The sequence below is a fragment of the Euprymna scolopes genome, chromosome 46, assembly GCF_053919585.1.
Source record: "Euprymna scolopes isolate OS-2025 chromosome 46, ASM5391958v1, whole genome shotgun sequence".
In the NCBI taxonomy this organism is placed as follows: domain Eukaryota; kingdom Metazoa; phylum Mollusca; class Cephalopoda; order Sepiida; family Sepiolidae; genus Euprymna; species Euprymna scolopes.
The window spans coordinates 88,999,102-89,071,190 of record NC_136527.1 but is presented as its reverse complement, the minus strand read 5'-3'; the positions used below and the strand labels follow the sequence as shown (position 1 = coordinate 89,071,190).

At 36.3% G+C, this 72,089-nt stretch overlaps 1 protein-coding gene and 1 long non-coding RNA gene across 3 annotated transcripts in view; both read left to right on the top strand.

Annotated features, from left to right (window-relative positions):
• The window catches only part of LOC145270694 (uncharacterized), a 10,513-nt gene extending 2,189 nt beyond the window's left edge, over positions 1-8,324 (top strand). Inside the window, exon 2 of the long non-coding RNA XR_013865519.1 lies at positions 6,739-8,324. This is a non-coding gene — a long non-coding RNA (uncharacterized LOC145270694). The remainder of the gene's footprint in view (positions 1-6,738) is intronic.
• A 10,562-nt stretch (positions 8,325-18,886) lies between these two features.
• Positions 18,887-66,586, top strand: LOC145270996 (uncharacterized). Of its 2 annotated transcripts, none has more exons than XM_080126562.1 (2): positions 18,887-19,381; positions 58,862-66,586. In XM_080126562.1, the coding sequence occupies exon 2, from the start codon at positions 58,933-58,935 to the stop codon at positions 59,875-59,877; it is 945 nt and encodes a 314-aa protein (XP_079982688.1). In that variant the 5' UTR covers positions 18,887-19,381; positions 58,862-58,932; the 3' UTR covers positions 59,878-66,586. The 2 variants fall into 2 exon arrangements, with proteins under 2 accessions (XP_079982688.1, XP_079982687.1); XM_080126561.1 differs by lacking the exon at positions 58,862-66,586 and adding an exon at positions 43,978-51,790.
• The last annotated feature ends 5,503 nt before the right edge of the window (positions 66,587-72,089 follow it).

Sequence of the window (72,089 nt, the reverse complement as noted above, 5' to 3'; positions counted from 1 at the left end):
CCGGAAGTTTAATTTTTTTTTTTTTTTTTTTTTTGTTATTTATTTCATGCTTCGGTCATAGTTTAAAATAATGATTTCTCCCTTCGATTTGAACGGCAGGTGCGCAAAATAAAATGGCGTCTCCAGTTTCGACGATAAACTGTAGAAGCACCAAATGTACTGGGGGGACCACCCGAAGACTTACCTTCAAGAAGTTGATTACGGGGAGGTTGAAAATAAGAAAATGCCTTTCGGAATAAACACCCCCAACCTCTCCATGTTAAGAACGGCTTTCGGAATAAAGACCATTTGCAGGTTAGACAACCAGTGTACATTGACAAGCTTCCCCCCCCCCACTGCACTTTCACCTTATTTTCTTCGGCTTTCGGGTTTGTGCCAGATTTGCCGTTTAGTTGTACAAATAGTCTCGAACCCTATTATCACGAAAAGGACGCATTGGGTCGACACGAGTGTATATGTTAATGTGGACAAACGTTTGTTTATATTTACGTGATTATTGAAAATGTCATCCTGTGATTAAAATACAGGTAAATATAGCGATACGCTACAACAGAACACCGTCGGTGTTCAACACCGACCACTCTAATTTGTTTTTTTTTTTTAGGGTAATCGAGGTCGCTGACAACAAATCTCATAATCAAACCCGTCGCAAATTTACTGTTTGCATGGTATTAACTCCTGAATCCAGGGACTATTTTCCGCCATACTGTCTTGTGTGAAAAAAAGGATTAATGATTGCTCGAGAAGAGAAGGATCGGCGTGCACTTACCTTGAATACTAACCAAGAAGAATTGTTGTTGTTATTCACCCTTTTAAAGTTTTATTTTGTGCTCCGGATCACGTGATAGTTAATCATCTGATCCTTCCATTATATAAGAGGGGAGATTCCCTTGTCTTGTCTCTCTTTTTTTTCTTCACCACAAACTGATTCAGTTGCCGGCGATTGAAAGTAAATCTTTTCCACTTTCGTCTGGCGAAGATACTACAAGACGGTTACGTCGCGGAAGGGGGCAATTCTTTCGCAATCTAAGGTAAGTGCATTCACTGCATTGCTCCCTTCTTGATCTGAGCGGTCATTTGATTCTTTGCTGGAAATTAATTTTTTCACACTTGATAGATATGGGCAGAATCTATTCAAGAATTCTGGCGAAAGAACTGACCCATTAAATTATCGCCCTATTAGCCTCCTCCCACTTTTTGCCAAAATATTTGAGACCTTAATTAACCATGCTCTAGTCCAGCACCTTACAGATGCTAAACTTCTGACCGACCGTCAATATGGATTTAGACAAGCCCGTTCAACGGCAGACATCCTCACTGTAATCTCTGAACGCATATACCATTCACTGGACAAAGCGGGAGAGGGCAGAGCGGTAGCTCTAGATATATCTAAGGCTTTTGACAGGGTATGGCATGAGGGTCTCCTCAGGAAGATTAGATCTTACGGTATCACTGGTAGAATACTTAACGTAATTAAATCCTTCTTAGATAAGAGAAAAATCCAGGTTGTCCTCGACGGTCGTACGTCTAAACAATATGATATAAATGCGGTAGTGCCCCAAGGATCTATCCTGGGACCTCTGCTGTTCCTGATATTCATAAATGACCTCCCAGACAAGATTGCCTCTGAGATGGGGATATATGCTGATGACACCACACTCTATAGCAGGCACGACAGGAAAACAAACGAACATATATCTAAAGTAATGGCAGAAACACTAGAGGGTGACCTCCAATTAGTAGTGGAATGGGGACAAAAATGGATGGTAACGTTCAATGCCACCAAGACAAAACTGGTTTCATTCAATAATTACAAGAAACCTTCTCTACCACCTATAGCAATGGCCAACGACTCTTTATCTGAGAGTACGTCTCTCAAGCTCCTTGGCCTAACGTTCACTGGAAACATGAGTTGGAACAGTTACATCGAGGGCATTGCCAGGGCCGCTGCAAGGAAGGTGGGCTCTCTCTACCGTGCTAGAAAACTTTTAACACCCGAAAGTATCCTGTACCTCTATAAGGCCACTATTCGCCCATGTATGGAGTATTGCTGTCATATTTGGGCCGGTGCATCGGCTACTAGTCTCTCGCTCCTTGACAGGGTTCAAAAGAGAGTCGCAAATCTGATAGGCCCTAAACTGGCATCAAAACTTCAGCCTCTGTCCCATCGTCGAAACGTTGCATCCCTCTGCCTGTTCTACAAGTACTATAATGATGAATGCTCTGAAGAACTGCAAGCACTTGTGCCCCCACGACGTGAACACCCTCGACAGACCCGACAAGCTGCAAAATCCCACCCCCACACTGTAGAGATCCCTAGATGTAAAAGATCTTTCTACTCCAGTAGTTTCTTCCCCAGAACTGCTAGACTTTGGAATTCCATTCCGGGTCACTGCTTCCCCAACTGTACTGACATGCATAAGTTCAAGTGCAACGTGAACCAACATCTCGCTGCCCTAATCCCTACATAGTACCCCAGTAGATGTTTCCCCTGATAGTAGCCCCCTACACCAAAGTGGCAATGTGCCTTGTTTGGGGTGAAAATGTAATAAAAAAAAAAAAAAAAAAAAAAAAATGAATGTCGACGCTCAAAATATATAAACATTTTGACCCCCCCCCTTTACTTAATAATTCACTAATAATCAGGAAATAAACCAATTTTAATTAAATTTTCAGTATTTATCAAATAATGATCGTGGAATATAATGAATGAATTATTTTTATTTAAATCTTAGTGAAAATGTATTATTTTGTTTAAACAAAAAATACCTTTACTAAAGTTATGGTTTTCAGTAATAAATAAAAAACGCAAGAATTTATTTTTACTTCTTTCTATAAATAAAGCATCGTAATTTGTAACAATAAAAATAAAATAAAATATTTTTATAGGAACATTACGAAAAAAGCCTCTAAAGTCCGTATTAATAAATTCGATATAACTCGAAGAAAATGAATTTCTCAAACTACCGATATTACTATTGAATTAAGCATTGCTTATTTAATATTTTCACACACAAAAAATATAAAAGCAAAAATATTTCTACTTTTTTTTTAAATTACAGATTTTGCATAATTTTCATATGCAAAATTTTAATAATTTCCTTGCTCGCAAGAGTGTGAAACTTTCGACGTAGCATAATTTTTATGTAATCTCGAACAATAATTAAAAAAAAATATATTTTAAAAATAGGAACATGAAAAATAATTAAATTAAAAAATGATAAAAATTGATACAAACGTTCAGAACAGGAATGTATGGATGCACGTCTGGGAAAAAAGAAAAAAAAATCTAACCTCCTACCTCCTTTTACTATCATGACGTCATTTTGAAACAGCGTTTCGATTGGCTGAAATTTTGGGCTTCCTTATAATCATGTAAGTTTGTTGCGTTTTTGGCAAACGGTAAATTACTTACTTTTTGAGGGCTAATTAAGTAAGTTGGGTTTTTTTTTGCACAAGCAAGGTGGGTTTTTTTTTATCATTTAATTCAGTATCTTAGGACTTTACTAATTATGTTTGAAATAGACCCAGAAAACTAATATTTATCTTTTAAAGGATTTTTACAATAAATTTATGGTGCTAATGCACATACTGATCCGCGCTATTTTTAAAATCGTATTCCAAGTTTAATTAAAGTTTTATGTTTTTTCATTCAATTGTAAGGTTAAAGTACAGAATAGATACAAAACACCCTCCCCATGTTAAGAATGGCTTTTTTAAATAATAACGTTATTATTTCAGCATGGATCAATAAGTGCACTAGTATCGAATTTATTTAACTTCAAAATTTAGCTGAATTAGTTAGCTCGCCACGAAAACATTTTCATAATTTTTTTTTCACGTGTACAAATATTTTTTTTTCACGTGTACAAATATTTTTTTTTCACGTGTACAAATATTTTTTTTTTCACGTGTACAAATATTTTTTTTTTCACGTGTACAAATATTTTGTTTTTCACGTGTACAAATATTTTTTTTTCACGTGTACAAATATTTTTTTTTTCACGTGTACAAATATTTTGTTTTTCACGTGTACAAATATTTTTTTTTCACGTGTACAAATATTTTTTTTTTCACGTGTACAAATATTTTTTTTTCACGTGTACAAATATATTTTTTTTCACGTGTACAAATATTTTTTTTTTCACGTATACAAATATTTTTTTTTTCACGTGTACAAATATTTTTTTTTTCACGTGTACAAATATTTTTTTTTTCACGTATACAAATATTTTTTTTCACGTGTACAAATATTTTTTTTTCACGTGTACAAATATTTTTTTTTTCACATGTACAAATATATTTTTTTTCACGTGTACAAATATTTTTTTTCACGTGTACAAATATTTTTTTTTTTCACGTGTACAAATATTTTTTTCCTTTAGGAAATTAACTTCAGTCTCTGATCTTACCCTAACCCTAGCCCCCCCCCCCAAATGTAAACGGTAAAATCTCCTAAAAATGTTAAATGGTGTTCTTATTGGTAAATGTTGGCGCATTACTTACGGAAAAACAGTTAATTAAACTACTGAAGCACCTTCTGTTTACATTGGGGGGGGGCGAAGGTGGTGTTGAGGTACATGCGCCCCCAACACCACACCCGCGCCCTCCCCCAATGTAAACAGGCAAAATGAATGCCGATGCTCAAAATGTATAAACATTGTGACTCCTCCCTTTGCTTAAAAATTCACCAAAAATCAGGAAATTAACCAATTTTAATGAAATTTTCAGTATTCATCAAATAATAATCACAGAATATAATGAACTAATTATTTTTATTTTAAATCTTAGTGGAAATGTATTATTTTGTTTAAACAAAAAATACCTTTATTAAAGTTATGGTTTTCAGTAGTAAATAAAAAATGATTGAATTTATTTTTGCTTTTTTATGAAAGTAAAGCATCGTAAAATATAATTTTTTTTTTACAGTAGTGTTACGAAAAAAGCCGCTAAAATCCGTATTAATGAATTGGATATAACTTGAAGAAAAATTAATTTCTTGAACTACGGATATTATCATTGAATTTAACATTGTTTATTTAATTTTTTCACCCCAAAAAATTATAATTGCAAAAATATTTCTATGGTTTTTTTTGCATTTCATAAACTTACCTTATTATCCATAGTGCTTGAAAAAAGTGTTTATGACCACAAACGAAATCCTCCACTCTCTGAGACAGATGGCGCCATACTGAATGTAAGCAATGGAGAGTTGAAATCTGGAGGCAGATAGTGAACTAATACATACAAAGAATTGATTGAGATTGTCGGACTGACTTCCTCATCTTGGTTGTTATCGTCACAACGTTTCGGCCGTTTTGCCCTCCGGCCTTCATCAGGTGTTTTGTATCGAACTGGGGAACCGTTTGTTAGGAGTCTCGAACCCAACCCTTTATTATTATTACGGGGGGGTACCGTGTTCGGACTCCAGCTAGGCTTTGGGACATAGTTGCTGATTCTCTGTTTTGAATGTTACTTTTTCACTGCCTTCATTCAGGATTGAACTCAGCGCCTTTGGGTCCTAGTGACATATGGCCGAGTTGTCCTAGACGTTGTGTCAAAGTTTACAGTTACCTAAAGGTGCTGAGTTCAATCCTGACATAGAAACAGAAATTCCAGACTCATAGTGTCTGAGGAAAAATATCTGTTTCCCTCCAATTCAGCTTAACATAAAATTCAATCCTGAACGAAGGCGGTGAAAAGTAACATTCAAAACAGAATCAGCAACTGTGTCCCAGAGCCTAGCTGGAGTCCGAACACAGTACCCCCGTAATAATAATAAAGGGTTGCGTTTGAAACTCCTAACAAACAGTTCCCCAGTTCGATACAAAACACCTGATAATGGCCGAAACGTTGTGACGATAACAACCAAGATGAGGAAGTCAGTCCGACAATCTCAATAAATGAAAACACCTCATCTCAAAAATACAGACAATTATTAAATACCTGATGTTTGGAATATTCTATCAGATAGTGAACTAATACATACAAGGCGTGTTTGAATCAATCCCCACTTTATTTATGCCATTATATTCATTTATTTACGACTGAACGAATTAATTCAACCAGGTCATAAATGGTTCAACATATCACGATGATTAATTTGTAACTTTTTTTTTTTTTCCCAGATTATTAAAGCATCTGTCATATATTTCTGCAATATTTTCTGAACACCAAACTTGTGTAGTTACTTCGTACGGAATGAAAATGGCATATTCCAAAAATCACAAAAATTGATCAAGTAGTTTTTGTTTATTTTCGAAAAAAACAAATTTATCTTTTTTTATTGGGAGATTGGGGAGGGTTATTCTGAAAACCGTTCTTAAAATGGGGAGGTTAGGGTATTTGTACACTAGTGGGGCAGGTCGTAAAAAAATACCTTTTTTTTTTTTTAACCAATAAGTGAAGGTCGAAACCATTTTAATATTTAAATTTTGTTTTTGAACTTGTGGATCATTCTAAAATGTTTTCATAAAAAATTTTATGGGTAAATGTGCAGTATCTTTCCACCCTCAAAACATCCTTTAAAATTACTATTAAAGGTTTTTGAGGGTGCTGATTACGAAAATTAATAGAACGGGGATAATTCTCCTAGGTATTTCATCCCCCTTTGAAGGAGGGATAACGTATTTGTTCTGTTGTCATGGGTTAAGTAGCTTTTTTTCTGTAGACAACTTAATTTTCTGAAGCATTTTTGGATTTTTTTGTTTATATGTGTTTTTTTTTTTTAATTTGCAGGCTTACAACTTGATCGAGCCAAAGATAAAGTTTGGATAATTTTGAATTTATAGGCAAAAATGTAAGATATGGACAGTTGTGATCTGTAGGTATTTGGCATCCACCCAGATACTGAACTAATACGTACAAGGCGTGTCTGAATCAATTCCCACTTTATTTTTTGCAGTTATATTCATTTACTTACAACTGAACGAATTTGTTCAACCAAGTCAAAAAGGGTTCAACATATCACGATGATTAATTTATAACGTCTTTCTTTCTGGTTATTAAAGCTTCTGTCATATATTTCTGCAGTATTTTCTGAAGTCAGAATCTACCCGGCCCTCGTCCGCATTATTATCCTTTATGACATAGCGTGAATGCCGCAACGATGACCAATATATTCTGTCCGTCTAAAGAACACATTAGGCACGCTCTACTCTATGAATTTCACCGCGGTTCGAATGCAAATGCTGCCGCCCGATCTATTCAGGCTGCTTATGGAATTGACGCCATAAAAGAACGAAGTTGTAGGTGGTGGTTTTCCCGTTTTCGGAAAGGAAACTTCAGCCTGGAAGATGAAGCTAGATGCGGTCGCCCCAAAAAACTTGATTCAGATCTGTTGAATGCTGCCATTACTGAAAGCCCTGCGATAAGTGCTAGAGAACTTGCGCACCAGTTTAATGTCTCCCATACGACTGCGTCACGCCAACTGCAAAGGATGGGGAAAATTTCGCTATTCGGAAAATGGGTTCCGCATGATATGTCACCAGAGAACCTGTAATATGTTTCTTGTTGCAAATCTTTGCTTTCATGATATGTTCAGGCACCATTTTTGATGATGAGATGTGGATTCTCAACCGTTATGTTAAATGTCAGCGGTCATGGATATGTTGGGTATGGAGACGTGATGATGTACATTTGAAAGCAGAGGTGTGCACACACGCATATTCCAGATTGATTTTGATCTACATTGTTGTGTCCCATAAAAAATGGGTCCTTAAATTATATCCGATGGTGAGGCCCCAGCTTGCAGGCTTTGGGGAGTGTGGAGCCACCCTTTAATTGCCATTGCTCTCAGGTCCACTCTGACCCGGAGTGGTAGTACCTGTTAGAGTCCCAACTATGGGTTAAATAGAAATCGACTTGAATAAAACAAATATATTCTATTAAAAAATTTTTTTTTCAAAATAACTGTATTAAATAACCTGAAACGGGTTAATATGCCATAAAACAAACAACCAACCAACCCATAAAAAAATGACCAGAATTGCAATTATCACGAAAACAAGGAACTGTTTACATTCCAAGATCAGAAGTTATGAATTGTGTGATGCAAAATAGAAAAGTATGTAATATTTTGATGTTTACAGTTCCAGGAATGTTGATTTGTGACTATATGAGAAAAATAAACAACAGAAAATAGAAAAGAGCAAACACTGGTGAGTGTGATTGACATCTTGACATCTCTCCATCATTGAGTTACACACCAACCAACCCCACACAACTAATGTCTCTTTCTCTCTCTCTCTCTCTCTCTCTCTCTCTCTCTCTCTCTCTCTCGATGGAGAAGCTTAATTGTAAATAAAACTTTATATGTTGATAAATTCGTCTCTGTATTGATTTTTAGAATAGCAACAAAAGAATTGTCAAGTGTATATATGATTTTAGCAAGCGTTTGAAAAGTGCAAGCTAAAAAATCATATATGCATCGACAACACAACAGATAAATCGCAAAGAAAACTAGTTCAGCAACCAAGAGCAGGAGTCCATCCCACAAAGATTCCAAAATAGTATTGTGACGTATTAAAATGTTACAAATGTTGGGTGCTTATTTAGATTCACACTTCTTTAAAAAAAAAATACTAGCTGTTCAGCCCAGTTTTGTTCAGGCCCTATGTACTGCTCATAACTATGTGCATATGTATATATGTATATATATATATACATATGCACATAGTTATATATATATTAAAAAGTTTGTATATATATATATATATATATATATATATATATTATATATATATATATTAAAAAGTTTGACTCTTGTCCAGGTAACCTACATTTAACATTTCAAGTGATGGGACGATTCCAATATTTTTCCCAATTCCGATACAATTACTGATTCTGTACTAAATTCCGGATTCCGATACAATTTCTGATTCCATCTATAAATATAAAAGCGAAAATGTATGTATGTGTGTTCGCTTTTTCTGTGTGTCTACAAAAGGCTTCTTTCAGAGAAGTGGTCGCTCGCTTCACAACTTTTTAAAACTTTTTATATCACATATAAATCGTAATATCTCACAGTTAACAACGAAGCTCGCCTGTCTATTTAATTTGCTCGATTTCAGGAAGATAAATATTCAATATTTGTTGCTCGCAGCATGTGGGTTAGTCTTTTTCTTATAACATCTTGGGGGGAAAAAAAGCGTTCATCAGTAAATGAAATCCTGCAGTCAAACTTGACCTCATTAACTCATTAAAACGAGCACCTAAATTCGAGTAATTAAATAAATTCAAACGTGTTTCCGTAAGCATGTCGTGGTGGGGCAATGGTTAACGTTGCACTTTTTTTTTCACAACTTTGCCTCGACGGTTCGGGTTCGATCCTCATACTTACTGTTTTTTTTAACCTCTCCACACACCTCCAAACACCCGGGCAACGCCGGGTACCCCTCGCTAGTTCTTTATAAATCTCTAATTATTTAACTATAAGATTGTTATTTTCGTAAAAACATTTGTTAAATATTCAGATATTTTCCGAAACGTCAAAATACACTTGTGGGGGATGATTTATCGATTTTAGCTTTACTTGTATTTTAAAATCAATTAATATTTATTATTTTATCATTATTACCAGCAATGGAAGATTTTGATTTAATCAAAATCAATTTAAAAAAGATAATTAAAAGAATCGTTTTGGCATCAGAAAATAGGCATCAAATTTTCTGATTCCGATACCCCCAGCCCCAAATCTTCCAATTTTTCTGATTCCGATACCCCCACCCCAAATCTTCAAATTTTTCTGATTCCGATACCCCCACCCCCAAATCTTCCAATTTTTCTGATTCCGATACCCCCACCCCAAATCTTCCAATTTTTCTGATTCCGATACCCCCAGCCCCAAATCTTCCAAGTTTTCTGATTCCGATACCCCCACCCCCAAATCTTCCAATTTTTCTGATTCCGATACCCCCACCCCCAAATCTTCCAATTTTTCTGATTCCGATACCCCCACCCCCAAATCTTCCAATTTTTCTGATTCCCAATTCCGACTAATCATCCCAACACTAGTTTAGACTCAAAATTGGCAGAAGAGTTTGGTAGAGTCTGCAAAGGTTAACTCTTTCAACTTTGACCTATTGGCAGCCAAATTTTCGCCCAAAAACTGATTGAAAAGCTTGCTGCATGTCTGAATACAATTTATGTAAAATTTCAAATGTTCAGACCCAAAATTGGCTGAATAGTTTGTTAGAGACCGCAAAGGTCAAATCTTTGGTCAAAAGCTGATTAAAACGGTTGCCCTATGTCTTAATACACTTTATGTAAAATTTCAAATGTTTAGACCCAAAATTGGCTGAGTAATTTGGTAGAGATCACAGAGGTCAAATCTTTTTAACTTAAAAATTTTTTTAACCGTAATTTTGACCCCTTAACATTTATTGTTTTGAGCTCAAATCAAATAAAAAAAGTTAAATCCATGTCCAAATGATGTACATTTAAAATTTCAAGTGTTTAGACCCAAAATTGGTGGAGGAGTTTGGTAGAGTTCTCAAAGGTCAAATCGTTGAATTTTAACCCTTGAAAGTCAAATTTGTGGCTGAAAACTGATTATAAAGATTTTCCCAAATCTCACTATCCCTTATGTCAAATGTTGAGTCTGTAGACTGAAAATAGACAGAGTAGTTTGGTAGGGAAATGTACACGCATGTTGTATAGGGGTCCATATTAAAGAGATGGGATGGGGACATTCATATACAGGATAGACGATGATGAGAGGGAGAGACAGAAGACATTTATGTAGTTTTTTTGTTTTTTTTTACACAGGCATCACCACATTATCAAGGCCAAGAGGCCACTCAAGGATAAGGATTAAGAGTGTACAGTAGAAATTGGACAACATAGTAATCATTAGTAATGAAAATTCGGTAAATTTGATAACTTCTATGGAACGGCTCATCAAGAACTTGTTTACGTTAGACTTGAACACAACCATATTGTAGTCAGCAGGAAAACGGAAGACAATTCCACAGGCGTGCAGTTCTAAGAAAGAAGCTTTGCTCATGGAATCTACGTTGAGGTTTAGGCAAGGATAAAGAGTGGGGGGAATTATTGATAGTGTTTTCAGCTAGACGAGTGTTTCTTGTGAAAGTTTGTCGAGGGGGGGGACCATAGATTGAAGCTCAGTCGAACACTTTCCATGAAAATAACGATACATCAGAGACAAACTTGCAACATCTCTTCTGTGAGATAGAGGTTACAGGGAAGAGAAAAGGACATCTCCTACGAGGTTACGAAGTCTATTTTGAACTCTATCAAGGCAGGACAAGTTCTTTCTAGCAGCTCCTGTCCAGATGTGGCAACAGTATTCCATCCTTGGACGTACCTGGCTCTTATATAGATAGAGAATTGCATCAGCAGTGAGATATCTACTGGATCGATAGAAAGATCCCACCATGTTTCCAGCGGCCTTGGCAACAGATTTGATGTACGTGTTCCATTGGGGTGTTTCTTCTTAACACAGATAGCGAGGAGGAAAGGTGATCAGTTCTTTTAACATAGGAGGGGACCACCATTACTTATGATGGAGAGGGACACATTACTTAGGATGGGGGTTTATACACAAAGTTCATTATAAAGATGAGGGAGACAAAGTTCATATAAGATGATTACACATTACCTTTAATTTGCAGAATGACAACACAGAGACGGCAGTTACAAAAATATGAGATATATAATGTGCCCTGCCTCTCTTCGGAAAAAACTTGGCTCGTGTCATCTAAATTTCTGAGAGACGGTCACATCAGGTCCTGGTATGCTGAAAACGAATAGCAAGGCTCACGCAGGCACAAAAAAAACAGACGCTTAAAATTCTATGCTACTAAAGTTAATTTCATAAAAGTTATTTTCAGTCTTTTTACAAATATATTGTTTCAGCTCTTCGGAGACGGCACACAGATGGATGGAGGAGGGTGGTGGTTAGTCTTTTGGAACTGGTGTTGTTATTTCGAGTTTTGCGCAAAACTGATTAATTTTGAGCGACATTGGCATTATATAGTGGGGTGTGTGTTCGGAGTGGAAAATTCCCCAAGCCAATCAGATTACGACACGCATTTGGGGAAACCCCAAAGGCGAGATTGCGGGTGTGAATCTGCGACCAATATATGCTATCTATTCCCATGATCCCAGAGTTCACCGGCTGTCAGTCAGAACACCTGGCTAGGGCTCCTCAGGCCAGACAATGTCAACGCCACTACTCCAACATTTCCTGTCGTCTATCTTTTGAATAACAAATATATCTCTGATATCTATTTTGACGATGAAATAAAATATATATCTATATTTTCTACTTCAGGTCTTTGGGATATCCGCTGTTGCCCGGGATCTATTAAAGCTCTCTTAGCATAGTCACCCGGCCTTCTTTAGGTCCCTGGGAAGTCTGAACCTCCCCAATCAGGAGCAAAACGCTCCCTTACGTTAATTAGGTCACAGACCCTCCTCATGTCAGCTCTGTCTCCATCCGACTCAACTCTGAACTCTGTCTCTCTCGGCCTAAATCTCTAAAAATCCGGGCAGCGCCGGGTACCCTCGTTAGTCTGTTATATAAAGGAAAGTCGTCTGTGTTTGTTTTTGTATCTTTGCTAAAAACTTTTGACACATGTAATGAATACTAATAAAATTAGTAGCCTTAGACAGATCAATCTTTCAAACAACAAATATAAAAAATTTGGCTAAAAAGATTCATTCTCTGACCGTCAACTGGGCTGTTTTTTTTTGCAAGGAGGGATCCGTTTTTGCGGTGACATCTTTGCAAAGTCATTCACGCCTCGCAATCCCGACGTACATTTAAAACACGTAATTTCAAAGGTTTGTGCCATCAAAAATCACGTGGGAGAGACAGCTAACGTTTTTGCCATTTTTTTTCACCTACTTTTCCTCTTTCCTGTTACATGTTTGAGCCTGGCTACTGCGGCTAATTTTTTTTTTTTTTTGGCGCTCGCACAGGAACTCGCTGCTATTTTCTTTTTTGTTGGGGGTTGGTTGCTCAATAGCTTTACTATATCACCTCTCTGCACCCGGGCAACGCCGGGTACTCCTGCTAGTCCGAAATGAAAGTGATGCTTGTGAAACGAACTGTATTCGAACTTGGGAAACTGATGTTGCCAGTCTGTGTTGTTCATCACTTAACTAACATCGACCATGAGTAAAGACAAATAGATGCTTATCGAATGACTATTCAGCATGGACACAATGCACAATACCCTCAAGTTTGAGACACATACAGTTATCGCCCCTTATTTCCAAAGTTGCATGTTTCACCCAATAGGTGGCGATATCGATTTTCGTTTCCTACTTCCTCTTTCAACCTCGTTCCTATCTTCGGCATTGACATGGGCATACACGTGGAGACTCCGCTCCTCTGAACTCTTTTTCATCTGTGACGTCATACAGTATGAACATGTCGAGAGTTTCTCCTCCTGACTTTCTTATAAAACGTGTCTTGTACCAGTCTCCTGTAATAAATTCACACGGTTTGTAAACTACATTTTATGATGAGCATTGTTTTTATATTTGTTGTTCATCCACTGATTTTGACGTTTTCGACATGGTAGACAGCGTTTAACGACATCCACTACAAGCATAGTCCAACTGAAAAAGTCAGACAAGTTAACACAAAGTATGTTGCCGCTTAGACTGTTCAAGTACGGCACAATCACGTTGACACACCGGTTCTTGCTAGATCACTAAAGTTAAGCAACATTGAACCTGGCCAGTACCAGATTGGTGACGATTTGGGAAGGCTGTATGTACCTTCTGGGAAGGTTGGACGTGAGGCCAGCACCCTCACCCTCTAAAAAGAACTCCTCGCTACAAAAACATCTACAAAAGTTGTAGATGGCCTATGCCCCTCCAGGGGCTCAAGGGCTATGGATGGATGGAGACTGTTCAAGCCTCCATGAAGAGTTTTTTCCCCGTCCGAGCCAAGCTTGCCAAGAAAAGGGAGGGACACACCTTCTTGGTTGGAACAATCACCGTATTGTTTAAGACGCGCTTCTGAGAACATGCGTCACGTTCTACCCCGACAACTCAGACAACCAAATTGTTTTTCCACATTTATATATATATTCCTGTTGCGATTAGATACTACATTCTTTTTTCTATTAAGACATATTTGTGTTTATTTATCTAACATTCTTACTTCTAATTGTTTATAGAATCTAGTCAAGTTAAATTCCTAAAACGTCATTTAATCATATTCGTCTTCAGATTGCCTTATTCTTTAAACAAATCTAATTCAATCTACTTGATTATAATAATAATCTTCTGGCTAAGATAGTTGATAATACCCCGGGAATTTAGGTAATTTTTGAACGTAGGATTATATGACTTGTTATACCATTTTTCTGGGTCCAAATTTAATGGGGAAGTCAAAAGACTGTCTAAAATACAAAATATGGCCTAGTTTTGGAGATACAATAGCTTTTTCAAAGCGTGGTGTAATATCCCTGAATTGGAGACTGGTTTCCCGAACACGATAATAGCTTCGCTCTTTTAACTTATGTCTCGCTAGAAGCCCAAAATTGAACTTTAAAATATCTTGCTTCTTCATTTAAAAAAGACGAGAAGAATTATTGACCAATTTTCAACACTTATGAAAGATTTTTGGAATATAAGCGCTTCAAACGCTTCTAGTAAAATAGACAAATCATTGGAAGATTTTCTAACATGAGAAATAATTAAAACGAATAATTCAAGAAATCAGACACTTGCAAAGTAATTAACTGTTTAGGTTAGTTAAGTGGGAAATAACACAAATCATTGCAAACAAAAAAAAAGTAACTTTACAAAGAAAAATCATTTTAATTAAGCATTGTACGACAATCTCCTCCCTAATGTTATACTGGTGCATGATATTCTTGGATTTGGAAGCCAGAGCAGCATCACTTAAATTTTCACCAAACTCTTGGATTTGATGCACAGGTTTCTGGATGTAATTTTCCTCACCAACCCATTTCACTATCAGTTTATCTCTCTGCTTGGAGAAGTAATGAGTTAAGGTTTTTTTTTTTTTAATTTTATCACATTTTCACCCCAAACAAGGCACATTGCCACTTTGGTGTAGGGAGCTACTATCAGGGGAAACTACTGGGGTACTATGTAGGGATTTGGGCAGCAAGATGTTGGTTCACTTACATTTGAACTTCTGCATGTCAGTACAGTTGGGGAAGCAGTGACCTGGAATGGAATTCCAAATTCTAACGGTTCTGGGTAAGAAACTACTGGAGTAGAAAGATCTTTTACATCTAGGGATCTCTACAGTGTGGGGGTGGGATTTTGCAGCTTGTCGGGTCTCTCGAGGTTGTTCACATCATGGGGGCACAAGTGCTTGCAGTTCATCAGAGCATTCACCACTAAAATACTTGTAGAACAGGCAGAGGGATGCAACGTTTCGTCGATGGGACAGAGGCTGAAGCTTAGATGCCAGTTCAGGGCCTATCAGATTTGCGACTCTCTTTTGAACCTTGTCAAGGAGCGAGAGACTAGTAGCCAATGCACCAGCCCAAATATGACAGCAATACTCCATACATGGGCGAATGGTTGCCTTATAGAGGTACAGGATACTTTTGGGTGTTAGTAGTTTTCTAGCACGGTAGAGAGAGCCCACCTTCCTTGCAGCGGCCTTGGCAATGCCCTCGATGTAATTGTTCCAACTCATGTTTCCTGTGAATGTTAGGCCAAAGAGCTTGAAAGACGTACTCTCAGATAAAGAGTCGTTGGCCATTGCTATAGGCGGTAGAGAAGGTTTCTTGTAATTATTGAATGAAACTAGTTTAGTCTTGGCGGCATTGAACGTGACCATCCATTTTTGTCCCCATTCCACTACTGGGTTGAGGAGCTTTAGAACGACTCTCACGCATCTTGGTTAGATGGTATTCAACTTTTTCTCCCTCTGACAAGCTACTGTAGCCACCCTCTGCACTTCGTCTACTTTTTTAGCTAAGTTTTCCTTTTTGAATGGCATTCTGCTGATCTAAAAAGAAAAGGTTACAATTCAAATAGTAAGCAGTTATATTCATGATTAATTTGAATATGTTAGCTCTCTCTCTCTCTCTCTCTCTCTCTCTTGTACCTATAAACACTAAATATTACAGATATAATGAAGAATATGACTTAGTAGCACTAAGGGAATTTCTCAGGGCGTCCATTCCTCTATTTTGTACTTTGGGGATTTCCCTTCAACCCTATAAGGGAAAATATTAAAGGAATTTATCGAAATCTCCCAAAATTATGATATGATGTCATGAATGAAAGAATGGAAGAGTTAATGATTGCTCAGCATCAGAAACATCATTTTACACATAATTTTTTTTTTTTTTTTTTTTTTTTTTTGCATTTTCCTGGCATATAACCCAGCTGTAAACACTATCAATAATTCCCCCCACTCTTTATCTGTACCTAAACCTAAACGTAGATTCCATGAACAAAGCTTCTTTCTTAGAACTGCACGCCTGTGGAATTGTCTTCCGTTTTCCTGCTTTCCGGCTGACTACAATATGGTTGTGTTCAAGTCTAACGTAAATAAGTTCTTGATGAGCCGTTCCATATAAGTTAACAAATTTACCAAATTTTTATTACTAATGATTACTATATTGTCCAATTTCTACTGTACACTCTTTAACCCTTATCCTTGAGTGGCTTCTTGGCCTTGATAATGTGGTGATGCCTATGTAAAAAAAAAAGAAAAGAAAAGATGGGGAGGGAGTGTCAGAACTTTCACTGGAGTTATCTCCTTTTGGCATTTGTAAAATTCAAACAAATTTTTTTAAAATCCAATATGGCTGCCTTCAACACGCTCTCATAAAAACGTGTTTTTCCGCTGTAAAAAAAAAAAAACTACTTGATGAAATTAAGTGAAATGTTTTTCGGAGAGCTTTGTTCCATAACGGATACATACAATTTAAACTTTTTTCGATATTTTCATTTTTTTAATGTCTTTACAAAAAATGTCTGGAAATTTATTGAATGTACCTCATAATTAGCGAAAAATAAATTTTGCCTAAATTAGCCAAAGATTTTCAGTTTTCCGAAAATATTTACCTCCCTTTTGTTACGATTAGAACTATTTTTTTTTCTTCTTTTTTTTTTTTTTTGCAGAATTCAAATTTTGCTAATTGTGTTTTCGGCGCTTATGTCAACGGATCATTGAATCTAAGGGAGATAACTGGCATAAACATAGCAAAACCAAACATATTTGCAATATATAATTTGGGACGCTGAAATAATCAGTAAAACAATGAAAGAATGTTAAAAAAAAAAAAAAAAAAATGATTACACGATTTTTGTAGCCGAGTTCCGGAAATTGCTACAACCGTTTACGAAAAGGGTACTCGTACAGTTTAGTCAAAACATTAAAAAATAAAAATATCGAAAAAGGGTTATATTGTACGTATCCGTTTGGGACTGGAAGGTCTCCGAAAAAAAAAAAAAATTCTCATAATTTGATCGAATAGTATTTTCTTTTTTTTTTTTTTTTTTTTAAGCGGAAAAACACGTTTTTATGAGAGCACGGCACGAATGGAATTATGAAATTTATTGAACACGCCACGGGGAGATAACTCCAGTTAAAGCGCCGACACTCCCTCCCCATCTTTAATACTAGCTTTTCTTTCTAAACATCGAACCTTTCGCTCGATATCATAACAAATTGTTTTTTCGATGTAAAACAAAATAAAACAAAAAAAAAAAAACTATTTGATGAAGTTAAGTGAAAAAAAAATTTTTTTCGGAGAACTTCGTTCCATAACGGCTACGTACAATATAAACTTTTTTTCAATATTTTCAATTTTTAATGTCTTGATCAAACTGTGCAAGTACCTCATTAATATTTGATTTTCGATGCTTATGTCATCGGATCATTAAATCTAAGGGAGATAACCAGCATAAAAATAGAAAAACTAAGCATATTTGCAAGGTATAATTTAGGACGCTGAATAATCAGTAAAACAATGAAAGGATGTTAAATGAAAAAAAAAAAAAAAATGATTACACGATTATTGTACCTATTTACTATGCCTCCCCACGGGACAGAGTTAGACACCAGTGTAGCCAAGTTCCGGAAATTGCTACAACCGTTTACGAAAAGGAAACAAGTTAGCAAAGTTAATGAACTAACTTAAAATATGATAATGTTAACAAAATAAACTTATTAATTAACATACACAAAACAAAAGTAACCTGTTACAATGTAACGATGTTAATTAATCCAGAACAAAAAGTTAAATAAACTTATTAATTAACGAAAATAATGAGACTTTTTTTTTTTTTTTAAGGAGATTTTGATTTTTTTGTTTGTTCTTTTTTAATGAAAATAAAAAAAATTTAAAAATAAGAAATTTGGTAGTTTTTATTTTAGGTATTTTTTTTTTTTTTTTTTTTTTAGATTAGGTCCACCTTCACAATTTTCTTTTAAATGACGACTTTTAAACGTTTTCGACGCACGCGCGTAAAAAAATGGCCACCAAAGAATACAATGCATAATACAATTTTTTATATCTCGATAACTAATTATTTCTGCAAAATTTCAATGCGATTTCCGCATTCAGCATAGTCGAAACCCTTCAGAAGAACATTGTAGCGCCGGTGGAGTGTGGACCTAAGCTAAAATTTTACCGTCAATTTCTATTTATTTATTTTTACTATCCTGTAGTTTCATTTTGCAAGGTATAGTTTGGAGCGCATAGCGCCGATCCGTTGACATAAGCGCCTAATTTTCTACCTTATCGTTTTTCGTAATTTTTGGATATGTTCATTACTGTGACATGACACACTTCAGTAGATGTCACTGGTTTCACTGGAAATTCAATTTTCGAATTTCGCTGCGATAACGGAGAATTCGTTAATATGCATTTTGTGGAGGGAGGGGGGGGGGCAAAATCAGGGGAGATAACTTGGATTTTAATCATTTTTAATAAGGGACACATTGTCCATTTACACCGTTAGCTTTATTCCTTTGTCTTTGACGTTTCGTTTTTTTGGGGTTTATTTTAGAAATTATTTTTACATTTTATTTTTATCATTTCAAGCAGTCATTTCTTAATATTTCTCCAATTTACGGTCGATTCTGTTTACTTAACATTTTCAAGTTAAATTCAATTTAGCACTTGTGCAGTTTAATATCCACGAAGCAAATTTAGGAACACATTCTTAATATGTGGATGGGCTGGAACGGAACTCTCCTAAGATGAAAGCAATTAATTTCCTTAGTGGTTGCGGTGCGGTTTATTTTGTTTATTAAACTGTTAGGTGAAAGTACAGAATAGTTAACAAAGCTCCTACTCTCCTCATATTAAGAATGGGTTTCTAAATAATAACAGTATTATTTCAGCACGGTCCGTATTCTGCAGAAGTCCTCATTTCTTTAAGCACAAAAAGTCTAAAGGTAAGTTGATTATTGATTAATTAAGATAAGGAAAAACCTTTTTTGGATTTCGTTAAGATTGGCATTTCTTTGTTTACAAAGACATTCGGCGGAAGTGACATCAGACAAATTTTAAGGTACGGATGATCAACACTTCAACACTGTATATAATGTAACTTTTTTAAAAATCAGTAAATATCCAGATACGCTACAACAGAACACCGACCACTCTAAGTTGTTTTTTTTTTTTTTTTTTTTTTTTTTTTTTAGGTAATTGAGGTCGCTGACAACGAATCTGATAGTCAAACTTGGGGCAAATTTACCGTTTGCATGGTATTAACGCCTGAACCCACGAACTACTTTCCACCATTTTGCAGCTTCCGTTTACGCTACGCGCGTGCGCTGCACTGCATAGCGCCGCTGCAGCATAAAGAAAAGTACAACAAATTGGGGGACATTTTTTTTTTTTTGTCTTACGTAGTTTTTAAAATGCGGTTTATAAGAACATAACACCAAACATTTTCATGTTTTTGGTTCTTATTTTTTTCGGGGGGAGGGGATTCAATTATAGAACTTATGTGGCTTAATAGGTGCTTCTGCAGTTTAGTTAACCGTTTTTTCGTAAGTAACGCAGTAACGCACCGACATTTACCAATTAGAACACCATTTATCATTTTTCGAAGATTTTACTGTTTACATTGGGGGGGGGGGGCACCTCAACACTACAACCCGCCCCGCCACCCCGCTCGCACCCCCCAATGTAAACAGTAAAATCTTCGAAAAACGTTAAATGGTGTTCTAATTGGTGAATGTCGGTGCGTTACTTTTTGAAAATTTGAAAATTCTATGTTCCAGGAAAAAAAAAAACAATTAAATTACCCCCCCCCTCCCCAACTTGGAGTGGTTTCCTTTTCTTTTTCAGCTAATTTTAAATTTTCCACCCAAAAAGTGCTATAATGTATTTTTGAAAATTAGAAAATTCTATGTCCTGGAAAAAAAAAAAAAAAATTAAATTACATCCCCCCCCCAGCCCCCACAACTTGGTGTGCATTTCTTTTCTTGCTTTATTTCTTTTCCATTTAATTCATGTGAAAAGGCAGTTTGCTTGTTGAAGCCGTCGTTTATGCTACAAGCGCGCTTGCGCATAGCGTAAATGGAAGTTGCAAAATGGTGGAAAGTTGTTCGTGGGTTTAGGGGTTAATACCATGCAAACGGTGCCACAAGTTTGACTATCAGATTCGTTGTCAGCGACCTTTTTTCCGCTGTAAAAAAAAAAAAAAAAAAAAGAAAAAAACTACTCGATTAAATTAAGTGATGTTTTTTTTCTTTTTCGTTCTGTTGTAGCGTATCTGGATATTTAACTTAAAATCAAATATAAAAATAGAAGTTTAATTCAAACAGTTTTTGTTTCAACTTTTATAGCAAAATTAAAAACTTTATAATAAAAATATGTTTATGAACTGAGTTTTTTTAATCAAACATCAGAAGTGTTGGTAATTTTTTTTTTATATATCAAACATAAAAATATTACTTATAAAATTTTTTTTAATTCTCCAACGAGATTTTGTTTAAAAATATTTATGAAGTGGGGTTTTTTTTTGGTTCTTGTTGTTTGATTAAAAAAAGACAGTTCAGATTTTTTTTTATAACACTTTTATGTTAGATATTTTTTATAACAGTTTACTTTTCTGTTTGATAATTTTTTTAATAAACTTCTATTTTTTATATTTGCTTAAACATAAATAAATAAAAACTACATACAGTGTTGGTCATCCGTACTTTAAAATTTTTCTGACGTCACTTCCGCCGAATGGCTTTGTAAACAAAGTGCGACTCTATCCCCTATATCTGTATAAATAGTTAAAGCCAAAAAAAAAAAAAAAAACGGATGACAAAAATATACAACAAATGTTACCAATGACAAGACAAGTTACTTTTCTATCATCCGAAAATAGTTTGTGTTTTAACTTATTTTAAAGCGTTTACTTACTCTGAAACCAAAGTAGTGTTGGTTTCAAATCTGTCAACATTATTTGAATATGCAGAATCACACGACATCAGGTCAAATTCATTCGTCAGTGTGCTTAGATTTCACTTATTCATCAGTGTTGACAAATTTCAAGCATGTTTTTCTCAAGTATATATGCTTAATGCTAAATGGATTTTAAGTCATTAACAAAAACAACAACATAAAACTATTTGTAATGCCAGTTCAGGTAGTGGGTTCATCTCTATGTCCTTCACCCTGACGTGATACCTATGCAATGTATCAGCCAGTGCCGTAGAGGGCGAAACATCATCTTTCGGGGTTACATTGTACAAATAAACTGCCTCAAACACTGCAACCTGATTTGACGGTTCGATGATTTCGTTCAATGATCCCATTTCCACTAGGGTACATGGATGCATCGAAACCTCAGATGTACTCCCCAGCTGTCAGTAAACTTTCTAAACTGTTCACTGTCAAGCAATATCTCTGTTGGAGGTCCAGGTTCAAGGAAAATATTTTTTAGTTGACGGACAATAGTGACTGTATCTTGTCGATGCAACATTCGCCAAACCTTGATGGACCGCAATCAATGAGAGTCAGGAAATCCTCGCCATTGTGGTGAGTAATGTCTATCGCTAGCTGTCTCCAGTGGCTCCTAACTTCCAACTTCCCCTTTTCCTAGCAAACGGGTGCCGGGTCAATGGACTGGCATTCCAGCAGTTTTTGACCACTTCCATGACGTCTGCCCTTTGCACTCCTGGTTCAACCAACTTAGCAAAATATAGGGTCCGCTTGACTCCGGGATGCCTGCTTTATTGGTGGATTTCCTTAATCTGATTAGATTGATCAGTGATCATATATGCGGCAAAGGGAGGTTGCATAGGTTCAACAGTTCTTTTTATGGCATCAAGCCATCTTTGAGATACCCTTGTTAAACAATCTGCCTTTTTTTATGCTGGATCTGACCAGGGACACCTCCATCGATAGTGCATATTTGTTCACCAGGCTCATGATCGTGTCGAGCCACCAACGAATGAGCATCTCGCTTGTTGCTTTGGTTCGCAGTCTAGCTCGTCTGATAAGAGTGTCTGAAATCCACTTATGGACGCAAGCAGCAACTGTGAATAGTCGCAAGGTGGTTGTCTTCCAAAGGATTGCCAAGTTTATTTCCTTGATCATTGCATTGAGTTCTGCCAGGTTTATATTTGGGAGTTTTTTCTGGGCGTAACCAGCAAGCGTCTTCCACTATGCCTCCATTATCGACTAACGACATGTCAGTGGCAAGAGAGCTTGCGTCAACCCATACACTATGGTCCTGGCTGTCAACACACCCTCTGCCCCGTGCTGGATCTTCTTTGTGCACTCTGGTGAGGACCTCTCTGACCATTGTATTGAGGGGGGGCATCATAAATTTTGTCATCCCATCCGGTGGTGACATCAGAGGCTCTCCGTTTGATGAATGCCACTGCAATACGAAGCCACCCACCCACCCACAGGAAAGTGTCCAACCAACTTTCCGCACAATGAAAATATGTTCCGTCACGTGAAAACACAGGAGACATACCTTGGATTTCATTGCCTCGTTTCCAACACAGGACATTATCTTTTTCCCAGACCTGCAAACTGAGCACTCTTGCACCATCCCGTAGCCTTTCTGGTTCCTTGCTGAGAAGGCAAAATTTGTGAAGATGTTCTTTTACGCGCATTGCAGACATAATTTCTTCATCCATATACACATCGTCAATATATGCAGATGTTGTCCACTGAATGCGCTCATCCTTAGTCAATATAGCATCAACAATCCTTTGCATAATTGATGGCGCCAAATTAAATCCAAATCCCATGCAGGTTAAGCAATACCTTTCTCCCTTGATGAGCACCGTTTGATAGGGCCATAGTGACTGATGTACATGCACTACGGGCTGTAAAAGATTTACGTGCTTGTTTGGTTCCCGATAGTCGAGTACCAGCCTCACCTTCTGTTTATTATGCTGGATAACCGCCATTAACGGGATCAGACACCTTGCGGGGCCCAATTCCTTCTCTGGATAGGGAACTAGCCATCCATTTTTTATCCAAGTCTGTAGTCCCTTATCATATTGTCCACAAGCTCCAGGGGAATTTTATATTCCGGACCCCTATTGTACAACTTCCCAGGTGGCTGCTCGTCCGACCATTTCCAGGAAACTGTCCAGGACCTCGTACACTGGTCAAATTTCGCAGGAAAGTCAGGCTGTTCAAGTTTCATGAATGCACCCAGAGCAAGGCAGGCATTAGAGAAATGTGCCCTACCCTCACCATCAATACTGACACCACCCAATTCTTTGATAACGTCCATTCCTAACAGCAGGTCTTAACCAAGAAGGTCCCCGCTCACAACCAGGGCTCGTACAGTTATTGTAGACCCATCACCGACACGTGTACGAATGATACTAACTCCACAAGAGGCTAGCGTGCCCCCTGCCGATTGTCAGTACTGGAATCCTCTTGTCCCATGCGTCACAGCATGCCTTGCGCATGAGAGTCTGTGTGCACCCTGTGTCTACGAGCGCAAAGCGTTCACAACTATTCACACGCACTCTCACTGTGGGTAGCGCCCTATTTGTCAATGATCTGGGGAGAATACTGGTGCTATAATTTACTCTCGTTGTCTGTTTCCCGGACAACTCCTTGCTACATGACCTAGCTTGCTGCACCAGTAGCAACGCATGCGTCTTGGCGTTTCCTGAGCAGACATGTCCTTTACATTGCTTCGGCTTCAGCAGTCTCTAGAAAAGTGGTTTGGTCCGTCACATTTATAACATCTTACGCCATCTTCTAATGGAGTAGATGCTTCTGCACCGGCTTTGCATCTTTTTCTTTTAAAATATTACGGGCTCTAGCCAACAATTCCTGAAGCCCAATCTTGCTGAGCCTTGCCGTGAGCATTGTCATCCGGGAGTCCTCTGAGAAAGGCACAACTTAATATGCATTCAGTCCCTCCACCAAACAGCGCAGCTAGTCTCTTTTAATCCGTCAGGTAGACGTCCACCGTCTCATCCAACCCATGCCGCTGTTCGGTGAACTGCCTCCAGGCAATAAAAAGGTTTGTAGTAAAGGCCGCGTATAGTGCCTCCTTAACCTCCTCCAGAGTTGGTTCATCCCTGAGCTGTTGATAAATGGAGTATGCCCCCTTGGTCAGCCTCAATGGGATGACAAGCGTGGGATCCTTTATTTTGCAAAGCCAGCAGACAAGCTCAGCTTTTTCCCACCACTCAACTACCGAGGGTCCGGCAGAGGAGCCGTCAAACTCTGGTATCAATCTCAGATCAAACTTGTCCATTGCAAAAAAAAATGGGCCGAAATAGCTTGTGGTCGATCAACAGGCAAAAATCACTGCTCACACAAATTCTTCCAAGTGATTTTGCCACTTTTCAAACGTCAAATGATTTCTCGATCCATTTCCACCGACAAGTGACCTATTTTTATAAGGCACACAGATGTCACGGCCGCCATGATGGACTCTTTCTTTCTTTCTCGACGTGCATGATTCACAAGACAGACAGACACGAAGACATTTGTATGGTAAGCCATTTTCCCCACATTACCACATTATATATATATACATATATATATATATATATATGTATATATTGGTTCATTTTTCTAATAAATTGCGTACGTTTTTGTTGTGTCCCTAGGAAAAAGGTTATATAAAAAAAAACTAAAGAACAGGTCGAAAGAATATATTATATAAAGAAATTAATATATTTGAGCAGCACTTTTTTTCTCCAGTGTGTCTTTCATTGTAGAGCAGGGACAATTGCAATCCATTTTTTTCTTTTTGGCGGGCTAATGTTTGAACGTTCTGTTCGATTGTAAAAATTAATTTGCCATAGTTACAAATGTTTTCAGCTTCCATAAGTCGTCCACCCGGCCCTCCATGGCCCGGGCGACAAGATCAAAATGTAGTATCTGTTCCGACAGATACTGCAAGCAAAGACCATATGTGGGGTTACCCCCACATATCAGACCTTGGTCAATGTAGGGATCACCCTACAAACCAACAGTTACTATCCAGCTCCTATTTCCCACCTCTCGGGAGCTGGTTCCCCTTTTCCCTCCCCCTTCCCTCTCTCTCCACATTAAAAAACGGCCTTGTGCCTAATTTGCTCAGTGGGGAAGCAAATAAATACAACTTCCATAAGTCGTCCTCATTAATTAGATTAATCAAAAATTGTGAATTTATTGAAAATATGATTTTTAATTCATCACTCACCTGAGGATGGCTTATGAAAGCTGAAAACATTAACAACTACAGGAAATTTCTTTTTGCACTTAAACAAAAGGCTCCTGTAATCATAGTACCCTTTGCCAGGAAATCTGTCATCACTACTCTGTCCTGGTCCCAGAAGACTGTGAGCATGACCTTGCAGCAGTGGGCTGCACCCTTGGCTACTTTGGAGGTGGTGAGTTCAAGTGCTTCCACTGCATTGACTGGGCTTTGATCTCTGGATCATAGTGATGGACCCAGGTTTCATCCTGTGTAATCAGTTTTTCGAAAAACTTTGGCGGGCTAATGTTTGAATGTTCTGTTCCATTGTAAAAATTAATTTGCCATAGTTACAAATGTTTTAAACTTCCATAAGTCGTCCTCATTAATTAGATTAATCAAAAATTGTGAGAGGACGACTTATGGAAGCTGAGAACAGTAACGACTACAGCAAATTTCTTTTTACACTTAAACAAAACGTTCGATCACTATCCCACCAAAAAAATGGATTACAAGAGAAACAAACAAGAATGAAACATGTACGAGGGGCGTGTAATAAGTAATGTCCCTGACCCACTTCCCATAGAAGTAGAGCAACGAAACTTGGCACAGTTATTAGTCTTTCTCTACATAGGAACCACCCAGAGTTATGCATTTCTCCCATCGTTTGATGCAGCTCTGGAGACCGTTTTTGTAGAACACCCCAGGTTGGTCCTCCAACCACGACGCGACTTCAGAAATCAAAGCTGCATCATCTCGGAAATGCTTTCCTTTCAAAAACAATTTCATGGCTGGCAAGAGGTGAAAGTCAGAGGGTGCAAGGTCAGGAGAGTGGGGAGGATTTCATAACCACACGCCCGTGCTTCTGATCTGGCCACATGCGAGTTGTGGAGGGTACCTTTGCTGATCTTGCCCCCGCCTCTTGATTTTGATAGCTTCCCTTAATTTCCTCAAAAGTGAAGCATAATAGGCTCCTGTAATTGTGGTACCCTTTGCCAGGAAATCTGTCATCACTACTCCGTCCTGGTCCCAGAAGACTGTGAGCATGACCTTGCCAGCAGAGGGCTGCACCCTTGCCTTCTTTGGAGGTGGTGAGTCCAAGTGCTTCCACTGCATTGACTGGGCTTTGGTCTCTGGATCATAGTGATGGACCCAGGTTTTATCCTGTGTAATCAGTCTTTTGAAAAACTTTGACTCATCTTCTTGGCACATCGCCAAATTCATCCTCGAGCACTTAACGCGTTCTCGCTTCTGGAATGGTGTGAGCAACTTGGGAATCCATCTGGCAGACACCTTATGCATATGCAAATGGTCATGAATGATAGTTTCCACAGACCCTGTACTAATCTTGACATCTTGGGCTATTTAGCGAATAGTAATGCGCCGATCTTCCAAAATGGCAGCCTCAAATTGACGGACAGATGCCTCATCAATGGCAGAAGGGGGGGCGACCAGGCCTGGGTGCTTTTTCCACAGACTTCCGGCCATGTTTGAATTCACGATGCCACCGTTTTACAAGGTCATATGATGGGGCATTATCACCATAAGTTTCTTTCATTTCATCAAAAGTCTCCTGTGGTGTGCATCCTTTCAAATACAAAAACCGGATCACTGCTCGACATTCAACAGGCTCCATTTCACACCTGACTCAGTTCAAACACCTGTAAAACAGAAACCACAATTAGTTCAGAGCTGTAATTTGCCACATAACCCATAGAGATATAAATCATTGCACATGCAAAATTTCAGCTAGATCAGACAACTGGAAGTGGGTCAGGGGCATTACTTATTGCACGTCCCTCGTATAAAGAAAGTAAATACAAAGAAAGCTTGTCTGTATTTCCGACTGTTAGACAATCTCGTGATAGGTCACAATATTTTATTTTTCCATTTTCATCCCAAACAAGGCAAAGTGTCACTTTGATGGCGAAGGCTACTATCTGTAACATAATTGGTAAGGGTACTAAGTAGGAAGTTGTGCAGCAAGATGCCTGTTCACATTACACTTGAACTTCTGCATGTCAGTACAGTCGCAGAAACAGGAACCCAGAAGGGAATTCCAAAGTCTAGCTGTTCAAGGAAAAAAACATTAAAGTAGAAGGCTTTTTTCTCTTTTTTTTTTTTACACAGTGATCACCACTTATCAAGGCCCGGAAGTCACTCAGGGATAAGGGTTATTGCAAGTACATTACGTTAGTGTGGAGATTTGATGAAGTGTTTACTTAAGGGGGCGGTTCATTAGGAATTTGTTAACATTGGACTTGAAGACATCAAAGTTGTAGTCCGGTGGGAAGCAGGCAGACGGAACAGAGTTCCACAGGGGTGCAGTTCTAAGAAAGAAGCTTTGTTCATGGAATCCGCGTTTTGATTTAGGCACAGATAAAGAGTGGGGGAAATTTTTCACTGGATTCAGCTAGACGGGTGTTTTTCGTGAAAGATTGGCGAGGGGGGACCAGAAATTGGAGTTCAGACGAGCACCTGCCATGAAAATAACGATAAAACAAAGATAGGCTCGCAACGTCTCTTCTGTGGGAGAGAGGTTGCAGGGTAGAGAAAAGGGCATCCCCCACTAAGCCACGAAGTCTATTTTGTACTCTGTCAAGGCAGGATAGGCTGTTTTTAGCAGCTCCTGCCCAGATGTGGCAACAGTATTCCATCCTTGGACGTACTTGGCTTTTATATAGATAGAGAATTGCATCAGTAGTGAGATATCTTCTGGAGCGGTAGAAGGATCCCACCATCTTTCCAGCGACCTTGGCAACAGACTTGATGTACGTGTTCCATTTCAGATCAGGAGTAAAGGTCAAACCCAGAAGCTTGTCAAAACACGACCTTATTCAGGTGTATCTTGTTGAACTCGGGGATGTTTCTGTCAAACTTGGGAATTTGGACGGAATTTATTTACTTCACCGGAGTAGTGAGAGTGAGATATCTTCTGGAGCGGTAGAAGGATCCCACCATCTTTCCAGCGACCATGGCAACAGACTTGATGTACGTGTTCCATTTCAGATCAGGAGTAAAGGTCAAACCCAGTAAAGGTCAAACCCAGAGGCTTTCTTACATCTAGGGATCCCTTCTGTGTAGGGGTGAGACTTTGCTGCTTGTTGAGGGGTGTTTATATCAAAGGAGTACAAAGGCTTGTAGGGATGCAACATTTCATCGGTGGGACAGAGGCTGAAGCTTAGATGACAGTTCAGGACCTATCAGGTTGGCAACTCTCCTTTGAACCCTGTCCAGGGGCGAGAGACTAGTAGTAGATGCACCAGTTAAAATGTGACAGCAGTACTCCATACATGGATGAATGGTGGCCTTAAAGAGGTGAAGGATACTTTCAGGTGTAAGTAGCTTTCTAGCATGATAGAGAGAGCCCACCTTCTTCACAGCGACCTTGGTAATGCTCTCAATGTATCTGTTCCAGCTCATGGTAATCATTGTCAATACTTTTTTATAACCCCGTTCCATAGACCATGAAAACAGACAAAACCTGCTACCTTTTCTCCTGTGATACATTTTTACGGCTTTGGTCTGAAGATGAAAACTACTAAAAAGTTAAATCAAAATTCCAGGAGATTATGTCTGCCAGAATAAGTCTCATTGCAGTCACCACTTATAAAATTAAAAAAAAAAGATTGTCTCTGTGTAACAAAGTGTGAACGATTGTGTGACAACTGTATGCAAATTATCGAACCGTGTGTGAAGTGACGTTGCGGCAAGGAAAAAGGAAAAGATTATGAAAAGAAGAACGTGTGCACAGATCGATACTCACATTAGAGTGAGGACAGAGATAGAAGTTTTACACACATGGACCGAGAGCAAAAGAGTTCACCAATAGACAAGGCACGTTTATGTGTAAATAAATAACTGCTGTCTCAACGGGGAAACATGAATCAAGTTATTTTTGTCTTGTTTCCTTGCATACAACGTGTTGGTCTCGAGTATAGAAACGTAACGTGTGTAGTCGCACTTTAAATTTGTGAATAAGTACTTTCAGGTAATGTAACTTTAGTCATAACTATTGGTGGTTGAGAAGGTTTCTTGTAATTATTGAAGGAAACAAGTTTAGTCTTTGTAGCATTGAATGTGACCATCCATTTTTGTCCCCATTGGTTAGCGGAGTCCCTTATGAGTGAATAGGTGAGCCATCATAAAAAAGTACTAGATAATCAAAAAGAGGGGATGACTTTTGAAAATAGCAGCAAAAAAGCGATCCCTTCCTGTAAAAAAGTGCCCAGTTGAGAGTGAAGGAATTAATGTTTTTAGCCAATTTTTCAATATTTGTCATCCGAAGGGCTGAGCTTCAAAATACTTCTGATCTCGTGAAAATCCGTTTCTTCTGTCGAAAGTTTTAGGCAGACATGCATACATACATGTTTATTTCATTTTAGTATTTATTTATTTATTTATTTTTTTTTTTTTGCAAAATATTTATCAATAGAAAGTTTTTTTGTTTTTTTTTCTCCGAGAAAAGATTTTTAACCATATAATTGTTAGGTGTAAATTTTTATTGTTTTTTTTGTAACCATATTTTTTTCTTGTTTTTATTATTTTCAAGACGTCTTATTCAGTCAAGTTCTTTCACTGGCACTGTCCATTTGTACATCTCCAGGAGAAACCATCCTTTACACACAATCTTTTTTTAACAAAACATTTGTGTTTACAATTGTTGCACCTCATTTTTGGGGACAGCCATTTCTTCTGACAATACGAGATTGTCTGCATCGATGTTTTCATTTCTTTTTCAAACATGTATAGATTTATTTTCTTGCCTCTCATTTTTCTGTTTGGCGAGTTTGAAAATATATTTGTTTGTAAGATTTTCGTTTTTTTTTTTGTTGTTGGTTTATTCGCGTTCTTCCAATTCGAATGTCGTCTGCTTCCATGTAGACAGCGGTTTTTTCATTGGGCTAATCAAACTCCCAAAAATTCAATAAAATAAAATAATACTAAAAAAATAATAAATAACTAATCAGAAAATAAAAATTTTCTTCTGTATCTAATATTTTAACATCATTCCACATTGGGGAGTGGTTGCATTTTTCTCTCCATATGTGGTACTTATTTGTACTTTGCTATTGTAGGCATTTAATCCACACAAGGTGAGAGTTGTGTTCCTGACATGAAATTGATGAACTATTGTTCTACAGGGATCATTCCGAAACTAGAGCCTCCTATTTTTAACTCAAAAACCAAGATGTTGAAGAGCTATAAAGATGGAATTGGTACCATTTGATTCGTTTCATTTTAATACATTTTAGTTTAATTACAATTTTGTGTTGCGCAGTTTATTTTACTACATAGTCACCAGCATTCTTTATGCACTTTTGCCAGCAATGAATGATTTTTCTATTCGGCTAAAGTTTGAAAATATATTTGTTTGTCAGATTTTTTTGTTTAGTCGCTTTCTTCCAATTCGAATGGCGTCTGCTTCCATTTTTCATTGCGCTTTTTCATTGGCTAATCAAACTCCGAAAAATTCGATAAAAAAATAATAAATAAATAATAAAAAAATAACTAATCAGAAAATAAAAAGTCACGCCTGCCTCTTTTATCTCACCTTAAAAATTACTCAAAACATAACAGAAAAAAAATTAAATAAATAAAATAAAAAGTCGAGTTAGCGTTTCAACATTTGAACAACGCTCGGCTGACACCGATGATTGCTGGTCTCGCCCGATTCATGCTTGGTGGGAATTCACGAGAATTCGGGTCAAATTATGCAAGAGTACCAAAAATTTAAACTGTAAAATAAAACCAAATTAAAAAACACGAATAAATATTTGAAGATATAAAGAAATAAAAACATAAAAATTTTTGACATTTCTGAATTTTTTGAAACAAATATTCACATTATTTGAATTCATCAGACTACTGTTCTTATCTTGAGTGTAATAATGTCCTGAAGGTGTAAGGTTCAATCCTCAGTGTGGGTGACCCAAAAATATGATTGCGAATTACTTAGTACCTCTATCCAGTCATGGCTGATGGAACAAGAGCATGCTACCTCCATGAAATAAATAAAAAGTTCCACTTGAAATTATGTCCAAATTCCTGAATTTGACAAACATTCTCGAGTTAGACAAGATACGCCTGAAGAAGGTCGGAGGTTACATCGACCAAAACGCGAAAATCACACTCAAGATGAGAACTGTAGTCCAATCAATCCAAATAATGTACATAAAAACTTTTACTAAAATGACTGGATTTGGAAGTAGATAATCCTAGGTATAAGTAACTTTCTAGCATGGTAGAGAGAGCCCACCTTCCTCACAGGAGCCTCAATATGAATTTTTTATCGAAATGTTAATTTATTCATGCTTGCTGCATGTTATTGGTTTTTCTATACAAAAACTACTTTTTTGCACGATTCAGAGAAATATCTTTAATCTATAATATAAAGCTGAATGTCTGTGTGTGTGTGTGTGTGTCTGGTCACGAATAGGCTCCTATATGGTTGACTATTTTAAAAAACTGATTACATATAATGATAGAAAATGTATTGAGACACAGGAATGGGTATGTTTAATCTGGCAGAACGGTAGTTCATAAAAATTATGGGGTCTGCATTCGCCTGGCCCACAAAGTATGGGAATAAAAAATTTAAAAATTAATCAAAAAAGTTTACAAGGGTTTTTGATATAGATGTACATAAGAATACTTTGATAAGTATGTTTTAACTTAAATAGGGATGGTATAATAAAATTGTGGGGTCTGCGTTCGCGCCTGGCCTCCATCGAATGGAAATAGGCACAAACATTAATAAAGACTTTTCATATCTATCTGCGTAAGTATACTTTGATAATTATGTTTCAGTTTGAAGAAATATGGTATGATAAAATTATGGGGTGTTCGTTCGCGCCTGACCTCCATAGAATGGAAATATGTCACAAAGTTTAACAAGGTTTTTTGATATAGATCCACAGAATATTGTGGTAAGTGTTTCAGTGTGAATAGGTATGATATAATAAATTATGGGGTTTATATATTTTATTTTTACTTTCATAATATTTTGCTTTGGTTTTGATACTGTCAAATTCAACCCAAATTCGAAGCTATCTCTTTCATACTTTCATAAATCAGAGTCCATTTTCTGTAGGCTGTTTTTGAACCCAGTCAACGACGGGTACTTTTGCTAGTGTATATATATATATATATATTTTTTACACGGTGGTCACCACTTATCAAGGCCCGGAAGCCACTCAGGGATAAGGGTTATTGCAAGTACAGTACATTAGTGTTGAGATTTGATGAAGTGTTTACTTACGGGGGCGGTTCATTAGGAATTTGTTAACGTTGGACTTGAAGACATCCAAGTTGTAGTCAGGTGGGAAGCAGGCAGACGGAATAGTTCCACAGGTGTGCAGTTCTAAGAAATATATATATATATATATATATATATATGGGTGTATATATAACAAATGTGTTTTTCTATAACGAGTTTCTTTTAACTTATGAGTGTTACATTCTGATATGTGATTTGTCTTGTGTATTCTTTATTGGTTGTTGATGTGTGTGTACATAAAGTAAAAAAACATGTGGAAAACAATGTATAAACATGTAAGAACACATGTGGAAAACAATGTATACACATGTAAGAACACGTGTGGAAAACAATGTATACACATGTAAGAACACATGTGGAAAACAATGCATAAACATGTAAAAACACATGTGGAAAACAATGTATACACATGTAAGAACACGTGTGGAAAACAATGTATACACATGTAAGAACACATGTGGAAAACAATGTATACACATGTAAGAACACATGTGGAAAACAATGTATAAACATGTAAAAACACATGTGGAAAACAATGTATACACATGTAAGAACACGTGTGGAAAACAATGTATACACATGTAAGAACACATGTGGAAAACAATGTATACACATGTAAGAACACATGTGGAAAACAATGTATAAACATGTAAAAACACATGTGGAAAACAATGTATACACATGTAAGAACACGTGTGGAAAACAATGTATACACATGTAAGAACACACGTGGAAAACAATGTATACACATGTAAGAACACGTGTGGAAAACAATGTATACACATGTAAGAACACGTGGAAAACAATGTATACACATGTAAGAACACATGTGGAAAACAATGTATACACATGTAAGAACACATGTGGAAAACAATGTATACACATGTAAGAACACACGTGGAAAACAATGTATACACATGTAAGAACACGTGTGGAAAACAATGTATACACATGTAAGAACACGTGGAAAACAATGTATACACATGTAAAAACACATGTGGAAAACAATGTATACACATGTAAGAACACGTGGAAAACAATGTATACACATGTAAAAACACATGTGGAAAACAATGTATACACATGTAAGAACACGTGGAAAACAATGTATAAACATGTAAAAACACATGTGGAAAACAATGTATACACATGTAAGAACACATGTGGAAAACAATGTATAAACATTTAAAAACACATGTGGAAAACAATGTATACACATGTAAGAACACGTGTGGAAAACAATGTATACACATGTAAGAACACATGTGGAAAACAATGTATACACATGTAAGAACACATGTGGAAAACAATGTATACACATGTAAGAACACGTGTGGAAAACAATGTATACACATGTAAGAACACATGTGGAAAACAATGTATACACATGTAAGAACACATGTGGAAAACAATGTATAAACATGTAAAAAACACATGTGGAAAACAATGTATACACATGTAAGAACACATGTGGAAAACAATGTATACACATGTAAGAACACGTGGAAAACAATGTATAAACATGTAAGAACACATGTGGAAAACAATGTATACACATGTAAGAACACGTGTGGAAAACAATGTATACACATGTAAGAACACACGTGGAAAACAATGTATACACATGTAAGAACACGTGTGGAAAACAATGTATACACATGTAAGAACACGTGGAAAACAATGTATACACATGTAAGAACACATGTGGAAAACAATGTATACACATGTAAGAACACATGTGGAAAACAATGTATACACATGTAAGAACACACGTGGAAAACAATGTATACACATGTAAGAACACGTGTGGAAAACAATGTATACACATGTAAGAACACGTGGAAAACAATGTATACACATGTAAAAACACATGTGGAAAACAATGTATACACATGTAAGAACACATGTGGAAAACAATGTATACACATGTAAAAACACATGTGGAAAACAATGTATACACATGTAAGAACACGTGGAAAACAATGTATAAACATGTAAAAACACATGTGGAAAACAATGTATACACATGTAAGAACACATGTGGAAAACAATGCATAAACATTTAAAAACACATGTGGAAAACAATGTATACACATGTAAGAACACGTGTGGAAAACAATGTATACACATGTAAGAACACATGTGGAAAACAATGTATACACATGTAAGAACACATGTGGAAAACAATGTATACACATGTAAGAACACGTGTGGAAAACAATGTATACACATGTAAGAACACATGTGGAAAACAATGTATACACATGTAAGAACACATGTGGAAAACAATGTATACACATGTAAGAACACGTGTGGAAAACAATGTATACACATGTAAGAACACACGTGGAAAACAATGTATACACATGTAAGAACACGTGTGGAAAACAATGTATACACATGTAAGAACACGTGGAAAACAATGTATACACATGTAAGAACACATGTGGAAAACAATGTATACACATGTAAGAACACATGTGGAAAACAATGTATACACATGTAAGAACACACGTGGAAAACAATGTATACACATGTAAGAACACATGTGGAAAACAATGTATACACATGTAAGAACACATGTGGAAAACAATGTATACACATGTAAGAACACGTGTGGAAAACAATGTATACACATGTAAGAACACATGTGGAAAACAATGTATACACATGTAAGAACACATGTGGAAAACAATGTATACACATGTAAGAACACGTGTGGAAAACAATGTATACATATGTAAGAACACACGTGGAAAACAATGTATACACATGTAAGAACACACGTGGAAAACAATGTATACACATGTAAGAACACGTGGAAAACAATGTATACACATGTAAGAACACGTGTGGAAAACAATGTATACACATGTAAGAACACATGTGGAAAACAATGTATACACATGTAAGAACACACGTGGAAAACAATGTATACACATGTAAGAACACACGTGGAAAACAATGTATACACATGTAAGAACACACGTGGAAAACAATGTATACACATGTAAGAACACACGTGGAAAACAATGTATACACATGTAAGAACACACGTGGAAAACAATGTATACACATGTAAGAACACGTGGAAAACAATGTATACACATGTAAGAACACGTGGAAAACAATGTATACACATGTAAGAACACGTGTGGAAAACAATGTATACACATGTAAGAACATGTGTGGAAAACAATGTATACACATGTAAGAACACGTGTGGAAAACAATGTATACACATGTAAGAACACATGTGGAAAACAATGTATACACATGTAAGAACACGTGGAAAACAATGTATACACATGTAAGAACACGTGGAAAACAATGTATACACATGTAAGAACACGTGTGGAAAACAATGTATACACATGTAAAAACACATGTGGAAAACAATGTATACACATGTAAGAACACGTGGAAAACAATGTATACACATGTAAAAACACATGTGGAAAACAATGTATACACATGTAAGAACACGTGGAAAACAATGTATACACATGTAAAAACACATGTGGAAAACAATGTATACACATGTAAGAACACGTGGAAAACAATGTATACACATGTAAAAACACATGTGGAAAACAATGTATACACATGTAAGAACACGTGGAAAACAATGTATAAACATGTAAAAACACATGTGGAAAACAATGTATACACATGTAAGAACACATGTGGAAAACAATGTATACACATGTAAGAACACGTGGAAAACAATGTATACACATGTGAAAACACATTGGACTTTTTTTAGAAAACAACATTCCATATTTCCTTCATGAAAAACACTTTATTTGCAAACAATTGTTTTTGCCCATTTTTTATATATCTAAATGTCAATGACGGGTACTTTTGCTAGTAAAATATATTTGTTGATTAAATATTTTTTTATTCTGTGAAATTGCTAGTTTAGATTTATTGGATTATACAGACTACTGTTCTCAACTTTAGTGTTATTTGCATAGCATTTTGGATGCATAAAATTCTCAAGGATGAATGGCGTAACGGATAAAGTACTATTCAGTTGTTGTGGCGCTCTCGGTGGGGCATTAGAATATGCTGAGTGCCCCCCTGCAGAGGGTAAAAGTCCCTCAATGGGGTCCTGGATATGACCTTAAACTATATCCAGTGGTGAGGCCCCAGCTTGTGGGCTTTGGGGAGTGTAGAGCCACCCTTTGATTACCATTGCTCCCAGGTCCACTCTGACCTGGAGTGGTGGTACCTGTTAGGGTCCCAACTATGGGTTAAATAGAAACCGACGTGAAAACAACAAATATATTCTATTAAAAAAATTTTTCTTCAAAATCTTTGGATTCGGTATTAAATAATCCGAAAAGGGTTGATATACCGTAAAACAAAACCCAACCAAACCAAACTATTCAGTTGTAATGTTACATGTATGGGGAAAGGTGGGATGAAGGATGAGGTGTCTGCTTATTTTACATCAATGTTCATAGTTACGGCCCTCATGCCTTTTGGGGGATTTATACAATAAAAGCAGAAATGTCTTTATATTTCAATTGCATCTCTTGACCATGTCGGCTCACCTAGAACAAAAAGTTCATCACAAGAATGCAATTTTCGTTCTCTGAACAATTAGGACTTTATTCATTTCACGGTCGAATGATGTGCCCCTGTTCTTTACTTATCCTTAGAAGGAGGGTGGGAATTTCTTTATTGATTCATCTTCCTTACATAGCTGCCTCTTGTCGCTCCCAGAGAATGTTCATCTCCACCTGACAACTGTTTACCGGACTCAAAACTCAAACTCAACTCTTAACTCTCAACCGACTGATTGACTGACTAAAAAATCCCCATGTGCGTTTCTATTTATATGAGTGCATGTGTGTGGGGACTGTATTTTCTGTTAATTGCTCACACCCAAAATAAACTCACTGACCTGTCTTGCAATGCAGGTGCACATTCTGTCAATGGAAATGCTGGGTTTGATCTATGTTATTGGTAACCTTTGTTGACCCCTTTGCACTCCCTGGCACAAACAAGCTGCGTCCACACAATTCATATCATAGACTCCATATCTTCTGGATGTTTATGGTCCAATTCTCAATTGTTTGTTTGTAATTCTTGGCACAACGTTTTGGTTGATGATCAGATTGGGTCCTGTTACACGAGAAGGTCACACATCAACAGCATAATTTGCAAGTCATCCCAGTAAGAAAACAACCAGAGAGAACTGTTCAACATAAACAGAAGTTTGAAATATGAACATCACAGCTGACCCTAACCCTAACCCTAACCCTAACCCTAACCCTCCTGCACATCAAGACAAATAATTAACCCATGGAACGTTATGAGAACATTATTCTTAAGCGAATACATTCACAAGTTTATCCGCATAAATCTGATACAGACAACTGAACATGCCCCACCCCCCAAACAGATGACTTCCTGCTGCACGTTAAGACATGAAAACTAACACAACTCTAAACCGACAACAACGTATCAACGGCCGAAGCCATCATGTCTTCAACTATGTCTGCAAGACAAGCATAAATACAGCTGGTTTTAGATAACCACGCAGAATAGGTTAGATCGCAAAACAGTGAGGTTCCCACCGACGCTGCCATCCCAGCAGGAGTCCAAGCCACAGCATCAACAGCAGTCAGCCATTGTTAACCTCACCTAAAACAGTATCAGCAGCCAGCCATCGTCAACCTCACCCCAGATGACACTTACAGCAGCTGACCAGGCTCTCTATTCTCCCAACTGATTGCCGGTCCTGGATATGACCTTAAACTATATCCAGTGGTGAGGCTCCTGCTTGTGGGCTTTGGGGAGTGTGGAGCCACCCTTTAATTACCATTGCTCCCCAGGTCCACTCTGACCCGGAGTGGTAGTACCTGTTAGGGTTCCAACTATAGGTTAAATAGAAACCGACTTGAAAACAACAAATATATTCTATTAAAAATTTTTTTCTTCAAAATCTTTGGATTCGGCATTAAATAACCCGAAAAGGGTTGATATGCCGTAAAACAAAAGCAACCAACCAACCAACCCAACTGATTGCCATCTTTACTCCAAGCAACTGATCAACGTTCCTGTCACCACCTCTGCACACTCTGTCAATGGAAATGCTGGGTTTGATTTATGTTATCAGTAACCTTTGTTGACCCCTTTGCACTCCCTGGCACAAACAAGCTGCGTCCACACGATTCATATCATGGACTCCATATCTTCTGGATGTTGATGGTCCAATTCTCAATTGCTAACTACTTTAGTTCGTTGTGCCAATGACACCCAAGATGAGAATAATTGTCCAAACAAGTAGTTAGCAATTGTAAACTAAAAAAGGCGGCTACCTCTGTATGGTAAGAAATCAGCCAGGGTGGGTCACTGGGGTATTTTTTAAGATTTTTCCTATGATTCAATTTTTAACTGAATCTGTTGATTGTCAATATTAGTGAAAAAAAAAAATTTATGAAATCCTTCATAGACATCCTACGTGTGTTTTCATTTTTTTTTCTAGAAAGCGCAGTGTAAGGAAGGCAACTCTAAGAAAAATGCAGAGTTTTATTTTTATTATTTCCCAAGAAACCTTGTTTAATTATGTTTTTTTTTCTCTATTTTCCCCATATCAATTTGTAATAAATGGATTCCAAATTTAATATATAAACGGCTATATGTCTGTCTGTCAGTCTCCATAATTTCAATCTCAGCGCTCTGAAACTAAAAGTCGCAGAGCAGCACTATGACCTTCAAATGTTCTTACATGGATTTTTAGCCAGTTAAAATTGTTTTTAATGGGTTCTTAGCCAGTTAAAATTGTTTTTAATGGGTCTTTAGCCAGTTAAAATTGTTTTTAATGGGTCAAAAATTGATCAAAATTGAAAAAATCATTAAACATTTTGTACAATCTTAGTTTATTTTTAATTTTTAATTGGTTCATATGCGTGTCAGGTTGGTACAGTGGTTACGTCACCAGCTTTGAATGCTACAGTTTCGGTTTCGATTCTGGCTGATGGCACCCAAATACTTTAATTTTACTTTTGAAATCACGACTCTATAATAATATATACGAAATCTGGACAAATATTTAAGTGTATTTTACGCCTGAGCAAAGCTAAATGCCCCCCCCCCCCTGTTAGTGTGGTTAAATTCAATAATTGGATAGCTTTTTTTAGGAGTTTTTGGGGGGGGATTATTTTCTTTCGGTTGGACGTATTTTGTAAAAGGATTAAAAAAACGAAAGAAAGAACCCCTTTTTTAATTATTTTTTTGTACTTAATGGATTTCAAATGTGGTTAATTCAATACTTGGACGTTTTTTTTTACATGGTAGTCACCACTTATCAAAGCCCGGAAGCCACTCGGGGATAAGGATCATTGCGTGTACAGTAATCAATGGGCATTAGTATTGGAGATTTGATAAAGTGGATTACTTAAAGGGGGCGGTTCATCAGGAATTTGTTTATGTTGGACTTGAAGACATCCAAATGTTAGTCAGGTGGGGAACAGGCAAACGGAACAGAGTTCCACAGGCGTGCATTTCTTAGAAAGAAGCTTTGTTCATGGAATCCGCGTTTTGATTTAGGCACAGATAAAGAGTGGGGAAAATTATTGACAGTGGTTTTAGTTAGACAGGTGATTTCATGAAAAATTGCCGAGGGGGGACCAGAGATTGGCGCTCAGACGAGCATTTGCCATGGAAATAATGATAAAACAATGACAGGCTCGCAACGTCTCTTCTGTAGGAGAGAGGTTGCAGGGAAGAGAAAAGGGCATCCCCCACTAAGCCACAAAGTCTATTTTGTACTCTGTCAAGGTAGGATAGGCTGTTTTTAGCAGCTCCTGCCCAGATATGGCAGCAGTATTCCATCCTTGGACGTACTTGGCTTTTATATAGATAGAGAATTACATCAGCAGTGAGATATCTTCTGGTGCAGTAGAAGGATCCCATCATTTTCCTAGTGATCTTGACAACAAACTTGATGTATGTGTTCCATTTCAGGTCAGGAGTAAAGATCAAACCCAGAAGCTTGTCAAAACATGGAGCTTCCCTTAAATGAAAGGCATCCATTTCAATTGAAGCCAGATGGGGATCAGAGCATTGGGATGTTTTCTGACCGTCCGTTTTTTTCTTCTGTATCTAATATTTTAACATCATTCCACATTGGGGAGTGGTTGCATTTTTCTCTTCATATGTGGTACTTATTTGTACTTTAATAATGTAGGCATTTAATCCACACAAGGTGAGAGTTGTGTTCCTGACATGAAATTGCTGAACTATTGTTCTACAGGGATCATTCCAAAAGTAGAGCCTCCTATTTTTAACTCAAAAACCAAGATGTTGAAGAGCTATAAAGATGGAATTGGTACCATTTGATTCGTTTCATTTTAATACATTTTAGTTTAATTACAATTTTGTGTTGCGCAGTTTATTTTACTACATAGTCACCAGCATTCTTTATGCACTTTTGCCAGCAATGAATGATGGCTGTACATAGGTGTTTGGAGTACACTTTGTCATACAAGGGTCATTCCAAAAGTAATGCCTCCTATTTTTTATATCTCAACAAGTTGAAGAGCTACGAAGACAGGAGTGGTACCATTAAAACGAGCAACTTTTTGTATTCCAGAATTTATTTTTCTACATAGCACCATTTGCAGCCATGAACGATGCCTAAGTCGTAATATTTGGAGCATACTTTGTCACTCACATCTGTGTCATCATTCTGAAATCAACGAACCCATTTCTTAAGTGTGCTAACATCAATTGCATTAGCTGCCTAAACGTTTAATAGGTTGATCGGTTTGGTTTTCTTTGCATGGAGGAATTCAGTAACGCATCTCTGTTTCTGACATATATTGCTTTCTTAGTGTCTCACACCATCAATATCTGCAACAGAGAGATGAAACTTTCAGGACTAAACATTTTCTTTTGCATTTGTGTAAATCCAATACAATAGACCGTTTATATATTTAAGATGTCGGGGTGTTCAACAGTTGTGCACAGTACATTTAAAACGGTCATTTTAAACGGCAAATAAACAGACGTTTGTGCCATTTAAATATTATATTTGTGCCATTCAAATATTATGTTTGTGCCATTTAAATATATATTTGTGCCATTTAATTATATTTGTGCCATTTAAATATTATATTTGTGCCATAAAAATATGTTTGTGCCATTTAAATATGTTTGTGCCATTTAAATATTATATTTGTGCCATTTAAATATTATGTATGTGCCATTCAAATATGTTTGTGCCATTTAAATATATATTTGTGCCATTTAAATATTATATTTGTGCCATAAAAATATATTTGTGTCATTCAAATATTATGTTTGTGCCATTTAAATATTATATTTGTGGCATTTAAATATATTTGTGCCATAAAAATATATTTGTGCCATTTAAATATGTTTGTGCCATTTAAACATTATATTTGTGCCATAAAATGTTTGTGCCATTTACATATTATATTTGTGCTATTTAAGTATTTGTTCCATAAAAATATGTTTGTGCCATTTAAATATTATATTTGTGCCATTTATATATTATATTTGTGCCATAAAAATGTTTGTGCCATTTAAATATTATATTTGTGCGATAAAAATGTTTGTGCCATTTAAATATTAACAATATTACTTTTGCAATGCACTTTGGCCAGCCATGAACGATTCCTTAGTCATAATGTTAGAAACCTGCTTTTGTCACTCACACCTGAAATCAACTGCATTAGCTGCATGTAACGTGTAAAAGGTGCTGACATTTAATAGGTTGATCGGTTCAATTTTTTCTTTCATGGTGGAATTCAATAACGTATCTCTGTTTCTGACACATGTCTATGATGGGTTGTTTTCTTAGTCTCACACCATCAGTATCTGCAAAAAAGAGATGAAACTTTCTGTACATTTAAGATGTCAGGGTGATGATGGTAAGTTCAACATTTGTGGACAGTACATTTAAAACGGTTCATTTTAAACGACAAATAAACACATGTGCCATTTAAATATTATATTTGTGCAATTTAAATATTATATTTGTGCCATTTAAATATATTTGTGCCATTTAAACATTATATCTGTGCAATTTAAAATTATTTTTGCCATTAAAATATCATGATTATACCATTTAAATATTAACAATATTACTTTTGTTTCCCTTATAAATGCAATGGTCGACAAAAATGGAATAGCCTTCATCATTTTACCTTAAAAGTGAAACTGAATCCCCACTTTTTTTAGTCCCCCGACAAAAGGAGGGTGGACCTGTAAATTCACTTTAAAATTGAACTTTATCATGGGCAGGAGCTGCTAAAAACAGCCTATCCTGCCTTGACAGAGTACAAAATAGACTTCGTGGCTTAGTGGGGGATGCCCTTTTCTCTACCCTGCAACCTCTCTCCCACAGAAGAGACGTTGTGAGCCTATCCTTGTTTTATCATTATTTCCATGGCAGGTGCTCGTCTGAACTCCAATCTCTGGTCCCCCCTCGCCAATCTTTCACGAAAAACACCCGTCTAGCTGAATCTACTGTGAAAAATTTCCCCCACTCTATATCTGTGCCTAGATCAAAACGCGGATTCCATGAACAAAGCTTCTTTCTTAGAACTGTACGCCTGTGGAACTCTGTTCCGTCTGCCTGCTTCCCAGCTGACTACAACTTGGATGTGTTCAAGTCCAACGTTAACAAATTCCTAATGAACCGCCCCCTTAAGTAAACACTTCATCAAATCTCCACACTAACGTACTGTACTTGCAATAACCCTTATCCCTGATTGGCTTCCGGGCCTTGATAAGTGGTGACCACCGTGTAAAAAAAAAAAAGAAAAATTGTTTCTGCCATTTAAATATTAGCAATATTACTTTTGTTTCCCATATAACCGCAGTGGTGGACAAAAAAGCACTGGAATAGCCTTGATCATTTTACCTTTTTTATTTTACAACAACAACTATGGAAGGCAGTAATTGCTGAGAATGCAGTTAGGAGATTCGGAGTTCTTATCCCATCATGGTTGCCACCTGACAAACGCATCATGAAGCAAGAACTTAAGGATGAGGATAATACTCATCTCAATAAATATTCCAATTAATTAAAAAATATTACTTTTTTTTCACAGATAATCACAATGGTGGACAATGAATAAACGGATAGAATTTTCAAGACCGTTGACAATTCAAGAAAACACAGATGGAAACATCTGCTGAAAAGCGACAGTGTTCTTGTGAAGTATGCGGTTCCATATTTTCATGCAACTCAAAACTGCAGGTGCATCTGCGCATGCACACGGGCGAAAAGCCATATACCTGCGAAATATGTGGATCAGCCTTTTCGCAGAAATCTGCCGTAACAAGTCATTTGCGTCGACACACAGGTGAAAAACCTTACGTTTGCAAAGTTTGCGACTCCAAATTTGCACAGCTTTGCATTTTAGACAAACACTTGCAGACGCATCCTGACACGAAGACGTACACATGCAGGGTATGCGAGTCTGCATTTATAACTAGTGTTGACTTAAAAAAGCATGCCCGGACACACAAAGGTGAGAAATCGTATTCTTGCGTTGATTGCGGCTCGAGATTTTCAACGAGCTCGCAGTTGCGAAAGCATGTTAGGATACACACAGGAGAAAAACCATATCGTTGTGAATCGTGTGGATCATCATTCTCGCAACGCATTTCGTTGAAAAAACATGTTCGAACTCACACAGGAGAAAAACCATATTCGTGTGAAGAATGTGGTTCGTCATTTTCCGTTAATTCCAGTTTGCAGAAACACGTCCGCATCCACACTGGGGAAAGGCCATATTGTTGCACTTTATGCGATTCCCGATTTTCGCAAAGCTCGAGTTTAAAGCTGCATATGTTGACACACACTGGTGAGAAATCCTATCGGTGCATCACGTGCGGTTCAGAATTTGCACGTAGTTACAATTTGAAAGAGCATCAAAAGACGCACACTGGTGAGCGGCCATTCGCGTGCAACCAATGTGCATCTGCGTTTGCGAGCAGTTCCGATCTCAAAAAACACATACGATCGCACACGGGTGAAAAGCCTTATTCTTGTGACATATGTGGCCACGCTTTTTCGATGAGTTCAAACTTAAGAAAACACGTACGAAAACATTCTGTGTGAAATACTTTTTCTTATCATCAACCCTTACCCATCATTAACCCCAACCTCCATCACTAACCACCATTGTGTGAAATATTTTTCTTCACCAACGCTAAACTACTTCTAACCCCCCATCACTAGGTGTATCAGAATTTTTGTAGGAATTTTTGACACCCCTAACACGAAACTGCAAATAAAATATAAAAAAACTCGTAATTTCTCTTTTAAAAGTGGGTTGTTTAATTTCTTTATGGATTATACTTCCAAAATAAACTATTAATGTTGTATAAAAAGTAATAGAAATATTTTTTAAAAAATAGTAATGAAATTAATTGAATGTTACGAGTTCAGTATTTTTCAATTTTTAAACTTTAAAAATCTATCAAAATTTTTCTATTGATTCTATTTTTACGATATTTTCAGGGTCAATGTGAAATGTTATGCTCTTTCCAATAAATTTTTTAATTCACGCCCCCACCATTTTCAAATGTCTATTAAAAAGTAAATTATTAATTTATGTACCAAAGTTTTATATATCACAAATTGAAGATAAAAGATCAATAAATAATATATTCAAATTTAAAAACAAAAAAAGTAGTGTTTTTAGAAATTTACCTGTAAAGTCCGAAGTTTGAAACATTTAAAAAAAGAAACCCATGTTGTTTGTTTTTGTGTTTTTTTTAATGAAACCTTGGTCCTTGCTCCTTTAATTGAAGAAAAAAAATTAGGGCTTGAATGACATTTTTCGAGGAGCTATAAGCTTCGAAAGATGGCGGGTGGAATTATTTAATAGTTTTTACGAAATTTCTGACACTGCTACCCCATCACTAACTTCTGTCATTAATTCCATCACTAACCTTAACCCAATCTCAAAATACACATACTATCACACACAGAGAGCTTGAATACCTACTAGACACTGTCCTTGAGTGTCTAAGGTCTCCCTGTACAGGGGTTTGTAAGAACAACCTGACCAAATATTCAAAATCACATAGTTTTTGCAGCCCAAATCCTCCTTTCTATGGCTAACTCACATTAGCTTTTACAATGAATGCTGCACCTTCTGCAAGTGATGTTACCTCAAGTAATAGCACAAAGCTGGATAATCCACCAGACTAGATAAATTCTTGTCCTAGAATCCAGTAAGACCAAGAGACCAAAACAAAAGATATACTACAACGTATAAAAATGATTAATTGGGGAGAGGAACATTATGTTCTCAATTTCAGTGTTTGATTTCTGAGAACTTTGACTGAAGTAAAATAAAACAGTGAGACCCGATAATTGAATTTAACTTGGAAATATTATTTTAAAACAATAGTAATGGTAACATAAGTGATATGGTTTCCCTTTCCGCTAGTATAATTCTCAAAAAAAACTTACTCTCAGCAAGTTGAAGAGTATTTGTGTAAAAAATACATACTAGTGAAACATAAACCTGAAAGAAAAGTTGAAAATGACTTATATACCATAGGGATACCGTAGGGATTACATGGTCGTAATCCCTACAACCACCTACCTTGAAAATGCTGCTATGAAACCTGACAGCATTATATGGAATAAGTCAGAGAGAGAGAGAGTTGCAACCTTGGTTGAAGTCAGTATTGTGCGAAGATTATCTGTAATTGTCTCGAATAATCTTGTCCAAATTGACTAAGCACTTAAGAGACAAAAATAGGTCAAAATTGTTTTGACTAATCTTGCCAAACAGGGGCTGAGCCATTTTTACTAGACCATCTATAAAAAATTTAATATCTAGTATAGCAGCAAGTCTTGGGAGAACATCAACCTGAAAGAACAGTTGGAACTGACTTATATACCATACATTACGACCATGTAATCCCTACAGCCACCTACCTTGAAAATGCTGCTGTGAAACCTGACATAGTTATATGGAATAAGTCAGAGAGAGAGTTGCAACCTTGGTTGAAGTCAGTGTCCCTAATGATGGAGGGCTGAACAGAGCTGAAAGAGAGAAACAGATCAAATATCAAGGTCTCATGTATGATATGAAAAGAAATTGGAATCTTAGGGAGATATCAATCATACCAGTTATTAAAGGTGCCACAGGGCTTATGGAGAAGAACCTGCAGTCATTCCTTACTAATATTCCTGGTGAACCAAGTGCAAAAGAGATCCAGACAATTGCACTTAAAGGAACAATGAGGATACTAAAAAAGGCTCTCGGTTGGTTTCAATAAAAAGCAAGGCAATGTTGGCAGCTGGTTTGGCTGCCTCATACCCAGCATTACAATCTTTAAAGGAAGAAAATTACAAAAAAACAAAAAACGCAAGAATTATGTTAGATGGTGGTAATTGCTTTCATATGTAAATTTTGCAAAACGACTATAAAAAGGTACAATTTCTATCCAACATATGTAAGTTAGATGAGGTAATTTCTTTGTCACGATAATCATCACCTGTGAATAAAAAGGAAATATTATTTAAGAAATCAATAAGTGATATATTTTTTATAATACTAGAACAGAATTCATCTAGTTTGGTGGAGTATCAGTGCCCAGGGTAGAGGGTAGGGGTTAAAGAGTGCACAGTAATTTATCTATTGATACGTGTGTATGAGTACCGTTGTTCATATCGATCTGATAATGCTTATCTGATCGAGTCAAAACTTTATAAGGACCTGAGTACGCTGCTTCTAATGGTTTCCTAACTCGATCAACTCTGAGCCATACTTTTCCACAGAAAGATTAACCTTTCAGTATAAATGTTTTGGAACTGTCATGGATATATAGATTGGAGCTCAGACGAGCACTTGCCAGATGACTTAATGGGAACGGTTCATCAAAAACTTGTTTACATTGGACTTGATGATGATCATATTGTAGTCAGCTGAAAAGCAAGCAAACGGGAGACAGTTTCACAGGTGTGCAGTTCTAAGAAAGGGAACAGTGAGGATACCAAAAAGAGCTCTAGGTTGGTTTTCAATAAAAAGCAGAGCAATGTTGGCAGCTGGTTTGGCTGCCTCATACCCAGCATTTATTTAAGAAGACACCAGAGAAAACACTGAGTGCGAAATACATGCCAGTTTGTATTTAGCACTCGACTAGCTACAACCACTATAAACGATTTCTCCTCTCTACCTGTGGCTAAATCTAAATGTTGATTCTGTGTATGAAGCTTCTTTCCTTGAACTACCTGCCTGTAGAACACTGTCCTGGTGGCCTGCTTCCCAGTTGAATACAACACTTATAAAAAATCAACTTCTATCCAATTTACATTATTAACTATTACTACACTACCATCTTACGTTTATTAACCATTATCCTCGAGTAGCCTTTGGGATTTGACAACTGGTGATTCTTAAGTAAAAAAAACATGCCGATTTGTATTTAAAACACGATTTCTGTTTAAAAACATGTACAAACAAATTAGTCAATTCTTATTTAATAAAACCATACAAGCACATAAAATTTATTTAATAAAACCATACAAGCACATAAAATTTATTTAATAAAACCATACAAGCACATAAAATTTATTTAATAAAACCATACAAGCACATAAAATTTATTTAATAAAACCATACAAGCACATAAAATTTATTTAATAAAACCATACAAGCACATAAAATTTATTTAATAAAACCATACAAGCACATAAAATTTATTTAATAAAACCATACAAGCACATTCCAGTTTGTATTTAAATAAAATTCTGTCTGAAAAAACAAACACTCTTTACAAAAACATACCTACAAAACAAATTCTAAGACTAAGCAATTTTTACAACAAATTACCTTGAAAACAGCGCTATTATATATGACAAAGGACAAAGAAAAAGAAGCAACGTCAGTAAAAGTTAGTGTGCTCAATTTTTTTTTTTACCCAACACACACCTCCAAATCCCCAGGCAACGCTGGGCACCCATGCTAGTATATAAATAAAAAATAACTAAAACGGAGTTAAAAGCGATCCAAAAGCTACCTTTGTATTAGTTACTATATAGATAGGGGAGGGCACCACTCTTAACTGGTTTACTCCACTCAGCAGTGTAAAGTTTATTTTTGTCTTTGTTACCTCAGTCTGTGTAATACGTCTTCACATAAAATGTAGGAAATTGATATTTTCTTTTGTATTCTTATTCAAAGTAGATTCATGCCATTTAAGGTTAAATGTTACAGTCAAGATTGTTTTTACTATCTGTACCTTGCCTGACGTTGCTTAGGAGGTTTTTTTTTTGTTTTGTTTTTTTGTTTTTTCTACTAGATTAAAAAAAAAATGTTTTATTCAATCAATTTTTTTTTATTATTACTATATTGGTTGCTTATCATTAAATTATTAATGGAAGGAAACTGTTGTAAATCTATTATTAATATGGTTACTATAATGTTGCTTTCATCTCTACTTGACGTAAATAGCTTCCAAGTCTTTAAAGCTTTCCATTATAAGGTTAGCGAAGAACTTCAAAATTAAAATACATTCCATTCAATAATTTTCAAATCCCTTTCAAATTTCGAAAGGTCACAAAGTTGCATCCCTCTGCCTGTTCTACAAGTATTTTAGTGGTGAATGCTCTGATGAACTGCAATCACTTGTGCCCCCACGACGCGAGCTCCTTCGACAAACCCGACAGGCTACTAGATCCCACCCCCACACTGTAGAGGTCCCTAGATGTAAAAGATCTTTTTACTCCAATAGTTTCTTCCCCAGAACCGCAAGACTCTGGAATTCCATTCCAGGTCCCTGCTTCCCCAACAGTACTGACGTGCAGAAGTTCAAGTGTAACGTGAACCGACACCTTGCTGCCCAAATCCCTATATAGTACCCCAGTAGTTGTTGCCCCTGATAGTAGCGCCCTACACCAAAGTGGCAATTTGCCTTGTTTGGGGTGAAAATGTAATAAAAAAAAAATAAATAAATAAATAAAAAAAATTCGTTTTTTATGTTAACAGAAGATTAAAATGGTTGACTTGTCTAGGAATAAAGCTGAAATGTATTATGATGGAAATAATTGTTTTAGTTTTTGGTATAACTTGACCAGGGATTGAACTAAGTTTTATGACTTATTAGCGAATAAGGCCACTCGGGGGTAAGGGTTATTGCATGTACAATTATCAATGGACAATATCGTAGTAATCGTTAGTAATGGAGATCTGATAAAATGTCGTACGTAAGAAGGCGGGTTATCAGGAATTTGTTTATGTTGGACTTGAAGACATCCAAGTTGTAGTCAGGTGGGAAACAGGCAAACGGAAGAGAGTTCCACAGGCATGCACTTCTGAGAAAGAAGCTTTGTTCATGGAATCTACGTTTTGATTTAGGCACAGATAAAAGTGGGAAAAATTACTGACAGTAGTTTCAGCTAGACGGGTGTTTTCCGTGAAAGATTGGCGAGGGGGGACCAGAGATTAGAGCTCAGACGAGCACTTCCCATGGCAACAACGATAAAACAACGACAGGGTTGGAACGTCCCTTCTGTGGGAGAGGATTGCAGGGAAGTGTAAAGGGCACTCCCACTAGGCTACAAAGTCTATTTCATACTGTGTCAAGGCAGGATAGGCTATTTTTAGCAGCTCCTGCCCATATATGGCAGCAGTACTCCATCCTTGAACGTACTTGGCTTTTATACAGATAGAGAATTGCATCAGTAGTGAGATATCTACTGAAGCAGTAGAAGGATCCCGAATTTTTCAGTGACCTTGACAACAGATTTGATGTACATGTTCCATTTCAGATCAGGAGTAAAGGTCAATCCCAGAAGCTTATCAAAACATGAAGCCCCCCCCCCCCAAGAGGAAAGCCATTCATTTCAATTGATGCCAGATGGGGATCACAACGTTTATGATGTAAAGATAGAAGCTTGGTTTTAGATGCATTAAAAGTAACCAGCCACTCCTTTCCCCATTGTACAGTGTGCTCAAGATCAGAGGAGAGAGAATCAGAGAACTTGGTTGTTTACTGTCTTAGATGGGCTACCATAAATGGTAGTGTCATCAGCATGTCTACGAATGATGTAAGGATGTGATTTGGGAGATCATTAATGTAGATCAGGAAAAGAGTTGGGCCCAGAATGGACCCCTGAGGGACACCGGCATTAATACTGTGAGCTTCTGATTTTTGCCCATCAACTACTACTCTTATGAACCTATCAGAGAGAAATGATTTAATAATTGAAAAGACATTTCCAGCTATACCATAGCTGGAGATCTTGTGAAGTAAACCTTTATGCCATGCCCTATCAAACGCCTTTGATATGTCAAGAGAAATTGCCCTAGAGATGAAGCCTTTGTTAAGAGGTTCACTAATCCTATGAGATATAACTGTTAGCACATCTAGCAGAATGGAAACCATATTGCATGTCACTAAGAAAGTTATTTCTGCTGAGGTGGTTGACTGCTTCTTTATTTAATATGGATTCCAACAACTTACTCATGACACACAGGAGACTTATTGGTCTGTACTGAGAGGGAGATCGCCTGTCACCTGAATTGTTAAATACAGGGCATACTGATGAGGTTTTCCAGTGTGTTGGGAAGCAATTCTCCTTACAACAATGCTTAAACTGTTTTGTAAGTATGCCGGGTTAAACTAAGCTGAGAGAGGAAAAAAAACAAACTAAAAAACTCTTATGCGCAATATAAAAAAAATGAAAAAATTTTTGTTTAAAAACATATACAAACACATTAGTCATACACAATCCATTATGTTTTCAATTTCAACTCAGTGCTTGAGAGATAAAGAACTTTAATGGAACATTCGAATATCTATGTATCTCATATAGAGTTCGTTAGCCCCAGGTCGTGGGCTCCTTCATTTCTGAGAACTTCGACTGAAGTAAAATAAAACATTTTAATTCTTTTTGCATTTTTCTTTATAAGAATGTTATTTGTAAACAATTCTTTTTATTATTAAACATTTTTTATTATTAAACATTTTTTATTATTAAACATTTTTTATTATTAAACATTTTTTATTATTAAACAGTTTTTTATTTTTAAGCAATATTTTATTTTTAAACATTTTTTATTTTTAAACAACTTTTTATTTTGAAACATTTTTTTATCTTTAAACAATTTTTTATTTTTAAACAATTTTTTATTTTTAAACAATTTTTTATTTTTAAACATTTTTTTTTTTTAAACATTTTTTATTTTTAAACATTTTTTATTTTTAAACAATTTTTTATTTTTAAATAATTTTTTATTAAGCAATTTTTATTTTTAAATAATTTTTTATTTTTAAACGATTTTTCATTTTTAAACAATTTTTTTATTTTTAAACAATTTTTTTATTTTTAAACAATTTTTTACTTTTAAAAATTATTTTTAAAAATTTTTTATTTTAAACAATTTTTTTATTTTTAAACAATTTTATTTTGAAACATATTTTATTGGCAACATTTTTTATTAAACAATTTTTTATTTTTAAACAATTTTTATTTTTAAACATTTTTTATTTTTAAACATTTTTTATTTTTAAACAATTTTTTATTTTTAAACAATTTTTTATTTTTAAATAATTTTTTATTAAGCAATTTTTATTTTTAAATAATTTTTTATTTTTAAACGATTTTTTATTTTTAAACAATTTTTTATTTTTAAACAATTTTTCATTTTTAAACAATTTTTTTATTTTTAAACAATTTTTTTATTTTTAAACAATTTTTTACTTTTAAAAATTATTTTAAAAAAAATTTTATTTTGAAACAATTTTTTTATTTTTAAACAATTTTATTTTGAAACATATTTTATTGGCAACATTTTTTATTAAACAATTTTTTATTTTTAAACAATTTTTATTTTTAAACATTTTTTATTTTTAAACATTTTTTATTTTTAAACAATTTTTTATTTTAAAACAATTTTTTTATTTTTAAACATTTTTTATTAAACATTTTTTTTATTTTTAAACAATTTTTTATTAAACAAATTTTTATTAAACAATTTTTTATTAAACAAATTTTTATTTTTAAATATTTTTTTATTTTGAAACAATTTTTTATTTTGAAACAATTTTTTATTTTGAAACAATTTTTTATTTTTGAAACAATTTTTTATTTTGAAACAATTTTATTTTTAAACAAATTTTTTTTATTATTAAACAATTTTTTATTTAATTGTTCTGTTACCTGTGTACATGAACGGTGTGTCATAGGCAGTGATGGTCGAATATCTCCAATTTGCACTGGTCACTTGTCCACACAGGCCAATTTTCACAGCTATAAAGGTTGGAATTTCTTATACCATGCTAATTAATGAAAAACATTAACAATTGGATGTAAATAGTTTCCAGCTAGAAATATTTTTATTCGATAGTTTTTTAAACATTTTTTCATTTTCAAACAATTTTTTATTAAACAATTTTTTATTTTTAAACAATTTTTTATTAAACAATTTTTTATTTTTAAACAATTTTTTATTAAACAATTTTTTATTTTTAAACAATTTTTTTTCATTTTTAAACAATTTTTTATTTAAATTTTTTTTTTTATTTTTACACAATTTTTATTTTTAAACATTTTTTTATTATTAACTTTTTTATTTTTAAACAATTTTTTATTTTTAAACATTTTTTAAACATTTTTTATTTTTAAACAATTTTTTATTTTTAAACATTTTTTTATTTTTAAACATTTTTTTATTTTTAAACATTTTTTTATTTTGAAACAATTTTTTATTTTTGAAACAATTTTTTATTTTGAAACAATTTTATTTTTAAACAAATCTTTTTATTATTAAACAATTTTTTATTTGAAACATTTTTAAAAATTTATTGTTTTATTTTAAAACAGTGTTTTTAAGTTTTAACAATTCTTTTCTTTTTAAAGAATTCTTAATTTTTAAACATGTTTCATTTTTAAACAATTCTTTTTATTTATTCTTACGTGATGTACATATTTATTTACTGGAGTGATGACTTCATGAATGAAGTCACTTGGGTGTTGTTTAACTATGTGGCTAAGCAAATGAAGGAGAGATTTTTGGAGAGAGTGGATCTTGCAGCGAATGAGAGTTGTACTGTTACCTGTGGACACGAACAGTGTGTCATAGGCAGTGATGGTCGAATATCTCCAGTTTGCATTGGTCGGGGTTGTTTCTGTTTTTAGGTTGTGTTTCTAGTACTTTGTGTAGCTTTTGGATTAGTAGATATCCCAGAAATTTAACTTGCCACAATTCGAACTTTGATTCGGATCCATCGAAATAAAGACGCACGCTGGGCGCATAACCTCTAGAAGTGTAAGCCATTTTGAGTTTCAGAACAATTTCAGATGGTTCGCTGTTACACACAAGTCCTGGGAGGTGACTTGTTTGTAGTAGACAGTTCCACAGAACAAAATATTCTTACGGTGTCGAAACCCGGGAAAGAACATGTGAAATTGCTCCAGAAAAGGTTTAATATTTATGAAGCAATTCTGGTTTCTGATTGGTTTGTAGCAGAACATGAATTAATTTGATTCGTCCGTTCTTAGCAGCATCGTTTATAAATAGAATCGTCCGACTGTGTGGGATCATACCCCATTACCACTCTGTGATGGGAAGTGTCTCCTAGCAGCTTCGGCTGCAGGGAGACAGGGTAGTACATGTCAAGGATTCGTCACTTGATACTCAGCCCAACAGGTGAGGGGCCGGGAACCGGCCCAGCACCTGTTGGACTGAGGTACACCGCCTGGGTAATACCTAGGAGGTCCACCCTCCCAGGCCTTGCCACCGGGCTTTCCGGTGGGGCAAGTTTATTGCTTGCTGCTTGAGGCGCCCCGACCGGGGAATGCCGACGGGGTTACTCAGGCAATTTTTAAAACTGCAGGAGTGCCCCTCCTTTAGGGGAGCCTGCGGGGTTCCCACTTTCCAGGCCTTGTGCCAAATAATGCTGAGGTGGGCAGCATTTAAATAACTACCCCATTACTACTCCAAAATATTGCAACATTTTTCTTTTTTTTTTTTATATTTTATTTTTTTCAGGAAAAAATATTAAATTGGCTGGACTGTTTTTATCCTATCCAAGAAATATACCTCTGTCGGCTTTAATATTCAATTTACTCTTTTTCTCTATATATGCGAATATCTCCAGTTTGCATTGGTCATAAAGGTTGGAATTTCTTATACCATGCTAATTAATGAAAAACAATTGGATGTAAATAGTTTCCAGCTAGAAATATTTTTATTCGATAGTTTTAAATGTTTCCAAATTTTAAAAGAACCACAATTTTTTTCTTGTTTAAACTAAATAAATAATAAAAATAGCTGACTTGTTTATGAAAAAAACTGAAATGCATTCTTGTGGATTTAATTTAATTAATTTGTAAATTTCATTTTACTTTACTGCATCTTCAATTTCATTAGTTATCATGCAAACACGCTAGTGGCTGAAGATATTGTTAAGTGGCAGTTTTAGTCATTTAGAACTGCTTTAAAGCTTCACCGCCCTATCACTTTTCGACCAAATTTCAAACAATTATTACAGTTTAAAGATCACCTTCTCACTATATTGTGGAAAAGGAATTTTCAATTGTCATTCAGCAAAACGAAAGTTATGATGAATTTACTGGTGTTCAAAATCATAAAATATGTAAGGAGGTGAGCAACGCTTTTTATGACTGGTTTCCATAGTAACCACGCCGCTTCGGTGACTACTGTTGCTACTTATTCACTGCTGTCACAGAAAGAGAAGAAACAGGTAAAACAAAGAGAATGAAAGGGAGATAATTGAGGGAATTTTATTGAAAGCAGGCAAGTGGCATTCATTGTTATTACATATGTGTTTATGGGGGCAAAAAAAAAATAAAACTGAAATTAAACAAAGAAAAAGTGAATTTATTGGAAGCCTAGAAAAATTATGATTACAATAGAAAAATGCGAGCATGAAAAGTAATATGGTTAAGCTTAAACATGGAAAAGTAAAGAACTAGTTGTTAAAACTGGAAAAGAAAAGGACAAGATATTCTAGTAAAAAATATAATAAATTTATAATTTAAAATATTACAGCATTATGATTTTTTTAAATTTAATTTATAACGTTATATAATCAATTCTTAATGCGGCAATATTTTAAATTATAAATTTATATTTTTTACTAGAATATCTTGTCCTTTTCTTTTCCAGTTTTAACAACTAGTCCTTTACTTTTCCATGTTTAAGCTTAACCATATTACTTTTCATGCTCGCATTTTTCTATTGTAATAGCATTATATAATCAATTCTTAATGCGGCAATATTTTAAGTTATAAATTTATTTGTTACTAGAATATCTTGTCCTTTTCTTTTCCAGTTTTAACAACTTGTCCTTTACTTTTCCATGTTTAAGCTTAACCATATTACTTTTGATGCTCGCATTTTTCTATTGTAATCATAATTAATTATTAGTAAATTATTTCTAAAAAATACAAATTCTAGTTTCCTAATTGTGAAACACACACACACACAAACACACACACACACCTGAAGTTATCTCATTTTATTTATATCAAGATAATTAACAATCAGGGCAGATCAATGGTAAGCAGCTGCTGCGATAATGCAAGTTTATTTGTAATATATTTAAAAAAGTAAGTGTAGAATTGTTGCAATCTAGGTACAAGGAATACTATTTGTTATTTCCAATAAGGAATCACTGACAATAGTTTGAAAATATTTGTTTATATAACACCCCAGTATATAACATATAATCGTTTGATGCCGTTTCAAAACCCCTTTATATTACATATACCTGTTTTGATACCCCACTATCAAACATGACGTGTCATCATTATATAAGTGCTCGTCTTATCATTAGGTGTTAACTACTTCAGCCCCTTTGTGAACCATGTTGGGGTAACAATATATAAAAAAATCTGTTAAACAGAGAAGTAATCAACCATCTCAGCAAAAATAATATTCTTAGTGACACACAATATGATTTCCATTCTGCTAGATCTACAGCAAATGTGCTTACAGTTATATCTCAGGATTAGCGAATATCTTGACAGGGGCAACCTTTTTAGGGCAATTGCTCTTGACATATCAAAGGTGTTTGATAGAGCATGGTGAAGTTTACTTCACAAGATCTCCAGCTATGGTATAGCTGGAAATGTCTTCTCAATAATTAAATCATTTCTCTTTGCTAGGCTCATAAGAGTAGTAGTTGATGGGCAAAAATCTGAAGCTCACAGTATTAATGTTGGAGACCCTTAGGGGTCCATCCTGGGCCCAACTCTCTTCTTGATCTACATTAATGATCTTCCAAAATTACATCCTTACATCATTTGTAGACATTTATGCTGATGACACTACCATCTATGGTAGCACATCTAATACAGTAAACGACCAAGTTCTCTGATTCTCTCTCCTCTGATCTTGAGCACGTGGTACAATGGGGAAAGAGGTAGCTTGTTACTTTTAATGCCTCTAAAACCAAGCTTCTATCTTTACATCATGAACGTTGTGATCCCCATCTGGCATCAATTGAAATGAATGGCTTTCCTCCTGGGGAGGCTTCATGTTTTGATAAGCTTCTGGGATTGACCTTTACTCCTGACCGGTTCAGGACCTATTAGGTTGGCGGAGATTTTTTTAACCCTGCCCAGGAGCGAAAGACTAGTAGCTAATGCACCAGCCCAAATATGACAACAATACTCCATACATGTGTGAATCATGGTCTTGTAGAGATAAAGGATATTTTCTAGCACAGTAGAGAGAGCCCACTTTCCTTGTAGCATAGCTATGAAACAGAACATGTAGATTTGTGAAACTGAATCCCCACTTTTTTGGGGTCCCCTGACAAAATGAACAAGGTGTAGTACCTGTTATAGTATTCCAGTACAATAAACAAAATGGAGGTGGACTTGTAAATTCACCCTTGTCCGTTCATCTGTCTGCACTTTTCTCATTAACTACGACTTGGAATTTTTAAAAATTTTGCACAAACATTAAACATGATATGAGTAAAAAGAAAAAGAATGGGTGTTCTGGGAAAACTCTGGTTGCATCCCCCCCAGGGGTGTCTTTCAGGTTAAAATGGCTAAAATTGACACTTTTGTGTTTGTAAAAAAAATTGATGCGTTGGATTTTTATAAAACTTTCTGAAAAGTTGTAACTAATTGATTTCTATATAATTTTGCTTGTCTATACTTCGAGATAACTCTTGGGTGTGCCCCAGAGGTTCTTTTAGGACTAATAAAAATAATCCATTTTTGGGACTATTTTACCATATTTGTCTATAATTTTCTGTATATGTCTATTTATTAGCAGTTTTGCATGGTGCTGAACTCAAATTTAAATACGTTACGGCCTTGGTGACTTTTGGGGCTAAATGTGGGGGGGGGGCAAATGATGGACTTAGTCATTTCTTTTTATGCCTCGTTCACTGTGCATGCTACACTTGTTTTCATCAATTGTAAGGTTAAAGGACAGAATAGGTACAAAACACCCTCCCCATGTTAAGAATGACTTTTTAAATAATAACGTTATTTCAGCATGGATCATTCTCTGCATGAGTACCTTTACATATTTTATTTTTATTTATCACCATCCTTTAATTGTTGCTTCACAATGTTTCGGACAACTATTCCTCTGGCCTTTGTTAGGTGGAAACCTCGACGGAATAGGAACCTTGAATCCTCACAAACCACAGACTTCCATTGTTGTTGTCGTCTCACTACGTTTTGGCCAAGTAAGCCTCTGGCTGGCATTGCATAGGATTGAAATCACTATTTTCAGACTATGCTCACCTGGAACCGTAGAAATTAAACATCTGTATCCACTGCGCAACGATGGTGAGACAACGACAACTATGGAAGGCAGTAATTGCTGAGAATGCAGTTAGGAGATTCGGAGTTCCTATCCCATCATGGTTGTCACCTGACAAACGCATCATGAAGCAAGAACTTAAGGATGAGGATAATACTCATCTCAATAAACATTCCAATTAATTAAAAAATATTACTTTTTTTCACAGATAATCACAATGGTGGCCAATGAATAAACGGATAGAATTTTCAAGACTGTTGACAATTCAAGAAAACACAGATGGAAACATCTGCTGAAAAGCGACAGTGTTCTTGTGAAGTATGCGGTTCCATATTTTCATGCAACTCAAAACTGCAGGTGCATCTGCGCATGCACACGGGCGAAAAGCCATATACCTGCGAAATATGTGGATCGGCCTTTTCGCAGAAATCTGCCGTAACGAGTCATCGGCGTCGACACGTGGGCGAAAAAACTTATGCTTGCAAAGTTTGCGACTCCAAATTTGCACAGCTTTGCATTTTAGACAAACACTTGCAGACGCATCCTGACACGAAGACGTACACATGCAGGGTATGCGAGTCTGCATTTATAACCAGTGTTGACTTAAAAAAGCATATCCAGACACACAAAGGCGAGAAATCATATTCTTGTGTTGACTGCAGCTCGAGATTTTCAACGAGCTCGCAGTTGCGGAAGCATGTTAGGATACACACAGGAGAAAAACCATATCGTTGTGAATCGTGTGGATCATCATTCTCGCAACGCGTTTCGTTGAAAACACATGTTCGAACTCACACAGGAGAAAAACCATATTCGTGTGAAGAATGTGGTTCGTCGTTTTCCGTTAATTCCAGTTTGCAGAAACACGTCCGCATCCACACTGGGGAAAGGCCATATTGCTGCACTTTATGCGATGCCCGATTTGTGCAGAGTTCGAGTTTAAAGCTGCATATGTTGACACACACTGGTGAGAAATCCTATCGGTGCATCACGTGCGGTTCAGAATTTGCACGTAGTTACAATTTGAAAGAGCATCAAAAGACGCACACTGGTGAGCGGCCATTCGCGTGCAACCAATGTGCATCCGCGTTTGCGAGCAGTTCCGATCTCAAAAAACACATACGATCGCACACGGGTGAAAAGCCTTATTCTTGTGACATATGTGGACACGCTTTTTCGATGAGTTCAAACTTAAGAAAACACGTACGAAAACATTCTGTGTGAAATATTTTTTTCTTATCACCAACCTTTACCCATCATTAACCCCAACCTCCATCACTAACCACCATTGTTAACCTCCCAACTAACTCAAACCCCCATCACTAACCCTAATTTCCATCATTAACCCCTATCATTAATTCCATCATTAAACCGTAACCCTAATCCTAACCCAATCTCAAAGTACACATAGCATCACTAACCACCATTGTTAACCCCCCCCAACTAATTCTAACCCCCATCACTAACACTAATTTCCATCATTAACCCTAATTTCCATCATTAACCCCTATCATTAATTCCATCATTAAACCGTAACCCGAATCCTAACCCAATCTCAAAATACACATACCATCACTATCCACCATTGGTAACCCCCCAACTAACTCTAACCCCCATCATTAACCCTAATTTCCATCACTAACTCCTACCATTAATTCCATCACTAACCCTAACCCAATCTCAAAATGCACATGCTATCACACAGCTGAACAGGAAAAGCACAAAATATCAGGACCTTAAAAATGATCTAAAAATGACATGGTCTCTGAAAGAAATAAACATTATATCGCTTGTGATAGAAGATGGTTTAATAAAAAGGATCTTCATAAATTCTTAGAAGCAATCCCTGGAAGACCAAGCTGTAACGAAATAGAAATAGCAGCCGTAAAGGAAACAGCATCTCTTCGGATATAAATTTAAATCATAACAGAATCAAGTGTTAGCTCAAGGAGGGATTAGCCCCTTGGTCTTTTAAAACTTACTAAAGTAGAATAAAATTTTTAAAAAAGCAAAATTCAGAGAGAGTTACAACCTTGGTTAAAGTGAATGTCCCTAATGATCAAGGTCTGAACAGAGCTGAAAGGGAGAAACAGAGCAAATATTAAGGTGATCATCCTTATTCATCGTCAACTATGGCATTTGTGACTAGTTTACAGGAACACACGAGCAAGAAAAACCTTTTTCTTTTTTGTCAAATTTGCGGAAATTCTTTACCGAGAAAAAATTCCTTACAGAAGCCACCTACCTTGAAAATGCTGCTGTGAAACCTGACATAGTTATGTGGAATAAGTCAGAAAGAGTAGCAACTTTTAAAACAATAGTAATGGTAACATAAGTGATATGGTTTCCCTTTCCGCTAGTATAATTCTCAAAAAAGCCTTACTCTCAGCAAGTTGAAGAGTATTTGTGTAAAAAATACATACTAGTGAAACATAAACCTGAAAGAAAAGTTGAAAATGACTTATATACCATAGGGATACCGTAGGGATTACATGGTCGTAATCCCTACAGCCACCTACCTTGAAAATGCTGCTATGAAACCTGACAGCATTATATGGAATAAGTCAGAGAGAGAGAGAGTTGCAACCTTGGTTGAAGTCAGTATTGTGCAAAGATTATGATCAGGTGTCAACTGTAATTGTCTCGAATAATCTTGTCCAAATTGACTAAGCACTTAAGAGACAAAAATAGGTCAAAATTGTCTTGACTAATCTTGCCAAACGGGGGCTGAGCCATTTTTACTAGACCATCTATAAAAAATTTAATATCTAGTATAGCAGCAAGTCCTGGGAGAACATCAATCTGAAAGAACAGTTGGAACTGACTTATATACCATACATTACGACCATGTAATCCCTACAGCTACTTACCTTGAAAATGCTGCTGTGAAACCTGACATAGTTATATGGAAAAAGTCAGAGAGAGTAGCAACCTTGGTTGAAGTGAGCGTTCCTAATGATGGAGGTCTGAACAGAGCTGAAAGGGAGAAACAGACCAAATATCAAGGTCTCATGTGTGATATGAAAAGAAACTGGAACTTAAAGGGGATATCAATCATACCAGTTATTATAGGTGCCACATGGCTTATGAAGAAGAACCTAAAGTCCTACCTAACTAATATTCCTGGTGAACCAAGTGCAAAAGAGATCCAGACAATTGCACTTAAGGGAACAACAAGGATACTAAAAAGAGCTCTCGGTTGGTTTCAATAAAAAGCAGGGCAATGTTGGCAGCTGGTTTGGCTGCCTCATACCCAGCATTACAATCTTTAAAGGAAGAAAATCCAAAAAACAAAAAAACGCAAGAATTATGTTAGATGGTAGCAATTGCTTTCATATTTAAATTTTGCAAAACGACTATAAAAAGGTACAATTTCTATCCAACATATGTAAGTTAGATGAGGTAATTTCTTCATCACGATAATCATCACCTGTGAATAAAAAGGAAATATTATTTAAGAAATCAATAAATATTGCAGAAAGTGATATATTTTTTATAATACTAAAACAGAATTCATCTAGTTTGGTGGAGTATCAGGGCCCAGGGTAGAGGGTAGGGGTTAAAGAGTGCACAGTAATTTATCTATTGATACGTGTGTATGAGTACCGTTGTTCATATTGATCTGATAATGCTTATCTGATCGAGTCAAAACTTTATAAGGACCTGAGTACGGTGCTTCTAATGGTTTCCTAACTCGATCAACTCTGAGCCATACTTTTTCACAGGAAGATAACCCTTTCAGTATAAATGTTTTGGAACTGTCATGGATATATAGATTGGAATTCAGACGAGCACTTGCCATTTGGTAAATTAGATTACTTAAGGTCTCATGATATGAAAAGAAATTGGAATCTTGGGGAGATATCAATCATACCAGTTATTATAGGTGCTACAGAAAAGGGCAATGTTGGCAGTTGGTTTGGCTGCCTCATACCCAGCGTTACAATCTTCAAAGGAAGAAAATGAAAAAAAAAATCAAAAATTATTATTCTTATGATGTATGTGAACATGTTTTATTAAGGAGTTTCAATTTAAGAAAACACCAGTGAAAAGATTGAGTGTGAAACACATGCAAGTTTGTATTTAAAAACTCGACTAGCTATAACCACTATAAACGATTTCCCCTCTCTGCCTGTGGCTAAATCTAAATGCTGATTCTGTGAACAAAGCTTCTTCATTTCTGCCTGCCTGTAGAACACTGTCCTGCTGGCCTACTTCCCAGTTGAATACAACATCCATAAATAATCAAATTTTGGTACTCCTACAGTATTTTACCCACCGATTTCACGATCTTAGCCGAGCGTTGATCGACATCCGTCGGAAAACGCCGGAACATGGCGAGCGGTACGATACTCTATCAGCCAATCAGGGCGCTTCAAACGAACGCGCAGCAGACGAATAATTTTCATTGAAATTACACACATAGCGTTTCATTTCAGTTATTTTATTGTTCAAAGTAAAAATACACAGCCTTTCATTTCAGCTATTTAATTTAGCGATAAAAAAAAAAAAACCGAGAGTTGTTGGAAACATATTTATGCGAATTTATGTGGAGACAAAAATTGGGACACAACCCTTTTGTCTCCATAATAAATCAATTCGCGGAAGGCTACCCGGTTTGGGAAGGAGCTTCTTCTTTCCACATCCTCTGAAAACCCTTTGCTCCCTACTTTGCCTCTACAGTCAGTAGAAAATCTTCCAGTCGGAACTAAAGATAAACAGTAATTGTTGTTCCTCCCCCTTACAAACATTACTGAAAAAAAAACAAAAAAAAAAAACATTGTTGTTACTGTTTAATAACGTTTTGTTAAAAACACAAAAAAAAAAAACATTGAAGTGTTTATTACTGTTGCTTACCCCCCCCCCCAAAAAAAAAGCTATCGGAAAACAAAATGAACCAAAAAAACAAAAAAATTTTCAACAAAATAAATTTATTTTACTTCAAAAAAAACTTACGGTAAGTGTTTGTGATTTATTTTATCCAAATTTTTTGTATTAATTTTATCCATTTTGTTGTGTGTGTGTGTGTAATATCTTTTCCTTGTAATGTTGTTGCTATTCACATACTTTTAGCGTTCTTGCACCATAGCTCCGAATTCTCGGCTTTCGTCGGCGTTAGCGCCGGAAGCGTTCGTCAACGCTCGGCTAAGATCGTGAAATCGGTGGGTAAAATACTGCAGGAGTACCCAAATTTTACCCAATTCACATTATTAACAATTACTACACTACTATCTTACGTTCATTAACCTTTATCCTTCTCGAGTAGTCTTTGGGCTTTGACAAGTGGTGACTTTCAAGTAAAAAAACCATCCTGATTCGTATTTAAGCACAATTTTTCTTTAAAACACATACACAGATACAATTCTTATTTAAAAAAAAAAATTACAAACACATGCCAGTTTGTATTTAAATAAAATTCTTTAAAAAACAAACATACGTAAACATTTTGAAATAACTCATACACAATCCTTTAAAACTTTGCAATTCTTACAACTACCTACCTAGAAAACGGAGCTGTTATACCTGACATAGGCCAAGGAAAAAGAAGAAACCTTAGTAGAAGTCAATGATGCCGGATTAAACAAAGCTGAGAGAGGAAAGATAAACTGTGAAACTCTATATATGATGAGAATAATGGAAATAGAGAAATGAAACGGAACAAACCAAGTTATGTGTTCATCAACGTTTCGTCTTTATTTCAAGACTTCCTCTGGGTGAGTGAGATTAAGAAACAAAAACACCAGTACAAATATTTGAAAATATTTCATGTGCAAAGTGTGACGCTGTTCTACTTCAGAAACGGAAAAAGACGTTGGAAATTCAAAAAAGGAGAGGAGCTTGCGTTGCTAAAAGGAGGGAGATTTTTAATAACGTCTGAAAGTCGTTTTTAAAAGATATGAACGACGTTTTTCTTTTTATTACATTTTCACCCCAAACAAGGCACATTGCCACTTTGATGTAGGGGTCTACTTTCAGGGACATAGGCTACAAGAGTACAATGATACTCATCTCAATAATAAAATTTCAATTAAATAAAGTTCTTGCAGAATTTTTAATTTGGATATCAGATGACGTATTTACATACAACTATAAGTCGACAGTGGTAAAGTATCACTGGTACCGTTAATGATAACTTTCACAAGATCTCCAACTTACAGAAGGGTCCTACCGAAACAACAATTAAAAAGATGAGGATAATACTCATCTCAATAATAAAATTTCAATTAAATAAAGTTCTTGCAGAATTTTTAATTTGGATATCAGATGACGTATTTACATACAACTATAAGTCGAAAGTGGTAAAGTACCACTGGTGCCGTTAACGATAACTTTCACGAGATCTCCAACTTACAGAAGGATCCTACCGAAACAACAATTAAAAAGATGAGGATAATACTCATCTCAATAATAAAATTTCAATTAAATAAAGTTCTTGCAGAATTTTTAATTTGGATATCAGATGACGTATTTACATACAACTATAAGTCGACAGTGGTAAAGTATCACTGGTACCGTTAATGATAACTTTCACGAGATCTCCAACTTACAGAAGGATCCTACCGAAACAACAATTTAAAAGATGAGGATAATACTCATCTCAATAATAAAATTTCAATTAAATAAAGTTCTTGCAGAATTTTTAATTTGGATATCAGATGACGTATTTACATACAACTATAAGTCGAAAGTGGTAAAGTACCACTGGTGCCGTTAACGATAACTTTCACGAGATCTCCAACTTACAGAAGGATCCTACCGAAACAACAATTAAAAAGATGAGGATAATACTCATCTCAATAATAAAATTTCAATTAAATAAAGTTCTTGCAGAATTTTTAATTTGGATATCAGATGACGTATTTACATACAACTATAAGTCGACAGTGGTAAAGTATCACTGGTACCGTTAATGATAACTTTCACGAGATCTCCAACTTACAGAAGGATCCTACCGAAACAACAATTTAAAAGATGAGGATAATACTCATCTCAATAATAAAATTTCAATTAAATAAAGTTCTTGCAGAATTTTTAATTTGGATATCAGATGACGTATTTACATACAACTATAAGTCGAAAGTGGTAAAGTACCACTGGTACCGTTAACGATAACTTTCACGAGATCTCCAACTTACAGAAGGATCCTACCGAAACAACAATTAAAAAGATGAGGATAATACTCATCTCAATAATAAAATTTCAATTAAATAAAGTTCTTGCAGAATTTTTAATTTTGATATCAGATGACGTATTTACATACAACTATAAGTTGAAAGTGGTAAAGTATCACTGGTACCGTTAACGATAACTTTCACGAGATCTCCAACTTACAGAAGGGTCCTAACGAAACAACAATTTAAAAGATGAGGATAATACTCATCTCAATAATAAAATTTCAGTTAAATAAAGTTCTTGCAGAATTTTTAATTTGGATATCAGATGACGTATTTACATACAACTATAAGTTGAAAGTGGTAAAGTATCACTGGTACCGTTAACGATAACTTTCACGAGATCTCCAACTTACAGAAGAGTCCTAACGAAACAACAATTTAAAAGATGAGGATAATACTCATCTCAATAATAAAATTTCAGTTAAATAAAGTTCTTGCAGAATTTTTAATTTTGATATCAGATGACGTATTTACATACAACTATAAGTTGAAAGTGGTAAAGTATCACTGGTACCGTTAACGATAACTTTCACGAGATCTCCAACTTACAGAAGGGTCCTAACGAAACAACAATTTAAAAGATGAGGATAATACTCATCTCAATAATAAAATTTCAATTAAATAAAGTTCTTGCAGAATTTTTAATTTTGATATCAGATGACGTATTTACATACAACTATAAGTCGAAAGTGGTAAAGTATCACTGATACCGTTAACGATAACTTTCACGAGATCTCCAACTTACAGAAGTGTCCTAACAAAACAACAATTTAAAAGATGAGGATAATACTCATCTCAATAATAAAATTTCAATTAAATAAAGTTCTTGCAGAATTTTTAATTTTGATATCAGATGACGTATTTACATACAACTATAAGTCGAAAGTGGTAAAGTATCACTGGGACCGTTAACGATAACTTTCACGAAATCTCCAACTTACAGAAGGGCCCTACCGAGTCACATCTACATCCATACATATTCAAAAAGGATGGCTTTCATTCTCAAAGCAAAGTAGTTAGCAAAAAATATTCATAGTCAGGCTATAATTTTGCTGGCTAGCACCTAAATTGAAAACTATAAATCTCTATGTAGGGTGCCCCCCTCCACAATTAAACGTTTAATGGTGGAGGGGGGGCACCCTACATAGAGATTTTTTTATTTTCTCTGACAGGTTTTGAATAAAATAGAATACGAGAGAATTGGACTTATCTAAGTTGCCACTTAGTGCCATGCTCTAATACCTTACCTTATAGAGTTTATAGAAATATGACGCGCGCGCGTAGAAAAACTTTCATTCATCTAATGTCTGGTGGTTCTGAAAAATAATTTCATGCATCTCATGTCATGCGTCATGCAGTAGAAAAATATTAAAATACAAACACATGTATGGTATTATATATATATATATTTATTATACAATAATATTGCAATTACAATCATAATTCCAATAATAATATTAATTCCAATAATAATATTAATTCCAATAATAATATTAATTCCAATAATAATATTAATTCCAATAATAATATTAATTCCAATAATAATATTAATTCCAATAATAATATTAATTCCAATAATAATATTAATTCCAATAATAATATTAATTCCAATAATAATATTAATTCCAATAATAATATTAATTCCAATAATAATATTAATTCCAATAATAATATTAATTCCAATAATAATATTAATTCCAATAATAATATTAATTCCAATAATAGTCATAATAATAATAATAGAAAGAACAGACATTAGATAGGAAAAAGTTTTTTGGCGGCCATGACACCTTAGACTTAGACCATAGATGGATTTCTTTTTTCTCAGTCAGAGTCTGTCAGCAATTCCTCGCAGTACATTACCAATGTCTGCAAGGATTTTGTTTGTTTGTGAGTTATGTGTATACGTGTGTGCAGTTCTCTGTCCCGTATTAAAGTGAATTCGTTGATGTTTTTTTTTTTTGTTTTTTTTTCGTCGGTGTTTTCTTTGGAGTCGTCGCTGTCAGTGATTATGATCAGGTCCGTATTGTCTGTGTCTGGTGGCACCGACGGCGAATTACTAGGTGTCATAAGTTCTTCTAAGTCGGAGTCGGTAAATGGTAATGTCGTGTCGGAGTCGTTTGGTGGTGTCGGACAGTTTATGGGGTGTCCGTGTGTCAGACATACCTGGGCTGGTTGGTTAGGGTCTAGTTCGCACTGTTCGTTCATTTCAGGTAGTAAGTTGCGCCGTACGTCACGTACCTGTAGTTTTTTTCGAAAGACTGTGTTCGTCCTCCTCGTCCCACGTGTACCTGCTGAATGGTTTAGGTTGTACGGTCGTCTTTCCTGCCTTCGGGATGTATCCGTCACGCCGGTATTCCGTGATGTGTTTACGCCATATAGTCAGCCACATCAGCGGGTTCAGTTCCAGCGTTCCCCATCCTTTTAGGTCGTCCATAGCCGTCCGGGTTGTGAACAGGAACATTCTGTTGATCATGGCCTGCTTTTCGTTGGCCACATGTCGCCATGGCTCGTCGTTGCTGGTGGACAAGCAGGGCGTGCGTTTTAGGATCCGCTCGCTCTGATGTTTCACGTTCACGTAGGTGTCCGTGCCTTCCAGGATGCATTTAGCTTCCTCGACGTTCTGTGGCGTGAACCACATTTCCTCCGTGAATATGAGACTCTTGTCCACACAGCTGCCGAAAGTGAAGTTATCACTTGCCTGGCATCTCATTCGTCCGGCGTTCATCAGACCGTTCCTGATGCTTCGTAGGATATAAGATTTGCCCGAATTGGATGGTCCGGTGATGTGCAGTGCGTTTTTTTTTGGTCGTATCTTGTGACAAACCTCGAACGTTCCCATCGCGAACTCGTCCACATCGATCTGGTGGTACTCCAGCCATTCGTCGTAGATGTCTAGCGACTTTTGTACCGGCCAGTATTGGTGAGTCATAGCCGAGAACAGCTCGTGTTTTTCCCGTATCTGTTCGTGGATAGGCGTGACTCTGCTTTGTATCTGTACGTCTGTAGCGGCTGCGGCGATGATGTTTGCGAGGTTTGCCGTGTTCTTATGAATGCTTGCCCATGTCTGTCTGGTCGATGGTTTTGCTGTCTTAGCACAGTAGATCATCAAGTCTCCGACGTCCGTAGAATTGGCCTTTTTCATGATCTTGGTGAGGAAGTCGTATTTCTGACCCCTCAGGCTGTCAGATTTGTTTGCAAGGCGCGACTCCTCCAGTTCTGGACTTGGTTCTCTGATGGTCTTGTCTGTTAATTGACGCAACATTGCCAGTTGTCTGTCTGTAGTCAGGTTCCCCGCCGATAGCACCGTTCTGATGTTTGGATCTGTCGTTAAGTAAGTACACAGCCCGTAAGGACTGTATACTTTTGGACAAGTCATGGTGTACGGCTGTTCACCACGGTCCTGCAGCGTCTTCTTTAGTCGGCTGAACCCGTATTCGCTGGTGGGATGCTCGTAATGCCAACTAATAACGTGAAAGTGGTCCACATCCGAGCAGTTCTTTAACCGGCTTGGTCCGGCCTTGTGATATACCACAATGTTCGGTCGTTGGTCGAGCAGGTTTGCCAGTAACGAGTTTTCTCGATCGTTTTCATTGAAGGTGCATGATTTTCGGAAGGGCGGTATATGTTGTTGGTCTTGTTTTACGACGAAGGAGTTGGTCCGTCTCCATCTGTACACCCATGTGTACGGTGTTAGTTTTCGTCCAACGTGGGTGTCGGAGAGAACGTAGTCGTTGAAGCGGGCCTTCTCCTCGTGTTGTGTCTGTGCCTCCATCGTCGCTGTCTGAGGATCCTTTCCCAGGCTGTCTTATTTATAATGATTTTTCCCTTAGGTCTGCACATTCCTGCAGGATCAGATTTTGCTGACTTTGCGAATGGGATATGTGTGGCGTAAATGAGATTTTGCTGACTTGGTTTAAATTTTAGCGAAGTCAGTGATTTTTAGTCCACGCCTCCTGTAGGGCGTGTCCTGTTATTTGTTCACAAACTTTCCGTGGTTGTAGCCAATGGTGACACCCGTGTGGGTGTCCTTTGCAATGTATGTGCCGTGTCCATGTAGCATCCCTTTGGGGATCTGTCCGTGCAGGTGTCTGTTCGGTGCGACTATGTTGTGTAATTCGTAGTGCCAGTCGTCGTCCACTCCTATTAGTGCACAGTTGTGGTTGTTTACAGGAAGTTTGCTCGGATGTTTGTAAGATTCGTACCAAATCTCTAGTTCCACCATGTAAGTGAGCACGAACGTAAAGTACAGTATCCCTGGTGACCCTGATGGCCTCATTATTTCTGGTACGTTGATCAGTATCATTTGCGGTGGATCCTCGGACGTATATAGGGATTTGTTTGACTGTCCTGTTGGCTACGGTGAAACTTCCCCCTGTTTGTATGTAACCCGTACGTGCTCCGTGGTAGATGTCCTTGTGTTTACTGCGTTGTTTCTTTGCGTCCTTAGGTGTTGTGTTCGCTTTACGTCCTTTCATGTGGTCGAAGTTAACGTCTGCAACCTCTGTCTGTACTAAGTCCTCCTGTAGTTCTGCTCGTCCTCTCTTTCGTGCTGACCCGTGTGCTAAGTTGTCCTCTGCATGTTGTGCCAATGTTCCGTAGCATGGAGCTGTTGCCACTGCTACACCTCCGTCCCATGCTGTCTTTTGGCCGTTGTGAATTGCGTTTTCCATTAGACTTGCTCCTGACATCAGCGCACCTTGTATGGTGTAGTTACCCTCGCTCATTATGTTAGTTAGCGGACGTTTTAGTAGGCTCGGATTTTCCCACTTATGCGAGAAGCTGTCGCCCTGGCGTATTTCGTAATGCGGTTGGTCTCGCCAATCGTGTAGCTTGTACATGCTGACATCACAGGTTGTGTTGGCTGAGGATTTGGTACGAATACTTCCTCGTTGTTTTTGGTTAACCATTCTCCGCATATGACGTTTTTAATCTCGCAACCTATGCTCTTTACTCTGTATGCGGTTGCAGTGTTCATCAAGTGTTCCCATTGGTTCTGCTTTACCCATGTCGTTAGGAAGTATGGTACTATGTAGTCTTTTGATACCGGTTGTGCCCAGGCATATTCGCCTATGTCCTCGTATTTTCCGCTCGATTCGTATTTGTGGAACGTTGCTCTGCATGCGTTCATGTTTGAAGTTTGGATTAAGTTTCTGAAAGTTCTTTTGACTGTGTACGTGCGCTGGACGTTTCCGGTTTCTGTTTGGATGTGCGGCCCATAGTGGATCCCTTCCCATCCGTTTGATCCTGATTCCGTCGACGTTTCAGCAGCACCTTCGTCCATTTGCGTCCCAGGTATATTGTCAGTGCTATCAGCAGCAACCACGGTGAGATCACCTCGGAAATAACTGTCCAATCCAAGTGCGTGTTTTGCCTTAATAGCGGTCCTAGCGATATCTCCGATGATTCCAGTGCCCTTGGTGTTTTTGATGAATTCTTCATCCGCTTCCTCTGTACTTTTGCTCGGGTCTCCGTATGCTATATCGTGTTGTTTCGCCGGTAGGTCTAGTTTGTTTCGAGGGGTGAACTTAAACTTTTTGGCGTCGGTGCCCGGTCCGAGGAAGTCGTATCCAAGTACAGTGAATTCTAGTTTGGTCCGACGTCGCTTTCGCGGGGGAGGCATACTGCGTTGTTTTCATGCTGTAAGTGCTTATATAGTATTACGTAGGTGAACATCTGTGACTATTGCGTCATTTCTATTTATAGATCTGAGAATATTTTATTTCTACCTAATGTATGGTTTCTAGTAATGGCACTATTACTTTTACTTTGATCGATCTAATGTATGGAGTGCAACGACTACACGTCACTACCAGTGAAAAAGAAAATAGACTGGTAGTGACGTGTAGTCGCTGCACTCCATACATTAGATCGATCGAAGTAAATATGACCACAGTACATTCATTAACCCTTATCATCGAGTTGCTCCCGAGCCTGGATAAGTGGTGACTCATTTGTAAAGTAAGTAAGTAAGTTTACAGGGCAATGCCGGTACACGAATCCTGCTAGTTTAGTATGTTTTTGAAAATGAAATAAAACTATTGTTATCGCATTTAGACTTTTTTTTTTTAACACGTCCATCTTAATAATTACTATTAGGTTGGTGCAAAAATAAAATCGTTTTTTGACGTTCAGCTGTATATAAAAAAAACAAACATTATTTTTGCATCAACCTAATAATAAAATATATTGAGACATTTAGATTTTTTTTTAAGTAATATTTTTACAGTCTGCTTTTGATGCTTCTACACTTTATCACCG

What these genes read in the sequence shown, in the direction of transcription:
- LOC145270996 (XM_080126562.1), top strand. Translation starts at nt 58,933, where the DNA reads ATGGAAACATCTGCTGAAAAGCGACAGTGTTCTTGTGAAGTATGCGGT.